The sequence below is a fragment of the Ascaphus truei genome, chromosome 9, assembly GCF_040206685.1.
Source record: "Ascaphus truei isolate aAscTru1 chromosome 9, aAscTru1.hap1, whole genome shotgun sequence".
Classification (NCBI taxonomy): domain Eukaryota; kingdom Metazoa; phylum Chordata; class Amphibia; order Anura; family Ascaphidae; genus Ascaphus; species Ascaphus truei.
In genome coordinates, this window is record NC_134491.1 from 25,985,163 (window position 1) to 26,057,251 (window position 72,089).

General features: G+C 44.2%; 1 protein-coding gene and 1 long non-coding RNA gene across 4 annotated transcripts; one reads left to right on the forward strand and one right to left on the reverse strand.

Annotated features, from left to right (window-relative positions):
• Positions 1-3,434: 3,434 nt before the first annotated feature.
• Positions 3,435-44,317, reverse strand: PKP1 (plakophilin 1). Of its 3 annotated transcripts, XR_012803823.1 has the most exons (15): positions 43,914-44,317; positions 41,104-41,204; positions 18,544-19,028; positions 18,022-18,169; positions 12,286-12,493; positions 11,869-12,046; positions 10,042-10,156; positions 9,460-9,618; positions 8,470-8,646; positions 8,161-8,314; positions 7,861-8,047; positions 7,453-7,537; positions 7,133-7,237; positions 3,800-5,402; positions 3,435-3,769 (listed from the first exon to the last, which is right to left on the reverse strand). XR_012803823.1 is itself a non-coding variant. In XM_075613964.1 (14 exons), exons 1-13 carry the CDS (start codon positions 44,308-44,310, stop codon positions 7,163-7,165), a joined length of 2,469 nt encoding a protein of 822 aa, XP_075470079.1. In that variant the 5' UTR covers positions 44,311-44,317; the 3' UTR covers positions 3,435-5,402; positions 7,133-7,162. The 3 variants fall into 3 exon arrangements, 2 of the variants coding, with proteins under 2 accessions (XP_075470079.1, XP_075470080.1); XM_075613964.1 differs by having other exon boundaries at positions 3,435-5,402; XM_075613965.1 differs by lacking the exon at positions 43,914-44,317 and adding an exon at positions 42,238-42,346 and having other exon boundaries at positions 3,435-5,402.
• Positions 6,601-20,897, forward strand: LOC142502679 (uncharacterized). The gene is made up of 3 exons (XR_012803824.1): positions 6,601-6,837; positions 19,932-20,031; positions 20,828-20,897. It is a non-coding gene; the product is annotated as an uncharacterized LOC142502679 (long non-coding RNA).
• Positions 44,318-72,089: the final 27,772 nt, after the last annotated feature.

Sequence of the window (72,089 nt, forward strand, 5' to 3'; positions counted from 1 at the left end):
ACAAGGGAGGGGAGGAACACTTCAGGCTAACCAGCCCACCCGGGAACTGTCCGAGCAAACAAGGGAGGGGAGGAACACTTCAGGCTAACCAGCCCACCTGGGAACTGTCCGAGCAAAGAAGGGAGGGGAGGAACACTTCAGACTAACCAGCCCACCCGGGAACTGTCCGAGCAAACAAGGGAGGGGAGGAACACTTCAGGCTAACCAGCCCACCCGGGAACTGTCCGAGCAAACAAGGGAGGGGAGGAACACTTCAGGCTAACCAGCCCACCCGGGAACTGTCCGAGCAAACAAGGGAGGGGAGGAACACTTCAGGCTAACTAGCCCACCCAGGAACTGTCCGAGCAAACAAGGGAGGGGAGGAACACTTCAGGCTAACCAGCCCATTAGGCTTAGATCCCACTGAGCTTGGAGTAGAGAAAACTGCTGCAACAGGCCAATGGCACTGCACTGTTGCAGCCATTTTCTTTACTCCAGATTTCCTATGGTGTGCAACTGGCAGGTTGGCACCAACGGTTTTGCACGGGAAACTAGATCGACAACCACGTGAGTATCTGACATCCTGTGAGTGTGCTAGGTGAATTTTCTATATCCCACTGAGCTTAACTTAAGCCTTACTGGCCTGCCTGGCAAAACCCCACCACCCCATCTCCCCCGAGACCGCAACTGTGCAAAAAAGGCAGTGATCAGTCTGGAATCGATCCACCCCCCACTTCACCAAATGAATATGGGAAATTGGACTCGGGACACTATATATATATATATATATATATATATATATATATATATATATGTGTGTGTGTGTGTGTATATGTGTATGTCTGTATATGCATGTATAACCAAGACCATCCACGATGACCCTTTACCCCACCGCCAACTATAGAGAGGGAGTCCACCAAGGTAAGTTCCCACCACAGCCATATCCCCTTTTAAGCCCTTTCTCTTGTCACTAAGCTCCCCCCCCCCCCCCCCCGCAATTGTCACGGTACCGTCCCCTAATGCTTGCCCAAAACATACTCCCAGCCACATTAACCCTATACTAGGCCAAAGTCATGGGCTCCTTGCCTGATGCTTCAGGGGCTTCTCTATATACCCACAATATATAGCAGTTTATACATATATAACAAAGTGCATAACAGAGTATATAATTATATAGCACAGTATACACGCCAGTGCTAATGGGCCAAGTGTTTTCTCACATCTTCTCTTCACAGCTCCAAGGGTCCCAAAGCTGGTAAGGGGATTCTGGGAGGAAGGTGGAAGTGAGAGGAGGCGGAGAGCTGCACCGAAACTGCTCACCATCTGCACTGTGCTGGTGTACACACAATCTGTGGTCACAACTAGGAGGCGCCAATGGGTAGTTTAAAGATGGCAGCCTCCATGTAAACACATATACTGTATACACACACTCCAGAACACAAACATGAATACTGTACGTACATATAGATAATACACATGATAAAGCCTGACTCCTGCAAGCAGGAGCAGGGGGGTCTGTGAGTCTCCTCTCTGTGTGTGTGTTAATAAAGACAACTTTTAAGTAATGAGCAATTGTAATTTGTATTTTGGGGAAAGAGGAATGTGGCTAGATAAACACAGATGGACAGATTTCAGATATATCAATACACTGGATAGATAAACACATACTGTAAATACGCAAGAATAGATACACCCAGACACTGGATGATAGATGACAGATATAGATACACAGATCGATGAATAAACATAAATGCACTAAATTATTGATACACTTACATTATAGGGGTTATTGATGAGATGGTGAACACTGGTAGATTATAGGTAGATTAATACATGCATAGGAGGGGTTATTGATGAGATGGATAGATGAACACTGATAGATAATAGGTAGATGTTAACATGCATACACTAGGTTATTGACGAGATGGATAGATAAACACTGATAGCTTATAGGTAGATGAATACATCATGCATATACAGGGTTATTGATTAAGTGGATAGATGAATGCTGATAGATTATAGGTAGATGATTACATGCATACACAGGGTTATTGATTAGATGGATAGAGGAACACTGATAAATTATAGGTTGATGATTACATACATACACAGGGTTATAGATGAGATGGAAAGATAGATGAACACTGATAGATTATAGATAGATGATTACATGAATACACAGGGTTATTGATGAGAAGGATAGATTAACACTGATAGATTATAGGTAGATAAATACATCATGCATATACAGGGTTATTGATTACATGGATAGATGAATGCTGATAGATTATACAGATGATTACATGAATACACGGTTATTGATTAGATACATAGATAGATGAATGCTGATAGATTCTAGGTAGATGATTACATGCATACACTGGGTTATTGATGATAAGGATAGATTAACACTGATAGATTATAGGTAGATGATTACATGAACACACTGGGTTATTGATGAGATGCATAGATAGATGAACACGGATAGATTATAGGTAGATGTATACATGCACACACAGGGTTATAGATGAGGATAGATGAACACTGATAGATTATGGTTAGAGGAATACATGCATACACTGGGTTATTGATGAGAAAGATAGATGAACACTGATAGATTATAGGTAGATAACATGCATACACAGGGTTATTGATGAGATGCAGAGATAGATGAACCCTGATAAATTATAGGTAGATGATTACATGCATACACAGGGTTATTGATGAGATGCAAAAATAGATGAACACTGATAGATGATTACATGCACACACCGGGTTATTGATGATAAGGATAGATTAACACTGATAGATTATAGACAGATGATTACATACATACACTGGGTTATTGATGAGATGGATAGATGAACACTGATAGTTTATAGGTAGATCATTACATGCACACACCGGGTTATAGATGAGATGGATAGATAAATGAACTATATTACTCGTGGCCCTTATACTCTCTAATTTATTTTCTGATCTAACCCCTTTGGGAAACTGGTGAAGAGCCCCTGCAGTAGATAGACAGAAATAGATAGATAGACAGAGATAGATAGATAGATAGATGACATGGAAAGGAGATAAAGAAGCAGCCTGTTTGCTGCCAGACATTTAAGGTTGGAAGTGGAGTTAAGACCGGACTGCACTCCAGCAGCAGGGTGACCTCATTGGGAGTTGGGATTGATGCCTCAACTAAGGACCTGGTAGGATCTGAAATTGATTTCAGAATGGAGTTGATTCCCAGGAATGTGTGTTTGTTTGCATGTGGAGCGGTAACATGTACATCTCGCTCTTTGTCACATTCCTGAGTGACTTCATTTCACTTAATATTTGTGCATAATCATACTGGATTGTTTCATCGTAATAAACTTTTATGTGACACCAGCTGCATTCATTCTTCAGAGTGACCTTGTTTACTGCTGATAGAAAGACAGATAATAACCTATAGACACACATCTCTTTATTAATTTTTATTGAGTATTTGAACAGAGCGATGCTGGTGTACACAGTGCTGTGCACTGAGATGCCGGCGCACACGGTGCTGTGCATATTGTTCCCCTTTACGCTGTGCACTGAGATGCCAGGCACACAGTGCTGTACATTACAATGCTGGTGTATACGGTGCAATGTATTGCGATGCCAGTGTACACAGTGCTGTACATTGCGATGCCAGTGTACACAGTGCTGTATATTGTGATGCCGGTGTACACAGTGCTGAGCTTTGCAATGCTGATGTATACGGTGCGATGCTTTGCAATGCTGGTGTATATGGTGCGGTGCATTGTGATGCCTGTGTATTCAGTGCTGTGCATTGTGATGCCTGTGTATGCGGTGCTGTGCATTGTGATGCCAGTATACGCGGTGCTGTGCAGAGGGATCTTGGAGAGCTTACAATTTAATGTTTGTATTTGAGACAAGCAAAGAAAGGTACTTTATTCCCATCTCTGTAAGTGTGTGTGTGTGTGTGTGTGTGTGTGTGTGTGTGTGTGTGTGTGTGTGTGTGTGTGTGTGTGTGTGTGTGTGTGTGTGTTGGGTTTCAATAATGGTGAAGCAGTTTAATAAGCAAACAATCAACGTTTTGGTTACCTTGGGACCTTTATCTATCTTACTTCATCTTGATAAAGATCCTTTGGGGACCGAAACGTTAAAAGTTTGTTTATTAAATTGTCACTAATCAAATCCCGTGAGGGCTGGCCTTCTTACCTAATAATATATATATATATATATACACACACATACACACACACAGTACATAGACATCGCAAGTGCAGATATAGCCAGACTTTACAGGCTGTAAAAGCTGCGCTGCCTGTAGGGGGAACATCCTGCCAAATCGGACCTCACACAGAGAATTTCTCGCTGCCGGGGAAGCAGCAGGATCCGGACTATTGGTTCCCCTGGCACTGAGAACACTCAGGCTGGCTACATCTGTACAACTTTTGGTACACCTTACCCTCCCTGCACACGCGGCTGCCCCCATCCTGCACTTACATGCGAGCCTTGCAAGAACTTTGCTTCAGGGGACAGATTCCACTCTGCTGAATCCTATTCTAGCTGCCTGTCTCCCACCCACTATACCACATTGAACACCGCAGGGTCCTCACCAAAGATGAAAAGAATAAATCCCATGAAGCTGGGGCTATCTTTGCATTATTCTTGCTTAATATATGTTTATATGCTCTCCATTGCTGGGACACCCTGCACCCATAATGTGTTCCTAATGTATATAAACTGCCTAGATTGTTAGCTCCGCATGCTAGAGCCCCCCCCCCCCCTCTCATACTGTCTCCCCATATACATTTAATATTGCCAGCGTTTTATAAAAAAATAATACTAAGAGCCTCTCCTTTTAAACAAACAAACGGGCACATTATTTAGGCGGCTAATTGGGAAGTATAATGACCCCGTCTGACAAAGAAGGGGTTAAAGCTAGAAGCTAGAAAGTACCACCCCCTCCCCCCCCCCAAATATCCTGCACCCCGAAGAGTCAGATAAAGAAGCTATATACATATCATGAGTATTTCAGCCCCATGTTAAGGCAGTTATTAAAGTAGATTGCAAATGTTTTGCTATAGGGCACCTCAGGGATTGGGTAATCGTCTGGGTGTGTCCTGTTTAATTTTTTTGGGAGGGGTAACAGGGGGAGTGGGGTTATAACGGGATAGTCCCTGGTGGTAACCCAGGTCCAGAGGTGAAGAGTGACATTAAAAACATTACAAAAAATGATCATCCTAAAATCCGGGATTTCTACAGTGTCCTAACAATTTGCAGGTTATATTCTTCACTCCCCCCACAAAATAATCCCCCCCCCCCATTTCCCCCATTCTGACGGGCACAGGTTCGTATTGATTTGAAGTAAGAGAAGGAGGTGAAGTGCAAAGGGCCGGAGTCTCCGAACGGAGGATGGGAGAAGGGTTTGGAATCTGCAGGAGAGAAGAATTAAAGTCACGTTAGGAATTTTGTAGAGCAAAGACAACCCCTGAGACAGGATTCTGGGTAATGTGCCACTGTGCACATTTTAACTGGACAACTGGTTTCACTCTATGGATTCTCATTGCTGCACACTCTGCTACACTGAATCCTCTTCGCATGCACATGCACTGCTGCTCTCCTTTCATGCGATCCGTTATACATGTCAACCTTACAATAACGTTGCTTCAGTGATAGGATTCCACTTCTATCACTAAGCTAACTCCTATTCTACCTACCTGCCTCCCACCCTGCATCCCACTTCAAGCACAAGTTGTGTAACGTAGCAGGAGAGACATGGTGGATCCATGGTTAAGAAGGTAAAAAGTGTTGCGCCTAGTGTGGTCATTACCCACAAACCTTGTATCTAAGTGCTCTGTGACGTGACTGGTGTTTGGGGACCAGTGAATAACATGCAAATACACTCAGCAAGTCCCTTTAAACTAAATTAAAGGAAAAGAATGTTCAGTCCGCACTCTTGCTTCCTATGAATGTAGAAAATTAATTCCTCTCCTTCCTCTTGCAGCTCCTGTGATTTGAAGTGTCTCCCCTCACTCCAAAGAAGGATCCCGGCGGAGAACTCCGTCGGCAAAACCAGGCAACCAAGAAAAAAAGCACAGGTGCGCACCGAGGTAAGGGTATAATAATGTAATATAACAACAATAATGTAAAAACTTACATATAATTAAAACTTAGTTCATCTCCAAGTCTGAATGATATTCTCATCTGTTAGGCTCCACTCTAGAACAGGCAGGGGGGGTGGGGGGGCGGCGAATCCAATTCCTTACAGGTATCAGTGCCGCGCGCTGGGGCTGGCTCTGTAGCACTCACTACAGTCTCACCTCCGTGTGTATCGGCGTGGTGTGTGAGGAAGTGCGCATGGGTGGAAAAGAAGCCCCCTATAGCCGTCCGTGGATGCCTGTCCGTTTGAGTAATCGCGACCGGAATGAAAACACTTGAGTGTATGCCAGCCACCAAGATTAAGGTAAGCTGGTTACACAATTCGCGACGCGTTTCGTATAACTGGTATACTTCATACCAGTTATTCCAGTTATACGAAATGCGTCGCAAATTGTGTAACCAGTTTACCTTAATCTTGGTGGCTGGCATACACTCAAGTGTTTTCATTCCGGTCGCGATTACTCAAACGGACAGGCATCCACGGACGGCTATAGGGGGCTTCTTTTCCACCCATGCGCACTTCCTCACACACCTCGCCGATACACACGGAGGTGAGACTGTAGTGAGTGCTACAGAGCCAGCCCCAGCGCGCGGGACTGATACCTGTAAGGAATTGGATTCGGCCCCCCCACCCTGCCTGTTCTACAGTGGAGCCTAACAGATGAGATTATCATTCAGACCTGGAGATGAACTAAGTTTTAATTATATGTAAGTTTTTACATTATTGTTGTTATATTACATTATTATACCCTTACCTCGGTGCGCACCTGTGCTTTTTTTGTTTTTTTCCTAAATTAAAAGGAAACGTTGAGAGCCAGCAGAGTCAGCTTGTTGCGGGTAGCAGAGTCAGCTCGTTGCGGGTAGCAGAGTCAGCTCGTTGCGGGTAGCAGAGTCAGTGTGTTAGGCATAGCAGAGTCCACGCGTTAGAACTAGCAAAGTCTGCATTTTAAAAGTAGCAGAGTCTGCATATTAGGAGTGCTGGGTACAAGACATCCTTTCTCACCTAAAAAAAATCTTTTCATTGGATGAGGTCTTAGAAGACTTTTGACACTGTATTCCGGAGAGCAGAGCTTGCTAAGGATCCCATCAAGCTCTTGTCCAGACCTTGCTGTGGGGGTGAAGTAGTAAGACAAGATGATACAGTCAGAAAGGAGCAATGTCTTTCCCCCGCAGGGTAACACATGGACACAGACAGAAGGGACCAATGGAACATGGAGTCTATCCCTCCCCCCACCAGTGACACAGATATAAGGGAGCTATGGGACATGGAGTCTGTCCCCCACGTAGGATAACAAGGTCAATGTGGCACAGTGTCTGTCTTACCTGTTTGAGGAGTCCTTGCAGTTCCTTCTGGGCCCACATGTCCGTTAGGAAGAGACGAGCAGCGTCTGCTATCTTGGGGGAGGCTCTGGAAGAGAGGAGCGGGATGCGGGGGTATTAAGAGGAATTCTAAACACAGCATGAATCGATATATATATCCTCAGGAGGACATGTGCAGTACAATTCAGGAATATATTCAACCCTATAACCATACAGCGCCAGCCAGACTTATTAAGGACTACTGGAGAGCCACTCATTTGAATGCTCTGATCCCAAACTCAGTAAGATGTAACAATTTAAAAGACTATAAGGTCTTCCAGATCTCATCTCAGTTCTGGCCTAAAGAAGAGCAACTTATCCCAATAAATTAAGGGAGGCTTGAAGTGTGTCAGTGGGGCAGGAGACACTCACCCGCTCTTGCACATGTTGACTAGGTTGCTGACTAGGTTGCTGGAGACGTTCTGCTTGGCGAGCTGAGGATCAGCCATGACAAGGTTCCTCATGGTGTGGCAGGCAGAGGATAGGATGTCGTCAGAGTTTGTCGCATTCCCAGTGGTTTTGGATAGGAGGTTGGACACACCTGGAAGCACTTCTGTACCTGTGGTCAGGGGGGAGTAAGAGGGTGAGAGAGAGGGAGTGAAAGAAAAAGGAGGCGGGAGAGAGAAAGTGGGAATAGGCACACAGACTGGAGTATGTGCAGTGCGCACTTACCCATGCTCTTGTGCAGAGCCGGGTGACGAGACATATTGCTGAGCAGGGAGGTTCCCGTCTTCACCACATCAGAGTTTGAGGACTCAAGCAGTTTGGTGACCTGGGGAAGTCCCTTCTCCTTTAGCCCTATAACTTGACTCATTCCATTGGACATCTGAGGAGAGACACACGTGGTGTGACAAACTCTAGTGAGTGAGACTGCCCCCCAATGAGTAAGACTGTCCTCCAATGAGAGAGGCTGCTCCCCAATGAGAAAGACTGCCCCCCAATGAGAGAGTGACCCCTTAGTGAGTAACACCGTTCCCTCACCATTCCCTTGCTGGCAGTCAGGTTTTGCAGAGCTCCAGCACACGCCTCCAGTGTTGATTCCTTCTTACTCTTCTGCAGAATGTCCAGGTAAGTCCGCACTGCACTGGAGTGAGACAGGAGTTCATGGCCCTTGGGGTTAGAGTCCTCCACTGGGAGGGGCAACTCAAAGTTATTATTCTACAGGAGAAAAGGAGGGAGAGAGGGGAGGGGGAGAGAAAGGGTGAAAGAAATGATATATTAGTAATATGAAAATTATAACACAAAAACATTAACCAGAACAAACTATAGAAAAAGTCAGCCCAATGATAAGAATAATTAATAAAAAATAATATTCATATGAGATATGCTGCTGTTTGACCCGAAAGCCTTCCCCAGTCTGAAAGATACATTCTGATTATAGAAAAAATTGAAAACGTGGAAAATAGAAACCACTGTATTATATATATATATATATATATATATATATATATATATATATAGACAACTACCCTGAGGAAGGTCCTACAAGGACCGAAACATTGGTCTTGTTTGTGCTGTACCATCTGAATACAGGTTTTTTTTGTTGCCATTTATCCTTGAGTGCTGTCCTTTGTCTTCCCTTGCTAGGGATCTCTCTCTCTCTCTCTCTCTCTCTCTCTCTCTCTCTCTCTCTCTCTCTCTCTCTCTCTCTCTCTCTCTCTCTCTCTCTCTCTCTCTCTCTCGATCGTATTAGGATTTGCGATGTAATTTCATAATGTGATGTCATATGGATGTGTGATACCATGTGATGTAACTAGGACATGTGATGTCACCTGTGTGATGTCACATGGATATATGAGGTCAGTTACCTGTTCGTGATGTCACCCGTGTGTGCAATTTCATCAGGACACGTGATGTCACATGTGTGTATGTGTTTGATGTCATTACGATGCATGTGTGATGTCATTAGGACACTTGATGTGCATTGTTAGTCTGAGGCTCAGTGAGAGGCTGCAGCATGCTGGGATTCACCTGCAGTTTATCGCTCTTATTGCTGAAGCAGCCAGTGGATGTCTTGTCCGTCTGCTGGTTGCGGGACATTTGCTCATTCAGCTGGGTGTATTTATTGGGCACTTCGGAGTCCAAGTGGTAAGAGAGATTGTGCAGGATACAGGCACAGTTTTCCACTGACTGAATGAGAGGGAGAGAGGGTGCAGTGTGTTAAGATTATTTTGAGAAAGGCTGCAGTGTGCAGAGATTACAGGGAGAAAGGCTGCAGTGTGTAGAGATTACTGAAAGAAAGGCTGCAGGGTGCAGAGATTACAGGGAGAAAGGCTGCAGTGTGTAGAGATTACTGAAAGAAATGCTGCAGTGTGCAGAGAATACTGAAAGAAAGGCTGCAGAGTGCAGAGATTACAGGGAGAAAGGTTGCAGTGTGCAGAGATTACAGGGAGAAAGGCTGCAGTGTGCAGAGATTACAGGGAGAAAGGCTGCAGTGTGCAGAGACTACAGGGAGAAAGGCTGCAGTGTGCAGAGATTACAGGGAGAAAGGCTGCAGTATGCAGAGATTACTGTGAGAAAAACTGCAGTGTGCAGAGATGTAGTAGTGGTCACCTTGTCATCAGTCTCGTCACAGGCCACACGTTGCTTAATATAATGCATCAGGGAATCCACAAGCCCTGGGCAGTTGCGCATGGTTTTACGGCCAATTTCTGCAGAGCTAAGATTCCTGAGAAAGGGAGAGGGAAATGGTGACAGCAGAGTTACGTGGTGACAGACACAGGGGACTGCAAGTTGATACAGTAACACAGAGGGGACAGGAGAGTGACACAGTGATACAGACACAATGACACAGACATAGGGGACAGCAAAGTGACACAGACACAGGAGACAGCAGAGTGACACAGTGACACAGACACAAAGGACAGCAGAGTGATTCAATGATACAGACACAATGACACAGACATAGGGGACAGCAAAGTGACACAGACACAGGAGACAGCAGAGAGACACAGTGACACAGACACAAAGGACAGCAGAGTGATTCAATGATACAGACACAATGACACAGACATAGGGGACAGCAGAGTGACACAGACACAGGAGACAGCAGAGTGACAAAGTGACAGACACAGGAGACAGCAGAGTGACAAAGTGACAGACACAGGGGACAGCAGAGTGACAGAGTGACAAAGACACAATGGACAGCCGAGTGACACAGACTCACAGACACAGGAGACAGCAGAGTGTCACAGTGACACAGACACAATGGACAACAGAGTTACACAATGACAGACACAGGGGACAGCAGAGTGACACAGTGACACCGACACAGGGGACAGCTAAGTGACACAGGAGACAGTAGAGTGACACAGTGACACAGACACAGACAACAGCAGAGTGACACAGACACAGACAACAGCAGAGTGACACAGTGACACAGACACAATGGACAGCAGAGTGACACAGTGACACAGTGACACAAGGGACAGCAGAGAACACAGTGACACAGACACAAGGGACAGCAGAGGGACACAGACACACAGAACCGCTGAGGGACACTGTGACACAGACACTAGGCTGCGGCCCCAGTGTGTGCGGCGGTGTGCCTGGCGGCGCTCGTTCCCGGCAGCAGTGCAACTTGGTGGACTCCAGGCACCGTACGACGGGAGGCGTGGTGGGGGCGCGGCCATGACGTCATGCGGCTGGTTCGCACCCTCATTGGCTGAATCGCCACCATGACGTGGCCAGCGCTCCATCGCCACTACCAAAGACAAAATCCCTGTCTTTGCTAAATGTGGTCACACATCACGCATTTTGCCGGGGCGCACAGGAGCTACTGGGGCCAGCCCCATAGAGGGCCTTTCCTTGTGTGCGCCGTGCACGCCCTCGCAGCCGCGGTCTCTGGGGACCTAGCCCTAGAGACTGCAAGGGGACACGATATCATAGACAAAGGGGACCACAGGGGGATATGGTGACACAGACACAAAGAATCACTGGGGTACACTAACTCAGATACAAAGGACTGCAAGGGGATTCTGTGACAAAGACAAGGGATCGCAAAGGGACACAGTGACACAGACAGCGGGGATTACATGGGGTCACTGTGACACCGACATAGAAAACCTCAGGGGGACATGGTGACACAGACATAAAGTATAGCACATGGACACATTGACACAATTAGAGAAAATACTGGGGGACACTGTGACAGACACAAGGGACAGCAGGGGGATATGGTGACAGACAATGGGGACCACAGGGGGGGGGCATAACTCAGATACAACAGACTGTAGGGATACATGGTGACAAGGAACTGCCAGGTGATATGGTGACAGAAAGAAGTGACCACAGGGGACGTTATAACACAAACAGGGGCCACAGTGATACAGACATAGGGATCTGTCTGTCCCCCTACAGTGTGACACAGTGACGTCTCACCTTAAGCACCCGGTAGCATTGAAGAAGACCTCAGGGTCTATCCCGCTCCTCTGAGTGGACGAGGAATTCTGAGACCAGCCAGAATACGGGATAACGACGCACTCGTTAAGAACGGGGAGAGCGTCCTTAACCAGCTCCTCCTTCAGCTGGTCCGTAGAGGACAAGTTCCAGAGCAGGCCTGGGAAGCACAGGGTTCGACAAAAGTCAGACCTGCCATCTTTAAAACTCCCGGCTAGACATCCTCCAATCCCACTGACACATCATTTATAAAACTCTGATGTGTGAGAAGCCTTCTTATCCCATCAGATGACTGCCACTGACCCTATTAACTGATAGGAATCCATGCATTAGCCTATTCAAGTCTTGTGCCCCTCCCCCCTCCCCCCTCCCCCACCCCTCTCCCTTCTTGCCCCTGACCTGTGAGTTGTTTCTGGGTCTCAGAGTTTGGGGTTTTTGCCAGCAGGGAGACGACTTTCTGCACGCCTCCCTTCCTGCTCGTCTCGATCTTATTTGCGGTGTTCTTGAAGACCAGGTTTCTCAGGGCTCCAGCTGCCGCCTGCTGTACATTCTGATTGGGGCTCGAGAGGAGTTCGATGAGCTTACTGATCCCGTCATGGTGGTACACCTGCAAGAGAGAGAGAGAGTGAGGGGGGAGAGGAAGGGAGAGGGAAGGGGTGAGAGAGAAAGAGATGGGGAGAGGAGGTGAGAGAGATGAGGGAAGGGGAGAGAGGGGGGGAAGAGGAATGGAGAGGGAAGGGGTGAGAGAGAAAGAGATGGGGAGAGGAGGTGAGAGAGATGAGGGAAGGGGAGAGAGGGAAGGGGTGAGAGAGAAAGAGATGGGGAGAGGAGGTGATAGAGATGGGGGGAAGGGGAGAGAGAGGGGGGGAAGAAATGTCACATGTCCACAGAAAGTGACAGATGTCACAATGTCATGCCTGTCCCCAAATCACCCACCTTCTGTTTTGTGTCTCTTCCTTTCTATAAACTTTTTCAGTGTATTACTTTGGCACAACATGTAAATGTCTTGCTAATAAAAATATCCTTGAACTTGAGAGAGAGAAAGAGAAGGAGAGGGGAGAGCATGACCAAGGGAGAGGGGAAAGTGAGAAAGGGGAGACATAGAGAGAGTGTGAGACAGAGGAAGGAAGAGATGGGTAAAGGAAAGAGAGGGAGGGACAGAGAGAGAGAGAAGGAGAGAGAAAGAGTAAGTAAGAGGAGGAAAGAGAAGGTGGGACAGTATGTGTATATCAAACATGTACTTTCTAAGGAGTGGTGCCCGAAATTGTACTCCGTATTCAAGGTGTAGTCTTACTAATGATTTATAAAGTGGCATAATTATGTTTACTTCCCTTCCATCCATTGTCCATTTAATGCAAGATAAGATCCTGTTTGCCTTTGCAGCTACTGCATGACTTTGGACACTATTGCTAAGCCTGCTGTCTACAAGCACTCCTAAATCCTTCTCCATCAAGGATTCCCCCAATTTATCCCCATTTAATTTGTAAAGTGCCTGCTTATTCTTGTTTCCCAAATGCATAACCTTACATTTATCTGTATTAAACCTCATCTGCCATTTACCTGCCCAAGTTTCCAGTCTCTCCAAGTCCTTCTGGAGAGAAATTACATTCTGCTCTGATTCTATTACCTTACACAATTTAGTGTCATCAGCAAAGATGGAGACTTTGCTCTCTATGCCAACCTCAAGGTCATTAATAAACAAGTTAAAAAGCAGGGGTCCCAGTACTGATCCCTGAGGTACTCCACTAACAAGTTTAGCCCAACCTGGAAAAGTCCCATTTATGACAACTCTCTGTTGTCTGTCCTTCAACCGTTTTCAATCCAGGTGCATATATTTTTGCAGAGTCCAATTTGCTTAATTTTGTACACTAACCTCTTGAGTGTATGTCAAATGTGTGTATATACTGTATGTCCAGATGCAGCGGCCGTTATCCGATCATTTTCCTGGTGAATCACACACTATACCGCGTGGGTGTCCGAGATGGTCCTCTGCAGACTAAATGGCCCATCGGATTAACACAGCGGGAGTCCCTTCTGTGGTAATCCTACCGGGGCCTACTTGTCTGTAAGAGACGCGCAGTAAGAGATAGACTGAATCAGTCACTCTACCTGCGCTCCTCTAACAGCGATCGCGGGGTTTTATTTACATTCTAACACTACAGTAGTGTAGCAGGGGGTCTCCGGAGCTGAACCGTAATGATTTCAGGTCCCCGAGGCTGAAATCAACTTTGTTCGGCTCAGAAGACCCCCTGCTCCCGCACTCTAGTTTCAAACACCTCCCCCCCCCCCAAATAAAAAATCATTACCTTAGTGCAGGGGGCCCCAAACCTGTCCTCAAGAGCCGCACACAGGCCAGATTTTATGGATATCCCTGTTTCAGCACAGGTGGCTCAATCAGTGACTCAGTCAAGCACTGAGGCACTGATTCAGCACAGGTGGCACAAACAGTGACTCAGTCAAGCACTGAGGCACTGATTCAGCACAGGTGGCCCAAACAGGGATGTCCATAAAAGCTGGCCTGTGTGCAGCGCTTGAGGACAGGTTTGGAGACCCCTGCGCTTAGTGAATAGCTGCTTAGATAATGAAGTGGCTTACATTTTATTTTTATTCATTTATTTTTGCTGTGGCCTCACTTCTCAAATTATACACTTCCTTCTACCAGGCTCAGTATGTCTCTAACTCTATTCACATATCTCCATCTCTCCTTTCTTCACCACTTCTGAGTTCACATGAACTCCTTTCTTACCTGCGCCCTCTGACACTGCATAGCTATATCCCCTGCACTAAATCACACCCCTACAAATCCTCCTCACACATTTTCTTTCTATCCATGCTTCTCCTCCTTGCTTCTGGGGATATCTCTCCCAATCCTGGTCCCTGCCTTATTCCTACATGCTCTCGTCCTCGCCTGCCACATACAACCTCTACTCCTTCTGGTGTCAACCCCTCTAACCTCATACCCATCTCCTGCCACCCTCCCTCCTCTCTCCCTTTCTCCTGTGCCCTTTGGAATGCTCGCTCCCTCTCTAACAAGTTCCTCTCTGTGCATGACTTCTTTCTCTCTCACTCTCTACTCCTATTTGCTATAACTGAGACCTGGCTCACTCAGTCTGACTCTGCTCTGGAAGCTGCCCTCTCTTATGGTGGCCTTTCTTTCTCTCACACTCCGCGCCCTGATGGCAGGGGTGGAGGCGTTGGGCTCCTGCTCTCCTCTCTCTGCCGTTACCGAACCCTTCCTATTCCTCCCTCTCTTGCTTTTTCCTCCTTTGAGGTTCACACTGTCCAGATCTTCTCTCCTCTCCCTGTCCACGTGGCAGTCATCTATCGCCTACCTACCTCTACTCATCCTCCTTCTGCCTTTCTCTCTCACTTTGAATCCTGGCTCTCTTTCTTTCTCTCCTCAGGCTCCCCTGTTCTTCTCCTTGGGTACTTCAATTGCCACATTGATGACCCCTCTCTCCCTTGGGCTTCCCGCTTTCTCTCTCTAACCTCTTCTTTTGGCCTTCAACAGTGGACTGCAGCCAGCACCCACAACCTTTTTCACCGACTGCCCCGCACCTCTGGAATGCCCTTCCCCTCAATACCCAACTAGCACCCACTCTATCCACCTTCAAGACCCACCTTAAGACACATTTGCTTAAACAAGCATATGAATAGCACTGTGAATAATACTGGACACATAGTTACATAGTTACATAGTAGATGAGGTTGAAAAAAAGACGTAGGTCCATCAAGTTCAATCTATGCTAAATTTAGACAACAGATACTTTATCCTATATCTATACTTACTTATTGATCCAGAGGAAGGCAAACAAAAAAACCCATTAAGGGGAAAAATTAATTCCTTCCTGACTCCAAGAATTGGCAATCGGTTTAATCCCTGGATCAACATCCTTCCCATGTATACTTATTTGGTATATCCCTGTATACCTTTCCCATCTAAAAAGATATCCAACCTTTTTTTGAACAAATCTATTGTATCTGCCATCACAGTCTCCATGGGTAATGAATTCCACATTTTAACTGCCCTTACTGTAAAGAGCCCTTTCCTTTGTTGCTGGTGATATAAAGCTTAGCCCCCTGCAGATGCACTTACCAGAACTCCCTCCTACTGTCTCTGTACGTTCTCCCTACCCACCAATTAGATTGTAAGCTCCACAGAGCAGGGACTCCTCTTCCTTAATGTTACTTTTATGTCTGAAGCACTTACTCCCATGATCTGTTATTTATATTATCTGTTATTTATTTGATTACCACGTGTATTACTACTGTGAAGCGCTATGTACATTAATGGCGCTATATAAATAAAGACACACAATACAATAGTGTGCGTAAGCAGGGGGTCTCCTGAGCTGAACAAAGTTGATTTCAGCCTCGGGGACCAACCTACTTCCCGAGATACAGGCCCCGGTATGGGGTGGTGGTATCCCTCTGCTTTGTTTAGATCCCACGGTCACGTGACACACAGGATTGTAACATGGGAGATACCGGCACCCCATAACGGGGCCTGTAAATCAATGCGGTACAGCTCAGAGACCCCCTTCTTCAATACTGTAGTGTTTAAAATTAAATAAAAACCCTGCGATCGCCTGTTAGCATTGCGCAGTTAGAGTGACTGATTCAGCCTCTTACTGCGCGTTTCTTACAGACAGGTAGACCCCGGTAAGATTAACACAGCAGTGACTCCAGCTGTGTTAATCCGATGGGCCTTCAGTCTGCCGCGGCAAATTTTGAAAGAATCTCGGGGAAATCTCAAAAACCAATTCAGTAAATGATCGGATAACGGCCGCTGCATGTGTATATTGTGTATATATATCAAACGTGTACTGTGTATATATATGTATGTATGTAATATGTGCATGTACAGTATATATGTACAGTATGTGTGTATATATATATATATATATATATATATATATATATATATATATATATATATATATATTTATATATATGTTTTATTGATGCTCATCAGTCTAGAGAGGGATACAAAACCATTTCTAAGAATTTGGGGCTCCACCAATCCACTGTCATACAAATGGAGAAAGCTAAAGACCACCGTCACTCTACCCAGGAGCGATCGTCCTACCAAAATCACTCCAAGAACAAACCAGCAAATCATCCAGAAAACCCCCCAAAGTAACATCCAAGGATCTGCAGACCCCTCTCGCCTTGGCTAATGTGAGTGTTCATGACTCAACTATCAGAAAAATACTTAATAAGAATGGTGTTCATGGAAGGATAGCCAGGAGGAAATCACTGTTCTCTAAAAAGAACATTACTGTCGTCGGAATTTCGCCAAAGAGCATACTTTAGATGATCCACAAGACTTCTGGAACAATGTTCTCTGGACAGACGAGTCAAAGGAAGAACTTTTTGGCCTCAATGAGAAACGTTATGTTTGGCAAAAACTAAAACTGCGCTCGAACAGAAGAACATCCTCCCAACCGTCAAGCATGGTGGTAGGAGTGTGATGGTTTGGGGCTGTTTTGCTGCCTAAGGACCTGGATGGCTTGCCATCATTGACTCAACAGTGAATTCTGCATTGTATCAGAAGATTCTAGAAGAGAATTTCAGGCCATCCGTCTGTGAGCTGAAGCAAAAGTGGGTCATGCAGCAAGACAATGATCCAAAACATACAAGCAGATCTACAAAAGAATGGCTGCAGAAGAAGAAATTCTGTGTTTTAGAATGGTCTAGTCAAAGTCCATACCTAAACCCCATCAAAATGTTGTGGCAGGACCTGAAGTGAGCTGTTCATGCAAGGGAGCCCTCAAGCAGCTCTGTAAGGAGGAATGGGCCAAAATTCCCCAAACCCGATGAGACTGACCAGCGGTTACAGGAAACACTTAGTTGAAGTCATTGCTGCTCAATGGGTACTGAATCTAAATGTTCACATACAGTACTTTCTCACACATGGATATTGAATGTTTAATAATTTGTGGATAAATAAATGTTGAAATAGTATCATATTTTTGTTTAATTTGTTGGATCAAGTTATGTGATGGAGAGTCTCCCAGGCAGGTCCCCCGGCCCATGTATATCACATGTCTGATGAATGTATATTTATGTATGCAGTGTGTGTACTGTATATCAAACATGTGTGATGTGTGTACGTAATATGTATGTGAATACCTTGTTCTTGGCGGTCTCATCCTGGTAACATGTATGCTGTATATAGTTGGCTCCGGATGTCTTAAATGTATCATTTGGACTTGAGAGCTGCTCCACCGCTCGCTCTACAGTCATTGTCCCTCCATCAAACTCTTCACGGGAATCCATTCTGGAAGAGAGAGGAGAGAGAGAGGAAGAGGGAGAGGGAGGGAGAGGGAGGGATAGAGAGGAAGAGGGAGGGAGAGAGAAGAAGAGAGAGGAAGGAAGAAAGGGAGGAAGGGGGAGAGAGGAAGCGGGAGAGGGAGGGAGAAGAAGGGGGAGAGGGGTGAGAGAGAGGGAAAGGAAGAAAGGGAGAGGAAGGAAGGGAGGGAGAGGAAGAGAGAGAGAAATGGGGGGGGACAGTAATTAGATACAATTGTGTCCATTTACCACCATATCTGCCCCTCCACTCTCTCACCCCTCACACCCCTCTCCCTGCTGCCCCCTCTCTACTCTTCCCACACTCTGCCCTCCCTCCACGTGCATCTCTCCTCCCTTTCTCACCTGTAGGGTAGGTTCATGGTTCCGTAGTTATCCTGCTTCTGCATTTGGCTACCGACCAGATGACTGTGGCCAGCTTGCTGGACTTGGCTGTACATCACCTGCTGCTGCTGCTGCTGCTGCTGCTGCTGCTGCTGCTGCTGTTGTTGCATGGCAGAGACGGAGGGGGTGCGTGCTGGGGGCAGGGTCCCACGCTTCCTCTGCTGCACACTCTGGTGGCTGTAGAAGCTTGAGTTGTTTTGCACACCCCTTCCTGCACGGTTGTGCACCTGGCCGTTCTGAGCCTGCCTACGCAGTGTGGCTCTCCCGTCCGGGCCCGTCAGGTCCGGCTCGCTCCGGCTGCTCTTCAGGGTCTGCCGGTAGTTGAAGTCACTGCCCGGACTTGTGGGGCCCCCTACGGATATGTTCTGGCGGCCCCACGTGTCCACCTGACTGTACGAGCTGAAGCGCTGATTGTCCTTCTTCAGGGTCCCACCGTTATACTGAGGCTGTGGGGGAGAAAAAGGGGGCAAATATATAGATATATCTATATATACATACACATACAAAGTGTGATAATAACGTCCGGTGAGATAGAAGGAGATAGAAGGGTGTGTGTATCCACACACACACACACACACACACACACACACACACACACACACACACACACACACACACAGACAGATAGATACTGTATATATATATAGATATATATATATCTATATATATATATATACACACACACACACACACACACACACACACACACACACAGATAGATACTGTGTATATATATATCTATATATATATATATATATACACACACACACACACACACACACACACACACACACACACACTAGGTGATAATGGTTGAATTTGCAGCCCTGTCTAAGACATGTGAATGTGCTCACAAATTATATCCTTTATTGGCTTTATGCTAACAGTGGAGGTTTTTTGTTGCCTTTTTCACCCACCATAACTATAATTTTTTTTTAAAAATGCCAAGATTAGTGCTAAAAAACGCATTTTTGTTCCCATTGTGTATTCCTCTGTATTTTCCATTCCCCACTTCCCTTCTCTTTCCCTTCTTGTTTTTTCCCTTTGTGGCTACCTTTGTTTGCCACCCTTACCTTGCACCACAGCTCCCTTTTTGCTCTTACATCACCAGTGGTTATTTTCCCGTTATTTTATTTTTATATAATTTTTCCACTGTTGGGTCAATCTGTGGCTCATTTCATCATTTGCCTATAGGCGCTGTAAATATTCTTTCTTTGTTTTTGTTCAACTAGTATTACAGCAGCCATTTTCTATACTCCCTGAACATCATGTATTGTAACCTAATTACTGTATACAGTATATATCTTCTCTTTAATACTAATAATTGGGAGTGCATTATATTTGCAAAGATGATGAAAACGTGCCAAGAGAGGCTGGCAAGACGGAATGGTTTTAACTAGACTGTTGATCCTGTGGGCTCGGATGCAGAGAGAAATATTGATATTAAAGGTAATTTTTTATAAATTAGAGAAGTTGTCCAGAAAAGAGTTGACCAATTGGTGGGACTTGATCTCACTACAGCAATATTTAGATAATAAACAGGTTCCGAGGGGGTTTAAGGATCCTTAAGAAACCTACATTTGTGACAGATATTGATTTTAATGTTGACAGGAATGGTAATCTTGAAACCTGCTCCTTCACATTGATTAAACTACTCATTAAATAAGGGGGGGGGCAACTGAAAACCCTAGAGGTTGAGATAGAATCTGTACAAACTATTCTCAGGCCCTTTATATATACCCCAGAGTTTATACATCTTGATGAGTTGGTTAACAAGAGGGTGGAGGCTTTTGAGAAGGACATTATTACTAGGAAGAAGAAGAAATCTGTTAGGGATGAGGATGACTATGCCAATGGCAGGACCAGGGATTGGTGGAAAAAGACACACAGATACCCTTCCCGTAGCTTTGATCGCTCCATATCATATGAAAGGGATCACAGACATCGAGCCCCCCCCCCCCCGCAGTAGAGACCCAGTCCTTTGGGTCTAGGGATACCAGGGGAGAAACCAAAGGATAGGATTATTATCGTATTAGCCATGATGATAGTAGGAAAGCTACTTCATCATATTCCTGCTCTACCGCCAATAGATTTGCGTCACTCCAATCAGATGACACTTTAGATGTCGATCGTGATATCGCTATCTGTAGTGACACTATAGGAGGTGTGAGACCTAAGGATATCAATAATGATACATCAGGTTTTCACTCTAGGGCTCCTTGTTCCTCATCTTCTTCTTTTTTAGGGAAAAGCCAGAGTTTATTACAGACAAAAGAGAAAACACATTCACTCTGGGACAAGCATCCCACCTACTATGGATCTCAACCCCAAACCTCGCAGAGAAGAAAGAGAAGTTCAGAGGAACACGAGCAGCGCAATGCTGCCAAAGAGCGAAGAGGAACAAGCTATTAAGGTGTGAACCCCAGACATTTGTGATATTTCATTTATCTTCTCACATCTTTTCCTCCAACCAGATTTCCCTTTTAGCCAAGGGCCTCTCTTTTTCATCGGTTAGCAAACCCGAAATATTTGATCTCTTTATAGACCTAAACAAATTCACAAGATCTTAGGAGACACTTTTCACGTAAAGATCTTCGTGATAAAGCTGGCCCCATCTTCAACACCCAAGAAGAGATCTGTGTGCAGGCATTGGCCTCCCTCCTTGGGGATGGGGAACCACTGCAAGATTTACAGACTCTTTCAGATTTGGGGGTCAAATAAGGGGCCCATCTACAATGATCTCAGTTAAGTTCTCCTATGGAGTCTCCTCCTTCCCAAATGTAACCTTAGATGCTATAAATGCTATATGTACTGTTCTTGTTTGTGTTATACATGTCTTGCTCAGTTCGGTTTTTAATATTAGTGTGGTTATGGTATCAGGTTATTTTCTCTAACTGCTGGATTGTGGCTTGTTTTATCTCTAGCCACACATACAAATATATTTGTTATAGCTTACATTTGTGATACATTGATTCTAAGTGCTTTGTTGCTACAATTAGACAGCAGGGTCCATTGAGAAAGAAACGCTACAATGTTTAATTATGTTTATTATATGTTTATGTTTCTTTATGTATGCTTATGAATAGGATTGCCTCCGGTGGGTTAGGGGATGCTCATTGGCCAGTTTTTTTTTATCTAGTTGCACCTGATTCTCACAGATCAGGTGAATTAAAGGCGGTGAGGGTTACACCTGTCCATGGGGAGGATACTACTTATACAGTTGTGTGCCGGACATGAATCACTCTTTGATAAAGCGCCCCAGAGGCGGGAAACGCGTCAGAGGATTCCACTGCTGTTTTTAGATTTTAGCTGTTATGTCTAATAAATAATTTTTTAACTGCTGCCAGCCTAGTCCCTATATCTGCAGTGCTCATTCCCGTTCTCTCTATAATTCCTGTACATAGAGCACCCTAGGATACGTATATTTTACTACCTACCCAAGGACACAAGAACTTGACCAATCCTCCAGGACGGCCCAGTGTGTCTGGGGTGGAGCCAATGATGTCCAGCGTGTCTAAGTATGTAGATTTTTTTCTACATCCTTTTGTCATCCAGCTCACAGTTTATCCGAGAGACACGTTGCATGTCATTGATTCCACATGCGAGATACAGTGGAAAAGTTCCTATCTCTGGGTTACTCTGGTGCTTTTGTTATTCGATTTAATTTCTTTTTAACATCGTTATATACACACTCGGTAATATATGTTTTAAGTAATTTAATAAAGGTTATATCTTAACTAGTGGTGTGCAATTAAGTGAATTTCCTTCGGAATACAATCATTTTGTACTCTTTATTTTTGCTACATCATTATACACTTGTATTAAGTATCGCAGGGGCCTACAGACAGTTAGGTACTTTCTAGAGAAAGATCTCACCATACATTCCACACATAGAGAATTTCTTCTTTCGAGCATGTTATTTGTTTTGGAACATAATTATTTTTTGTTTAAAGATACATTTTATTTACAGGTTTGTGGAACGGTCATGGGAACCAGGTTCGCCCCGAGCTATGCAAACCTATACTGTACATTGGGTTGTGGGAGGACCTACATGTGTGGGCCAATGCTAGGCTTGGGGCGGAAAAAAAGAAGAAAAAAAGAAAAAGGCACCCAGAGCGGCAGCGGAGAAACCGGCAAAAGTATACGAATCCAAAGTCAGAGTCTAAACGAAGTGCCCTTGTGGCGTGAAACGCATAGAGGGAGGATATTGTTTTTGCCTGTTCTATTTGTCTACACCAATAAAGCCATCAACTCTGACTTTGTATTCTTATATTTACTTTGGCCGGTTTCTCCGCTGCCGCTCCAGATGCCTTTTTCTTTTTTTCTGTCATAATCTTCTGAGATTTAGCAAGCGTGCCACAAGGGAGTCTATGGGACCTTGAATACTGCTGTGTTGTCTGCATGCTACTGCGAGGACCGCCGGGACCGGCGCAGCCATCAAGGTTCACCTGCCTGCAGAAAAACTAGAGGACTGAAGGGACCAGCGATAGAGGTAAGGCATAGCCCTTTTATGCCTATGGGTCCCCGTTCTTATGCTTGTGTCAAGGGGGACTCCTGGAGCGGGTAGGACCGCAGAGGCCGGAAAAGCGGGGAGCAGGCAAGGATTGTTGGGGTCACAAGCAGGGTTCGGTGGCAGGCAACAAGCAGGATCGTCGGGTCACAAGCAGGGTTCAGTGGCAGGCAGCAAGCAGGATCGTCGGGGTCACAAGCAGGGTTCGATGGCAGGCAGCAAGAAGGACAGTCGGGGTCCAGGCAGGGGTCGGCAACAGGAAAGCAGGAGCAGGGCAGGGGAGCAGGAACTGAGACCAGGGAGCACGGACTGAGATCAGGGAACAAACGGGAACAAGCCAGATCATAGGCAAGGGCCTTTAATAAGTACCAGACTTAATACAGAACAGAACTGGGCAGAAGCATGGGCATGGGAGTCTGGACACAAAACAAAGGCAAGGGAGGAACAGGACGCAGGAAACTATAAGGACAGAGGACAGGAGCAACAAGAGGAGATAGACAGAGGAACCCCAGAGCAGACAGAAAACAGCAGCGCACCCGGTGGACAGAGAAAAGAACTATGGCTGGGAACAGGATGTCTAGGAGACCCTGACAGCTTGACAGCACTCCACTAAGATCATCTCTCTCACACACGGCACAATATACACACTGATAAGACTGTGTCAGCATTATACCAGAGCACAAGACAGCATCACATTCACTATAGTCTTGGGGCGGGCCTGGTGTTCTATGGTTTTTCATGAATGATATTATTTTGATTTGGGATGGCGAAGAGCAGGAGTTATCTGCGATCCTATTTGCATTTGATCAGAATGACATGGGATTAAAGTTCACCAATGTCATACATCCTGTTCAAATTACATTTCTTGATCTGGAACTATTCTCCTGCCAGGGTGACTCCAGAGTCCATACAAAAACACACTTTAAAGAAGTTGCGGTAAATAGTTATTTACACGCTTCTAGTAACCATCATTTCAAATTTCCGGATCAGTAGTAATTGTACCTCGCAGCAGGATTTTGTTAAACAGGGTCACTTCTTGATTGATAAATTCATTGACAAGGGTTTCAACAAGGAAATGGTCCTTAAGCCTTTGACGAAGCTAAGTAATCTAACAGAGAAGTTTTGCTGGACAATTCTAAAAGTAGATGGTCAATAGATCGAGTCGAGTAGGAATCGAGTCAACTAGTAAGGTTTGGAATCAACCGGATTCTATCAAGGCCAATGTTCCCTGGTTTATTTCCAAATCCAATCAGGCAGCATCCTCGATTAAAAATGTTCTCAAAAAACATTGGAACATTCTCCTTAGTGATCCAGTGTTGGGTCCTACCCTACCCCCTATGGTGCCTGTTACCTATAGACGAGCAAGGAATATCAAAAATATTGTGGCACCTAGTTGGTTGTTGACCATTGATAGGGAAGGCATTGTTGGTGAGAGTTTACCTCATGGCAACTATACTTGCAGTTGAGGCCGATGTCTGACTTGCAACCATCTAGTTGTTGAACATTCTTTTTCAGAATTTTCCAATAATTCAGCACGAGGTTAAAGGTGTCATAAACTGTCTGCTACCATACGTCATATATATGATCTCATGTTCCTTCGGCCCACAATATGTGGGCCGCACGATTCGTGCCTCAAGCACGAGATTCTTGTAACACAGACAGAATGTCATTCGTGGTCATCAAGCACACAGTTTATCTAGACACTTTGCAGTCAGACATACTAAGGACCCAGCATCTCCATCTATCCTGGGGCTTGAACACACCCCCCTTCCATTTTGGGTGGAGATAGGTTCAGGAGGTTATGCCTCAGGGAGACGTACTGGATCTTTACCCTGGGGACTCTCTCTCCTGGGGGGTTCAATGAGTGTCTTGATACCAGTACGCTCATTTGAGTGCTTGAGGTCTGGGTGTCAATCCCTTTCCTGTTTTTGTCCTTGGCATTGTCCTATCTCCCGGTTTCTTTTTTCCCCCTTTTCTTCCCCTCTCCCCCCTCCCTTTCGTTTTGTTTTTTTACTTTATTATCGTTGACATCAATTGTCTCCATTAGAATTACATGAAGATTGCTGGAAATCCAGTGAGAAGAAACGGAGCACAGCGGCAGAAAAATACGGGGCTACAATTAAAGACTAAATTAAAAATAACTTTAATTTGAAAATGACAACATGGCACAGGTAGAGTAAGAATACTCTTAAGATTGCTGTATTGCATTATAATTCGATCGATTTTCTCTCTGTATGTTATCAAGCACGTGTCATGTCTTTGTTTGTTTATGCAAGCCTTGTTTTAGCAGCCTAATAATTCTTACCCATTAGAGGTTAAATACATGTTCTATTAAGTATCTAATTGAGCTGTGGACTATATAAGGGCTATCAGCCCCACCATACCATCCCCACTGATGAAATCGCAGTGCTATGACACGACGAAACGCGTTGGGTCTCTTCGCATGTGGACTGTTTATTCTGGGAGCCAGCGATATCTGAGTATACTCTGGGACCTGTTCCTGTGAGCAGTGGAACTTTAGATGTGGATCTATTTTCCCGGGAGACCTGCCTTGATGGGACATGAGTAGGAGGAAGATTGGTTCAGACAGGCACATCCAGGAAAAAAGCACCCATCAACTCACCAGGTTGGTTACAAAAATAAAAAATAAACTTTTATTGTACTACATGAAAAAACGAAAAACATGAAGGACAGGACAGGAAAAAATCGCCCACGCGTTTTTGGGCTAGACAGGCCTTTATCAAGGAGTTATATATATATATTATGGTAATAACATGTGCCCCGAGAAAGAGAGGGAAGAGATGGAGGCAGAGAAAGGGAGGGAGGAAGAGGGATAATATATACACACACACACACACATTTAAATATATATATATATCACATGGAAATATTACTGTATGCTCATTCGCATGTCTTAGACAGGTCTGCAACCCGCTTTTCACAATTATCACCTAGCACACAGTGCTTCCACTGCAGCAAGGGATTCTGGAAAATGACATGCAAATGCTATATGCTTTACGGTGGAGGTTTTTTTGTCACTTTTTTTGCCCACCATAACTTATATATATATATATATATAAAGGCAATAACAGTGTTGGATTGTAAGCTCTTGGGTCCAAGGACTCCTCTTCCTAATGTTTCCTTTTATGTCTGAAGCGACTATTCCTATTATGTCTCCTATTATTTTGTCACATGTATTAGTGCTGGAAAGCGCTATCTTCATGGATGGCGCTGTCATTTGTTTCTAATGTTGTATTGCCATCTGGTGGTTAATTAATGTATTGGCTTAGAATATGCATTAAACTGCTTTCTTCAGCAAATCAAATCAATGTATCTACTGTATTCTTCTGCTGCCTAGATCCACTGGTCAGGGCTCATTAGTACATCCTTCATTTCAAGTTGCAACAGCTGGGTGAGCTTGCTCGGTCTCATTCCCATCTGTCCATAGTTGTAGCCTAGGAAAGCATTATCTTTTCGCCTTGTTTCAGCTTCCCTAATTCTACCAATGCTTTAATTAATGCTTGAAGTTTAGAAAATCATTCTCTCTCCTTGTATGACGTTGGAACAGAGTTTAGCTATGTGTATAGTTGCAGTGTCACCAACTGTCCATCCACAATTTCCTCCTGTATATCTGAACCTTAGCATGTCTAAACAGAATTAATCATCTTTCCCATTGCACCAACACCCAAACTCTCCCTCACTGTCAGTAATACCACAACCCAAGCTCTCCCTCAGAGTCAGTAATACCACAATCTCATCAACATACCAAACACTCTGCCTAGGGGTCATACTCCACTCCGCCCTCTTCTTCATTCCTCACATTCAAGCCCTCACTATGTCCTGCCGCCTCCGAAACATTGCTAGGATATGCCATTTTCTCACTCGTGACACAACTCAAATCCTAACTCACTCGCTTGTCCTGTCCAGCCTTCTCCCAGCTGGCACTCCCCTCGTCTGCCTGTCCCAACTTCAATCCATCCCAAATGCTGCTGCCAGACTCGCCTACCTCGCTGACCGCTCCACTTCTGCTGCTCCGCTATACAAATCCCTACACTTGATTCCCATATCCTCTAGAGTTACATATAAAACCCTAGCTCTGACTTACAAAGCTCGCGACGATGCTGCCCCCCTTGCATCTCAGCCCTGGTCCCTAAATATATAACTAAGCGCCCCCTCCGTTCTGCCCACGACATCCGCCTGTCCTCCTGCCATATTACCGCCTCTCACCCCCGCCCTCTCCTGTGCTGCACCCTCTCTCTGGAATTCCCCACCACGCACCATCACTCTCCCCCAGCTTTCAGACAGCTAAAAACTTTCTGAAAACTCCCCTTCTTAAGGAAGCCTCTCTGGCATACTCCTAACATCCACCCCCTCCTCACCCCCCCCCCCTGTCCCATTGGTACCAGCTGTACGGCTGGATGAAACTCCACGCTATCTAAGGCTGTGTCCAGGGTTGCAGCAGCCGTGCGGAGGCGCGCTGAGGCTGAGGGAAAGCGGGTGCTTTCCCTGGCCTTAGACCGCGCGCCGTCCGGTGGCGTGTCGGTGGGGGGGGGGGCTCTGTGATGTCACGGAGCTGGTTCGCCCTCATTGGGCGAACCGCTCACGTGACCAGCTCTGCGCTCCCTTGAGCGCTTGAATTTAAAATTTTGCTAAGACTTACGCTTCCGCACGCGTGCGCGAGCCCCTGCTAAAGCCGCTCTCATTGCGGCTGCAGGGGCTCAGTGCCGAGCAGCAGCGCGCCTCAGCACGGGTCAGCGCATAAGAGCAGACCATGCCCGAGGCCTAACACTCTACATACACACCCCCAAACCTTAATGGGACCAGCTGTGCGGCTGGACCATACCCTGAGGCACACTCCATCGCACAATGAACAGTCACTTTACCTTTTGTTTCAACATTGCCTGTTACCCCCTGTACGCTCTCAGGCACAGGGCCCTCATTCCCTTCTGTATCTGCTGGCGCGTGTTTGTCCTTATATGAATGCCATTCTGTTTATGTAATTGATGTTTCTCTGTACCCTCCCACTGTACCGCGCGGCGGAATATGTTGGTGCTTCACACATATAAACGATAATAAGAAATATATAGTGGGGTAGCGAGCGAAAAAGAGGGTCCCTCAAACACATGGAGGCACAGATCCTAGAAAAGTCCCACTGTATACAGTTCTTGGTACATACAGAGCCACCTACTCAACAGTATTGTGTTCCCTAATAATATTCTACATGTAATAATAATTAGAACTAATGATATATTAACCACAATCCTACAATATTATAATTTAGAACAAATCAGAATAATGAATGCGCTAGTGTAATTAGGGGAAATGTAATAACTAATAATAAAGATGATGAATTTATATGATTATCATGTGTATTACTGCTGTGAAGCGCGATGTACATTAATGGTGCTATATAAATAAAGACATACATACATACATACATACATACATACACACATATATACACGCATATACACACATACATACATACACACACACACACACACACACACACACACACACACACACACACACACACACACACACACACACACACACACACACATAGATTATTAAAGATTCCTAATTAACTTGATAAAACTAATTTTACACCAGAGGGTAAGATAAGGGGTTAACTGGCACAAGCAGAGGGTGTTTTTATGTCCTCTGCGCTGTGGGGCGTTATTGTCTTCCTCCCAAACACGCCCTGTTAGGCGTTGGGATGCACAGCCAGCGACCTCGTAAAGCTCGGTTGCTGAGAGAGAGAGGGAGCAAAAGATTCTGGGTGGGACAAGCATGGGTGTTACAGAGCAAGGAGACAGAGACTGGCTCCTGGCGTATACATGGGATATAGGATAAGGGCTCCGTCCTATAAACTGAGACGCAGACCCTCTACAAGTGTTGTTGTACAAATGGGGCATAGAATAAAAGCTACTATATATGCACATTGAATATAGATGTATAGACATATTGACCCCTCTCCTGCTTCCTACTGCCACTGTCCCCTAGCTCTGTCACTTTCCCCTGTCTCTGTTCCCGTACCCGTCTGCATCCCCTCTGCTTTTTCTCTCCCCTCCAACGCTGCTATCTTATGCTATTAACAATCCTGCTGATGTCATGTTTTGTGGATGAGGTTTATTGTCGTTACGATTAAAAAAGTGACACACAAGGATAAAAGGCTGAGGCGTGGGGACACAAATTACACATGGGCTGTTAAAACGGGCGGAATATCCTAATAAAAATATTGACGCCTCGTTATAGGTGACACAGACGCACCAGTCATTCTCTGATTACTTTTATATATTCTCTCTCTCTTGACCTATGTATCAACCGCATCTGTCAATTATCAACACTTTGCCCGTTTATTATCATGGTTAATAAGATATGTCGCTGATCAATACTCTGCCTATATATTAGAATGATAAATCCCCCATCTCCCTCAGTCTAAAGCCCCCCTGTACACGTACAGCTCCTCTCCTTAGAGTTATATGGGATTCATGACATCAGCCATATTTAAGAATTCCACAAAAATTATTCTCCGCTGATATTCCTCTGGGGTTGGAAACCACGGGAGTGTTTGATGGGGAAGTCTGATATTAGGGTGAAGCAGATTAGGTGTACGTTGTTACACTTTTTAGCGGACCCAAAATTAGAGTAAATTAAATTATAGGGTACAGAATTTACACAACCTTAAAGGGTTCTTTTTTAAGAGAAAAAGGGGAAAGTAAAACAGATTTTACACACACTGGGGCTTTAGGAGAAATAAAGGGAATTTCTATAGGAACTGGAGCTATATAGGGGACGTAAAGATTATTTATATAGGGACAGGGCTGCTGGGTAAGTGAAAGGGAATTTATATATTGGGTTGAGGCTATAGAGTAAGTAACAGTATTTCTATAGGAACTGCGGCTGGACAGGGATTAAAGATTATTTCTATGGGGTATTTCTTTATGGACTAAGACAATAGAGAAGGCGAAGATGCGTTCTGTAGGGACTGGAACTATAGGGGAAGTAAAGGGGATTTATACATGGAGTGGGGCAGCAGGGAATGTAAAAGGTATTGAAATAGGGAATGATGCCATAGGGGGAGGAAATATGGTTTCTATGGGGGCTTGAGTTATTATAGGTGAAGTAAAGGGTATTCAATAGGAATTGTGGCTATAGGGGAAGTAAAGCGATTTCTATAGGAACTGAAGCTACAAGGGAAGCAAAATGTATTTATATAAGGACTGGGGCTATAAGGGAATTAAAGGGGATGTTGAAAGGGACTGGGTAATAAAGGGGTTTTATGGGGGCTGTGTCTTTAGAGGAAGTAAAGGGGACTTCTATAGGGAATGTGGCTACAGGAAAAGTAAAGGGGATCTCTGTAGGGACTGAGCCTATAGGGAAATTACATAGTATTTCTATAGGGACCAGGGTTATAGGGGAAGTACATGGTATTTCTATATAGGCTAAAGCTATAGGGGAAGTGAAGGGGATTTTTAAAAACAGCTACTTGGGCTATAAAGGTAATAAAGAGGATTTCTATAATAATTGAGGCTATAGATAAAGTGATTTCTATAGGGATTTGAGCTTTATAAAAAATATGGGGGGGGGGCTTCAATGAAAACTGAGTAGAAGAAAAACTCTATAGAACTTGGGCTTCAGGATTTCCCTAATATCGAACCTATTAAGGTCTCTCCTCTGAATGAGACACTATGTAGCAGAAATCCCTTGAGGGGAAGAAACAGCTTCAAAAACAGGTTGGGAGAAATTCCTGACTGTTTAACATGACAACTGAGAGTGCAGATATCATAAGAGAACAGAGCCAGCGAGACAGAGACAGGGGAACAGCGACACAAACACAGGGGAACAGCAATACGGGGAGGGGACAGAAAAAAGGGACAGCGACACAAACACGAGAACAGCGATACGGGGAGGGGACAGAAAAAAGGGACAGCGACACAAACCCGGGAACAGCGATACGGGGAGGGGACAGAAAAAAGGGACAGCGACACAAACCCGGGAACAGCGATACGGAGAAGGGACAGAAAAAAGGGACAGTGACACAAACACAGGGGAACAGCGATACGGGGAGGGGACAGAAAAAAGGGACAGTGACACAAACACAGGGGAACAGCGATACGGGGAGGGGACAGAAAAAAGGGACAGCGACACAAACACGAGAACAGCGATACGGGGAGGGGACAGAAAAAAGGGACAGTGACAGACAAGACATGTAGCACTGTAATGTGGGGTCTCAGGTAACCGCTTCAGTCTAAGGGCCCCTAAACATTGCTGGCCCCATTGCACTAAATTGGGGTGATTTATTTTGGGGTGAAATAAAGCATACAGCCCCCCCCCCCACTGCTAAGACTGCATTCTGTGCTCCCCTCCCCATCAGCTCACATAAGGCCTCGGCCAGGGTGACGCTGAGCAGGCGCTCACGCTCACGCTGGGCGTGATGAAACACATTGCAGCAATGCGTGTGGCCAGCGTGAGCGAGCGCCTGCGCATGCGCGGCGCTTACCTGCTTGCCGAAGCAAGCAAATTTGAATCTGTCTCTCGCGCATCACGTGAGAGGTTCGCCCAGTGAGCGCGAACCAGCTCCGTGACGTCATGGCCGCGCCCCCCGAATCGCCAATACCCCCCCCCCCCCGCACGCCTAGCCGGCCACAAATCTCCCGGCCGAGCAGGGAGCGTGACGTCACCGCGCATGAGCGCCAGTGCACTCGCTCCCTGCCTTGCCGCAGCCTTACACCCTGCTGCCTTTGCTAGCACTGCACCCTGCGCTTCTCCCTCTTCCCCCCGCTAACACTGTACCCTGTGCTCCCCTCTCCCTATGCTCACACTGCACCCTGCGCTTCCCCCTCCCTGTGTTCACACTGCACCCTGCGCTCCCCTCTCCCTATGCTCACACTGTACCCTGCGCTCCCCTCCCTATGCTCACACTGTACCCTGCGCTCCCCTCTCCCTATGCGCACTGCACCCTGTGCTCCCCTCTCCCTATGCGCACTGCACCCTGCGCTCCCCTCTCCCTACGCTCACACTGCACCCTGCGCTTCCCCCTCCCTGTGTTCACACTGCACCCTGCGCTCCCCTCTCCCTAGGCTCACACTGCACCCTGCGCTTCCCCCTCCCTGTGTTCGCACTGCACCTTACGCTTTCCTCTCCCTCTTTTTAATACTTGGCAGTTATGGGGTTAATTAGCAGTGAGGGTGGAGCCCAGGGGCCCCAGGCGTGGGTGGCCCTTCTTCCCCCCCCCCCCCCCCAGTCTGTTACTGTGGAAACTGTGGCAAAAATAGGCGAAAAAAACAGCTACAAAGAAAACAGGGAGTATCAACATACCCCACCCTTAATACCTCCAGGGTACTGTACAACAAGAATACACATTGCATACAAATGTGCTGCGCTGCATAATGATAGAGAGTATCTATACACTGATAATGAGCATACCCCGCTGTATAATGATACCGAGCATCTATACACTGATAATGAGCATACCCCGCTGTATAATGATACCGAGCATCTATACACTGATAATGAGCATACCCCGCTGTATAATGATACCGAGCATCTATACACTGATAATGAATATGCTATGCTGTATAATGATACTGAGTATAGTATGTCTGTACTCTATACACTGATAATGAGCATACCCCGCTGTATAATGATACCGAGCATCTATACACTGATAATGAATATGCTATGCTGTATAATGATACTGAGTATAGTATGTCTGTACTCTATACACTGATAATGAACACGCTGTGCTGTATAATGATGCTCAGTATTTCGTAATATATATACACAAACACATATGTACACGCATACACACACACACACACACATATATATATATATATATATATATATATATATATAATTACAACTAACAGCAGCGCTCCTTAAATGGGAAAATACAAAAAGCCCATGTGCACGTATAGCAATAATAGAGAACATACATTATCCAAACCAAGGCAAGGGGAAATGATGATACAGCACACGGTAATTAATTGAGCAAAAAGAGTATAAATAAGTTCAACACGAGCGACACCGTTTCGGTCCTGCACAGAGGACCATGGCTTGGTTTGGGTAATGTATGTTCTTTGTGTGTGTGTAGACCAAAGAAGGAGACAGCACTGAAGCATCACAAAACGCGTTGGATGGCTACACACTGCTCTCTGTGAGGTTACTCACTACTGGACTGAACGGAGGTTCCCCTGCATTCAATAGACCTACTATTGCATATAGTGGTTTGACGTGGAGCTTCGCAGACCCCAACCAGTCACCTTGCGCTCCTAAGAGGGATTTCCCCTCACGTTTTGAAGCTTCAAGACACCGGAGGAAGATCATACGGGCAGTGAGCTTCAGCGTACATCAGTCCCACTTGCATACCAGGGCCCACGAGGGTGGAACCCCACAGGATCTCTGCTCACTTTGAGCCTCACAGAGCTCTATCCACAGATACGCATTATCCTCATTAGTTACTGTACATTGTGAGCCTTTTTATTCTTTTTACTTATGTGCTTGTTTCCACATTAATAAATATACGGCACCAAGACGTATCTCTCTGTTGCACTTCTTTCTTAGATACTAGAAAATATCACTTGTGAGCATATTCACATGTCTTAGACAGGTCTGCAACCCTGCCTTTCACCATTATCACCTAGCATACAGTGCTTCCACTGCAGTAAGGGATTCTGGGAAACACGGTGTGCTCATTTGCATGTCATTTCCCAGAATCCCTTGCTGCAGTAGAAGCATTGTATGCCAGGTGATAATGGTGAAAGGCAGGGTTGCAGACCTGTTTAAGGCTGTGGCCATGCTAGCGCTGACCGCACGCATGCTTGAGAGTGATGACGTCACCAGCTCTCCAAGCATGAGCGCCGGGTGTCCGCGCTATTTCGCTAGGGTGGGGGGGCTTTGCGGGTAAGTTGAGCGCAGTTGAAAATCTCTTTTTTTTTTGTTTATACAAGCGTCAAGTGTGGGTGAGCGTCCGTGCCTGCGCACCACGTGAGCGGGGACGGGACAATTTCACTTGCCGAAACTAACCTTGGCAAGCACCGCGTGGTCAGCACGATCAGCTCTAGCGTGGCCGCAGCCTGTGACATGTGAATGTGCTCACAAGTGATCTTTTAATTTGATATATATATATATGATACATCACAAAAAATATAAGACCAAAGAAGGAGACACAGCACTACAGATAGATGGAAAAAAAGGGTATTTAATCCATGTCCACTGGTTTCAAACGTTTCGGAGCTATCACAGGACCCCTTCATCGGGACATATATATATATACACGAAAACAACAACAAAAGAATCCCTTGAGGAGCACACGGGTTTATCAAGAAAAATATAACAAAGTTTATTGATGTAAAGAAACAGGGGAGAAAGTGTCAAAAGAAGCAGGGAGGGGGATCCTCGCTATCACCTCAGGGGACAAAAATGTAAGTGCATAAACAAACACAAATAAAGAACTGGGACAAATGTCTAGTTCATGGAAGAGATAAGTAACCAGAATAACTGTGTAAAAAATACACCTATTACAGCCGATCCTAGTAACAATATATCCCACTGTATCAGAGTGATGTGGGAGCAGACCGGCAGAGCATACATGTCAATGGGCCAAAGATACAATGTGTGAATGCTCCCAGGCATGCACTGGAGCCAAGCAAATAGGAATAATTCCAGATGCTGAAATCCAGACAACAAGATGGTGATACAACTTCCTAATCAAATGCCAATGTAGGCTTGGTTGCTGCAAAGCAAATTGTCCAGATATATTGTTACTAGGATCGGCTGTAATAGGTGTATTTTTTACACAGTTATTCTGGTTACTTATCTTTTCCATGAACTAGACATTTGTCCCAGTTCCTTATTTGTGTTTGTTTATGCACTTACATTTTTGTCCCCTGAGGTGATAGCGAGGATCCCCCTCCCTGCTTCTTTTGACACTTTCTCCCCTGTTTCTTTACATCAATAAACTTTGTTATATTTTTCTTGATACACCCGTGTGCTCCGCGCGGGATTCTTTTGTTGTTGTTTTCCTATGATCGTTCTCCCTGGAGCACCGCTGGCTTCTGGTAGACTATCAGTATCTGCCAGTTTTTCTGGGTATCAGCATTCTTGTTAGTGTGCATGCGGTAGTCTGTGTGTTATATATATATATATATATATATATATATATATATATATATATACACACATACACACGGTATATACGGTACACACACACACACACACATTATATATATATATATATATATATCCACACACACTTTCCATCCGTGCCACCTTGGTTTCTACTTTTTAGGAGTGCCTGACTCTAGCTATTTCGAAATAAATACTGTATATAGATATATACACACACACATATATACAAACAAGTATTACATGTATTACATAATGTGCAGCCAGTAATGTGTCATCTCGTTACTAAGATAACAATTAGCATGGATAATTATTATTTTTAGCAGGGACATTACAAGGAAACCTCTGGTACATAATTACCTGTGCCCAGCATTATCTCCCTCAGTGTTGTGTGTGTGCATAACAATACATAACAATAAATATATGAGAAGGAAGCAGTGTATATCTGTGTGCTGAAAGATATATATGTGCAGAGCAATGTGAGTGCATGTGCGTATACATAGAAATATATGACTAAGAAGTGTGTATCTGTCTGCAGAGTATATCTGTAGGAAGAGCATTATGTATCTGTCTGCAGAGCAATAGCTATTGTATGCAGAACATTATGTGTCGGGTTGCAGAGCATATAAGGCAGAGCATGATCATATCTGTGTGCAGGGTATATTTGTGCTCAGACCAGTGTATATCTATCTTTCTGTAGAGCAATGTATGACTGTATGTAGAGCAGTGTCTATCTGTATGTAGAGCAGTGTATATCTGTATTTAGATCAGTGTATATCTGGATATAGAGCAGTGTATATCTGGATATAGAGCAGTGTATATCTCGATGTAGAGTAGTGCATATTTGTATATAGAGCTGTGTATATCTGTATGTAGAGCAGTGTACATCTGGATATAGAGCAGTGTATATCTGGATGTAGAGCAGTGTATATCTGTATGTAGAGCAGTGTACATCTGGATATAGAGCAGTGTATATCTGGATGTAGAGCAGTGTATATCTGGATGTAGAGCAGTGTATATCTGGATGCAGAGCAGCGTATATCTGGATGCAGAGCAGTGTATATCTGGATGTAGAGCAGTGTATATATGGATATAGAGCAGTGTATATCTGTATGTAGAGCAGTGTATATCTTTATATAGAGCAGTGTATGTCGAGCAGTGTATATCTGTATATAGAGCAGTGTATATCTGTATGTAGAGCAGTGTATATCTGGATGTACAGCAGTGCATATCTGGATGTACAGTAGTGCATATCTGGATGTACAGCAGTGCATATCTGGATGTAGAGCTGTGTTTAAATGGATGTAGAGCAGTGTATATCTGGATGAAGAGCAGTGTATATCTGGATGTAGAGCTGTGTATATCTAGACATAGAGCAGTGTATATACGAATGTAGGGCAGTGTATATATGGATGTAGAGCAGCGAATATTTGTATGTAGAGCAGTATATATCTGTATGTAGATGAGTGTATATATGGATGTAGAGCAGTGTATATCTGGATGCAGTGTAGAGTATATCTGTATGTAGAGCAGTGTATATTTGTATATAGAGCAGTGTATATCTGTATATAGAGCAGTATATATCTGTATATAGAGCAGTGTATATTTGGACATAGAGCAGTGTATATACGAATGTAGAGCAGTGTATATCTGGATGTAGAGCAGCGAATATCTGGATGTAGAGCAGTATATATCTGTATGTAGATTAGTGTATATATGGATGTAGAGCAGTGTATATCTGGATGCAGTGTAGAGTATATCTGTATGTAGAGCAGTGTATATTTGTATATAGAGCAGTGTATATCTGTATATAGAGCAGTATATATCTGTATATAGAGCAGTGTATATCTGTATATAGAGCAGTGTATATCTGCATGTAGAGCAGTATATCTGGATGTAGAGCAGCGAAAATCTGTATGTAGAGCACTGTATATCTGGATGTAGAGCAGTGTATAACTGGATAAAGAGCAGTGTATATATGGATGCAGGGCAGTGTATATATGGATGTAGAGCAGTGTATATCTGGATGTAGAGCAGTGTATATCTGCATGTAGAGCAGTGTATATCTGCATGTAGAGCAGTGTGTATCTGGATGTAGAGCAGTGTGTATATGGATGTAGAGCAGTGTATATATGGATGTAGAGCAGTGTATATCTGGATGTAGAGCCGTGTATATCTGCATGTAGAGCAGTGTGTATCTGGATGTAGAGCAGTGTATATCTGGATGTAGAGCAGTGTATATGGATATAGAGCAGTGTATATCTGGATGTAGAGCAGTATATATCTGGATGTTGGGCTGTGTATATCTGGATGTAGAGCAGTGTATATCTGGATGCAGAGCAGTGTATATCTGGATGTAGAGCAGTGTATATCTGGATGTAGAGCAGTGTATATCTGGATGTAGAGCAGTGTATATCTGGATGTAGAGCAGTGTATATCTGGATGTAGAGCAGTGTATATCTGGATGTAGAGCAGTGTATATCTGGATGTAGAGCAGTGTATATCTGGATGCAGAGCAGTGTATATCTGGATGTAGAGCAGTGTATATCTGGATGTAGAGCAGTGTATATCTGGATGTAGAGCAGTGTATATCTGGATGTAGAGCAGTGTGTATCTGGATGTAGAGCAGTGTGTATTTGTATATAGAGCAGTGTATATCTGTATATAGAGCAGTATATATCTGTATATAGAGCAGTGTATATCTGTATATAGAGCACTGTATATCTGGATGTAGAGCAGTGTATAACTGGATAAAGAGCAGTGTATATATGGATGCAGGGCAGTGTATATATGGATGTAGAGCAGTGTATATCTGGATGCAGAGCAGTGTATATCTGGATGTAGAGCAGTGTATATCTGCATGTAGAGCAGTGTATATCTGCATGTAGAGCAGTGTGTATCTGGATGTAGAGCAGTGTGTATATGGATGTAGAGCAGTGTATATATGGATGTAGAGCAGTGTATATCTGGATGTAGAGCCGTGTATATCTGCATGTAGAGCAGTGTGTATCTGGATGTAGAGCAGTGTATATCTGGATGTACTGTAGAGCAGTGTATATCTGGATGTAGAGCAGTGTATATGGATATAGAGCAGTGTATATCTGGATGTAGAGCAGTATATATCTGGATGTTGGGCTGTGTATATCTGGATGTAGAGCAGTGTATATCTGGATGTAGAGCAGCGTATATCTGGATGTAGAGCAGCGTATATCTGGATGTAGAGCAGCGTATATCTGGATGTAGAGCAGTGTATATCTGGATGTCGAGCAGTGTATATCTGGATGTTGGGCTGTGTATATCTGGACGTAGAGCAGTGTGTATCTGGATGTAGAGCAGTGTATAGCTGGATGTAGAGCAGTGTATATCTGGATTTAGAGCAGTGTATATCTGGATGTAGAGCAGCGTATATCTGGATGTAGAGCAGCGTATATCTGGATGTAGAGCAGCGTATATCTGGATGTAGAGCAGTGTATATCTGGATGTCGAGCAGTGTATATCTGGATGTTGGGCTGTGTATATCTGGACGTAGAGCAGTGTGTATCTGGATGTAGAGCAGTGTATAGCTGGATGTAGAGCAGTGTATATCTGGATTTAGAGCAGTGTATATCTGGATGTAGAGCAGTGTATATCTGGATGTTGGGCTGTGTATATCTGGATGTAGAGCAGTGTATATCTGGATGTAGAGCAGTGTATATCTGGATGTTGGGCTGTGTATATCTGGATGTAGAGCAGTGTGTATCTGGATGTAGAGCAGTGTGTATCTGGATGTAGAGCAGTGTGTATCTGGATGTAGAGCAGTGTGTATCTGGATGTAGAGCAGTGTATATCTGGATGTAGAGCAGTGTATATCTGGATGTTGGGCTGTGTATATCTGGATGTAGAGCAGTGTATTTCTGGATGTAGAGCAGTGTATATCTGGATGTAGAGCAGTGTATATCTGGATGTAGAGCAGTGTATATCTTGATGTAGAGCAGTGTATATCTGGATGTAGAGCAGTGTATATCTGGATGTAGAGCAGTGTATATCTGGATGTAGAGCAGTGTATATCTGGATGTAGAGCAGTGTATATCTGGATGTAGAGCAGTGTATATCTGGATGTAGAGCAGTGTATATCTGGATGTAGAGCAGTGTGTATCTGGATGTAGAGCAGTGTGTATATGGATGTAGAGCAGTGTATATATGGATGTAGAGCAGTGTATATCTGGATGTAGAGCAGTGTGTATCTGGATGTAGAGCAGTGTGTATCTGGATGTAGAGCAGTGTGTATCTGGATGTAGAGCAGTGTATATCTGGATGTAGAGCAGTGTGTATCTGGATGTAGAGCAGTGTGTATTTGGATGTAGAGCAGTGTATATATGGATGTAGAGCAGTGTATATCTGGATGTAGAGCAGTGTGTATCTGGATGTAGAGCAGTGTGTATCTGGATGTAGAGCAGTGTGTATCTGGATGTAGAGCAGTGTATATCTGGATGTAGAGCAGTGTGTATCTGGATGTAGAGCAGTGTGTATTTGGATGTAGAGCAGTGTATATCTGGATGTAGAGCAGTGTATATCTGGATGTATAGCAGTGTGTATCTGGATGTAGAGCAGTGTGTATCTGGATGTAGAGCAGTGTGTATCTGGATGTAGAGCAGTGTGTATCTGGATGTAGAGCAGTGTGTATCTGGATGTAGAGCAGTGTGTATTTGGATGTAGAGCAGTGTATATCTGGATGTAGAGCAGTGTGTATCTGGATGTAGAGCAGTGTGTATCTGGATGTAGAGCAGTGTGTATCTGGATGTAGAGCAGTGTGTATCTGGATGTAGAGCAGTGTGTATCTGGATGTAGAGCAGTGTGTATCTGGATGTAGAGCAGTGTGTATCTGGATGTAGAGCAGTGTGTATCTGGATGTAGAGCAGTGTATATCTGGATGTAGAGCAGTGTGTATCTGGATGTAGAGCAGTGTATATCTGGATGTAGAGCAGTGTATATCTGATGTAGAGCAGTGTATATCTGGATGTAGAGCAGTGTGTATCTGGATGTAGAGCAGTGTGTATCTGGATGTAGAGCAGTGTGTATCTGGATGTAGAGCAGTGTATATCTGGATGTAGAGCAGTGTATATCTGGATGTAGAGCAGTGTATATCTGGATGTAGAGCAGTGTATATCTGGATGTAGAGCAGTGTATATCTGGATGTAGAGCAGTGTGTATATGGATGTAGAGCAGTGTATATCTGGATGTAGAGCAGTGTATATCTGGATGTAGAGCAGTGTATATCTGGATGTAGAGCAGTGTATATCTGGATGTACGGCAGTGCATCTGTATGAAGGACATTATGGGGCTGATTCTATTTGTGCCAAATTGGAATTTCGTCTGAAAATGGCCCAATCAGCTGCTTCGGCTCACATAGAATAAGTCACCATGCATCTGTCTGCATAGCAGTGTATACATGTCTGCAGAGCATTGCTGTGCATCAATGCCCCTCTCCCTGCATATCCTGCCTTTGAGGACACCCCGTATAATATATTAGGCTGTGTCCGGTCCCTCCCAATGTTCAGGAAATGCAGACACCAGGTACCAGTCCTAGAGATACCAGGCTTTACATCCCTCTGTCAGCCCTAGAGGTGCCATGCTTTGTATCCCTGCTGCCCCCCTAGATGGGCCAGGCTGTGTCTGCCCTAAAGATGCCAACCTCTGTATCCATGTACTAGCCCTAGAGGTGCCAGGGTATGTATCCTTGTACTAGTCGTAGGGGTGCCCGGCTCTGTGTCCCTGTGCCAGCCCTGGAGGTGCCAGGCTCTGTGTAACTTTGCCAGCTCTAAAAGTGCCAGGCTCTTGTGCCAGCCCTAGGGGTGCCAAGCTCTGTGTCCCCCTGTACCAGCTGCAAAAGTCCTCACCTGATACCCCCACATGCCGCCGCTCTGGTATTTAGCGTAGTGATTCCCGGTGCTGCTGCGGTTCATGTTGTAATTATCTGCCTGGCTGTCATACATTGAGCCTGCAACAGGGAGAAGAGAGACTGAGCTATCTCTCACTGCCAGAGATCTGCAGTGCCTGGGAGAGGGGAGTGCAGGGTGAGGGTCCCGCGCGGGAAGCGCGGGGGGCAGTGTTAGCGGAGAGAGCTAGGAGCACAGGGTGCAGTGTTAGCAAAGAGAAATGGGGGCGTAGGACGCAGTGTTGGCAGAGGGAGAGGAGAGCACAGGATGCAGTGTTAGCAGTGAGAGATGGGAGAGTGGGATGCAGTATTAGTAGAGAGAGAGAGGAGCACAGGGTGCAGTGTTAGCAGAGAGAGAGGGGAGAACAGGATACAGTGTTAGCAGAGAGAGAGGGGAGAACAGGATACAGAGTTAGCAGAGAGAGAGGGGAGAACAGGATGCAGTATTAGTAGAGAGAGAGGAGCACAGGGTGCAGTGTTAGCATAGAGAGAGGGGAGAACAGGATGCAGTATTAGTAGAGAGAGAGAGGAGAGCACAGGATGCAGTGTTAGCATAGAGAGAGGGGAGAACAGGATGCAGTATTAGTAGAGAGGAGAGCACAGGATGCAGTGTTAGTAGAGAGAGAGGAGCACAGGGTGCAGTGTTAGCAGAGAGAGAGGAGAACAGGATGCAGTATTAGTAGCGAGAGAGAGGAGCACAGGGTGCAGTGTTAGTAGAGAGAGAGGAGCACAGGGTGCAGTGTTAGCAGAGAGAAAGGGGAGAACAGGATACAGTGTTAGCAAAGTGGTATGGAGAACCGTGAGATTTGGGGGCTTGAGGCTGTGTGATACGCTGTATACAAGTGTACAGATACATCTTAGATTGTGAGGTCGGCGGTGGCAACACACACACACACACACACCTATAAACTACATCATTATCTCCATTATTTACCAATGTAATATCTTACTGTGCAGAGCAGTATTTTGTATAAGTTCTTGGTTAAGGAACCCTATAATTATATGGGTGAAATTCTCCGGAACCCCAACCATCTCGAATAGCGCGTCTGAGATCCGCTGCATAGTAAGGAACCCCAACCCTCTCTAATAGTATTACCAGGTGGCTTCTCCAAAAATACTGGACACCATGGTGGAAGGTGCGATGCGCTCGACACACACCTCTCTCCTGTCTCTGCTCCATGCTGTTTCATCCTCTCCTTGGCCCCACCCCCAGGGTCCTGATACCTCTTCCAGATTGGCTGCTGCTGTAATGCAGCCAATCAAGATGGAGGAAGCTGTTCAGACCCCTAGCAACAGTCATGCTCTCTCCCTGCTCAGGGAAATCCTGTGGGCCCCCAAGCCAGTCATCCCGTGGGCCCCCAAGCCGGTCAGGTCACTATATCCAGAGAGGCAATAACAGACACATACATGCCCAGCATTACCACTATTTTTTTACTGAACAGAGTGTCCAAATAGAGGACAGTCCGGTTCAATATTGGACACCTACTGTAGCAACCCTACAAGTGTCTCTAATAGTGTGTCTGAGATCAGCTGCATTGTAAGGAACCCCAACCCTCTCTAATAGCGCGTCTGAGATCAGCTACATTGTAAAGAACCCCAACCCTCTCTAATAGCGTGTCTGAGATCAGCTGCATTGTAAGGAACCCCAACCCTCTCTAATAGCGCGTCCGAGATCAGCTGCATTGTAATTCTTCTGTATTATGTACAATTTTCAAATGAGCTGAAAGTGTAGGGAACCCTTTAGGGATGCCCGGGGAACCCAAGGGTTCCTAGGAACCCCTGTTGAAAAACACTGGTGTAGAGCGATACATACAAGGATATACGTGTGTGGGTGTGTATACTGTACATGTATATATATATCTATATAAACAATGAATCCATTCATTGCCAGAAAGCCCCTGCCACTCCACTCTTTATTAACCCCATCACTGCCATTAGGCTGACTGGACAGCGAGGAGTGGGGGAAGTGATAAGTCAAAGGGAGAAGGGCCTAGAGCTGGTGGGAGGAGAGAAGGGGTGAGTGTGAAAGAGAGAGGAATGAAAAAAATGTGTGTGTGTGTGTGTGTAGTAGTAGAGGGGGCAGCTCCATGTGACTATGTGTCACTATCTGTATGTCTATTTCTGTGTCTCTGTATGTCTATATCTGTGTGCGTCACTGTGTGTGTGTGTGCGTCACTGTGTGTGTGTGTCACTGTGTGTGTCACTGTGTGTCATATCCCATGTTTCACTATTTGTGTCTGTATCTGTGTGTGTCATTGTGTTTGCGTGTGTATGTTATCCTGTGTATGTGTCAGTGTATTTCATTGTGCCACTGTGTCTGTGTTTGTCAGTATGTGTGTAATTGTGTATGTGAGCGCTGGTGTGTTAGAGTTTTACCGCGAGTCCCTGTGTGTTAGTATGTGTGTTACATAGCAGTGATAGCAGAGGAAGAGAGTGCTCAGGGTGCAGTGTTAATAAAGGAAGAGGGGAGCACAGGAGATAGTGTTAGCAGGGAGAGGGGGGGTGGATGTCAGGACACGGCATAAACCTCCGGGACGTTTCATTCTGAAATATATCACCACCATTCAGTGCCAGAGGGGTGACAGCGATATGTTAGGGTTTCTGGGACTGAAGGGCTAAAGTGAGACCCCACATTACAGCACTGCATGTCCTGTCTATCACAGTAACCGGTCTGTGTCTGTCTCTTTGTCGTCACTCCTCCTGCGCTCGTGTCACTGTGCCCCCCGCCTGTCCCCTCTCTCCACGGCCGGGTCACCCCCGTCACCTTCTTACCTCTGTTCCCGTATCCCATTGTGGAAGATTGTGAGTTCTTCGGCTTCTGCCTCCGAACCGTCATCATCACCTGCTCCTTCACCCGCTGGTCCCCAGATACTCCACTGCGCAGGTAATTGTCTGATGGCACCGCCAGCGACGACTCATTCTGCAACTTGATGACCTCCGATTGCAGTGCGGTTTTTATATGGGATGGTGAAGCCAACATGGCAAAAACTGTGTGTATATATATAGATATATGTATCTCTATATATATGTGATGGTACGGCTGGCGTAAAAATATCCCAGGAAATAAAAAATGGATCCTGTGCCCTTCTCTACCCCGCGAGCGTTGCTCCTGTTCTGACACCTCTCTGGAAAGCGAAGTCTGTACAGGTCTGGGAAGGCGTCCCTGCATCTGCCAGACACACCTCAATGCTGACTACAGTGATGCTGAACTTCCAGCCCCGCCCCCTGGCAAGACTTAATCCTTTCGTGGCTAGAGGGGCTGATTCTGATGGCTGCATAGGTGGCTGCACTGGTGTCAGGATCCCACCCCAGAGGTGGCTGCACTTGGTGTCATTAGCACGCCCTGCAGCACACCCAATAACACATACTGTAGTTGTGGCACATCTACACATAATTAGAGTGTTAGCTCTTCAGGACAGGGCACCTGCATTATGTAACAGGAGGGTGTCACAACCACGCTGTGTCACACAGACCTGGACGCACGCAGCGTTACACAAACACACCCAGACACACACACGCACACACAGTCGAGCTGTCACACATGTACACACCCAGACACACCCTCCACATCAGACACAACACAAAACACAGACACCCCCTCCTCCCCCCCTCTGCCTAATTCTCAGAATCCTGCACAGTGACACTACTGGGAGAAGCTGTGCTGAGCACAGAGGGACAGAGAGAAGGAACCGAGGGGACAGAAATAGGAGGACACAGACAGGGGAGAGAGACAGTCCTAGAGGTGCCAGGCTCCCTGTGCCAGTCATAAGGGTTTCAAGCTCCATATTACCTGTGCTGAACCTAGAGGGGCCAGGCTCTATCCCTGTGCCAGTCCTAGAGGTGCCAAAGTCTCTATCCTCTATACTAACCCTAGAGTTAACAGGCTCTGAAACCTCTGTGCCAGCCCTAGAGGTGCGAGGTTCTCCCCCCCCCCCCCCCCATACCTTTCCCCCCCCGACTTCAGCACCATGCCCAGGGAGACCAGATTTACAAAAGTAAAAACGGGGACACATTAAAAAAAATATTTATAAAACAAATGACATCACCAACTGTGCCCTTTCTCCTTTATGTCTTTCTGCCCCCCTTCTCTCACACACACACCCCATTCTCTCTCTCTCGCCCATCCCTCCATTCTCTCTCCCCCTCCCCCATCCCTCCCCATCCCTCCATTCTCTCCCCACGTCCCTCCCTTCTCTCCCCTCCCAAATCCCTCCCTTCTCTCCCCTCCACAATCCCCCCATCTCTCCCCTCCCCCATCCCTCCATTCTCTCTCCCCTCCCCCATCCCTCCATTCTCTCCCCCCACCCTCCATTCTCGCTTTCCCCTCCCCCATCCCTCCATTCTCTCTCTCCCCTCTCCCTCCATTCTCTCTCCCCTCCCACTCCCTCCATTCTCTCTCTCCCCTCCTCATCCCTCCATTCTCCCCCCCATCCCTCAATTCTCTCTCTCCTCCCTCCCTCCATTCTCTCTCCCCCCATCCCTCCATTCTCTCAACCCCATCCCTCCATTCTCTCTCTCCCCCATCCCTCCATTCTCTCTCCCCCCATCTCTCCATTCTCTCTCTCCCCCATCCCTCCATTCTCTCTCCCCCCATCTCTCCATTCTCTCCCCCCTTCCTCCATTCTCTCTCCCCCATCCCTAAATTCTCGCTCCCGTCCCCATCGCTCCATTCTCTCTCTCCCCTCCCCCATCCTTCCATTCTCTCACTCCCCCATCCCTCCATTTTCTCTCACCTCCCCATCCCTCCATTCTCTCTCCCCCATCCCTCCATTCTCTCTCCCCCCATCCCTCCATTCTCTCTCCCCCCATCCCTCCATTCTCTCTCCCCCCATCCCTCCATTCTCTCTCCCCCATCCCTCCATTCTCAATCTCCCACCACCCCTCCATTCTCTCTCCCCCCATCCCTCCACCATCCCTCCATTCTCTCCCTCCCCACATCTCTCCATTCTCTCTCTCCCCCTCATCCATTCTCTCTCCCCCCATCCCTCCATTCTCTCTCTCCCCCCATCCCTCCATTCTCTCTCCCCTCCCCCTCCGTTCACTCTCTCCCTTCCCCATCCCTCCATTCTCTCCCCTCCCCATCCCTCCTTTCTCTCTCCCCCCATCCCTCCATTCTCTCTCCCCCATCTCCATTCTCTCTCTCCCATCCCTCCATTCTCCCTCACCTCCCCAATCCCTCCATTCTCTCTCTCCCCTCCCCATCCCTCCTTTCTCTCTCTGCCCCCCATTCTATCTCCCCCATCCCTCCATTCTCTCTCCCCCCCATTCTCTGTGTGTCTCTCTGTCCCCCCCATTCTGTCTCTCTCTCCCCCCCCATTCTCTGTGTCTGTCCCTCTAACCATTCTGTTTCTCTCTCTCCATTCTGTCTCTCTCCATTCTGTCTCTCCCCCCATTGTGTCTCTCTCTCCCCATGCTGTTTGTCTCTCTCCCCAGGCTGTTTGTCTCTCTCTCTCCCCATGCTGTCTCCCTCTCTCTCCCCATGCTGTGTCTCTCTCTCCCCATGCTGTGTCTCTCTCTCCCCAATGCTGTCTCTCTCCCCATGCTGTGTGTCTCTCTCCCTCCCAATGCTGTCTCTATCTCACTCCCAATGCTGTCTTCTCACTCTCTCTCTCCATTCTGTCTCTCCCCCCATTGTGTCTCTCTTCCCATGCTGTCTCTCTCCCCATGCTGTTTGTCTCTCTCTCTCCCCATGCTGTGTCTCTCTCTCTCTCTCCCCCCCATGCTGTGTCTCTCTCTCCCCATGCTGTGTCTCTCTCTCTCTACCCCATGCTGTGTGTCTCTCTCTACCCCATGCTGTGTGTCTCTCTCTACCCCATGCTGTGTCTCTCTCTACCCCATGCTGTGTCTCTCTCTACCCCATGCTGTGTGTGTCTCTCTCTACCCCATGCTGTGTGTGTCTCTCTCTCTCCCCATGCTGTGTCTCTCTCCCAATGCTGTCTCTCTCTCTCTCCTAATGCTGTCTCTATCTCACTCCCAATGCTGTCTCTATCTCACTCCAAATGCTGTCTCTCTCCCATTGTGTCCCTCTTCCCATGCTGTGTCTCTCTCTCTCACTCTCCCCCCATGCTGTTTGTCTCTCTCCCCCCATGCTGTGTGTGTCTCTGTCTCTCTCTCTCCCCCCCATGCTGTCTCTCTCCCCATGCTGTCTCTCTCCCCATGCTGTGTGTGTGTCTCTCTCCCCCCATGCTGTGTGTCTCTCTTTCTCCCCACACTCTGCGTGTCTCTCTTTCTCCCCACATGCTGCGTGTCTCTCCCCCCATGCTGTCTCTCTCCCCATGCTGTGTCTCTCCCCATGCTGTGTCTCTCTCTCTCTCCTTCCCCCCCCCTATTCTGTGGAGGAGAGAGAAAGAGATGGATGTGTGATTCTGGACCCTACCTGTCACTGTGGAGCATGGCTGGTGGGGAAGCTATCTTGAACCCTGGCATCAGACGCCTCACTTCTGGGGCTCTGCTGAAGCTAACCCTGCCCCCACCCTCTGCAGCCAGACCCGGCCTCCGCTGTCCTCCCTGCCAGCATTCTCTGCTTGCCCCCCCCCCCCCTGCTCTGATGGTCAAAACCGGGAGTTAGAAAAAAACAAAACATTTTAAAGAATGTAGGGCAGGCGGGACAGACCTTAATAAGACGTGACTTCTGGTCACCCAAACAATACCTCCTTCTCCTCCTGCAGCCCCAACTTCCTCTTCCCTCCTAGCCCCATACCCCCCTAGTCCCATAGCCCCTTCTCCCAACCAGCTGTATAACTCCTCTGCCCTCTCCAGCCCCATACCTCCTACCCTACTATCCACATACCTCCTTCTCCATCCCCCCAACCCCATACCTCTTTCTCCTCCCCTAGCCCCATAGTTCCTCCTCTCCCCTTAGCCTCATACTTCCTTCTCCTCCCACTCTAGCCTTCCTCCCCCAAATCCCATGCCTCCTCCTCCCAGAACCATACGTAATAATAATAATAATAATAGTTTGTTCTTGTATAGTGCTGCTAGTTTTACCTAGCACTTTACAGAGACATTTTGCAGACACAGTCCCTGCTTACAATCTATGTTTTTTTGTGCCTGAGGTACATGGAGATAAAGTGACTTGCCCAAAGTCACAAGGAGCCGACACTCAGAATTGGACCAGGTTCTGCTACAAACTCAGTGTCAGAGTCAGTGTCTTTACTCACTAAGCCGCTCCATCTCCTTCCCCAGCCCCATACCTCCTTCTCCACCCCTCTGGTTCCATACCTCTTTCTCCCCTCCACTAGCCCCATATCTCATCTCCTTCCCCCTAGCCCCATACCTCCTCCCCCCAGCCCCATACCAACTCCCCCCAGCTCCAAACATCATTCCCCCCTGGCCCCATACCTCCTCCCGACAACCTCATACCTACTTTTCCCCCCAGCCCCATCCCTGCTTTACCCCCTGGCTTCATATCTCCTTCCCTTCTACAGCCCCATACCTCATTCTCTCCCCCCTCCCATAGCTCCATACCTCCTCCTCTCTCTCCAGCCACATACCTCCTTCTCCCACTCTAGGTCCATATCTCTTTTCCCTCCACAAACCTCCTTTCCCCCCCCCCCTGCCCCATACCGCATTTCCACCCCCCGGCTCCATACCTCTTTCTCCCCCATAGCCCCATACCTGCTCTCCTCATAACCTCATACAGTACTTCCTTCTCACCTCTACTCCCATATCTCCTTCCCTCCTAACCCCATACCTCCTTCTCAGCCCCCCAGTCCTACTTCCATATCTCCTTGTCCCTTCGCCCCATACCTCCTCCTTCACCCTCCCAGCCCCAAGCCTCCTTCTCCCCTACCCAGCCTCAGACCTCCTCCTCCCCAGCCTCATACCTTTTTCTCCCCTTTACCATACCTCCTCCCGCCCCATACCTCATTCTCCCTCCCACTAGTCCCATGCTTCCTTTTCCTCCCCCCCCCCCCCAACCCTATACCTCCTTCTCCCTTCGCTCCTTGTCCTCTACTAGCCCCATACCTACTCCCAGGGCTCAACAAATGCACTCATCCACTCGCCTGGGGCGAGTGCATTGTGCTCGCTGTCGAGTGTTACCTGCGGCGAGGTGCGGCAAAGCAGCAAAAGTCTCTCCTCCAGATGGCCTATTTGCATCCTCTTGGTTTGGTCCAAATCATTGCAGCTTACGCTTTCCTGACGATCTCCAGCAGTGTGGATTTTCCTCCTTCCAGTTTCTCAGCCATTCCTGGACAGTCTGGGCTGTTCCCCTTATACTTGGCGTCTCTGGCCTGTTCTACTCATTCTTAGCAACTGCTGTGTATATAACCCTGTGGGAAGTGGCATTCAGCTACAGCCATGGGCATCATCAAGTTCTCGCGTAATGATCACCTCCTACCCGAGTAGCCTCCTCTGGTTTAGCTGCTCATTGGCTCTGCACCAGCTCAGTTCTCGTGACTCGGAAATGAACCTCGCTCAGAGCATGGACTGAGTAGGCAGCTGTAACTCCTGCAGATGGGAAGTCACGCTTTTTGGAAGCAGATATCATGCTGTATTCTTACACGACTTCATAGATCCGTGGAGTAAAGTTTGGGAAGTCAGTGAAGCAGCTCACTATGTTTCACCAGAGTTTGGATGATGAGGAAGAAGAATGGATCAGCTGTAAGGGTACTCATTTTTTAAGTAGGGGAAACCCGTGTGCTGTACCTGGTGTTACAATGTTCAAAAGCTTCAGACCTAAACTATTGTTTCTCAACATCTGTTTTTTTGTAATGAGACGTTCATATAAAAGAAACATGGGAAAATGAGGTCTGTAGCAAGAAATAAATATTATCTATGTAGTTAAACAAGGTATAATTGTTGATTTAAGAGGGATTCGATGTCTTACAGGCTTATCTTTGTAGGTGCTACAAGAATACGCTCTCCCAAGTGCTAAATAGTCAAAGGAACATTAAAGAAAATAACATTAAAGAAAAGTTATACAATAGAAGACCATCGTTTGGGACCCTCACTGGATTCATTATCAGGGTTCCCATTGACAATCAGAATTGTTGGTCTTTTTCTTACATAATGTATGTATGTATGTAATGTAGTGTGTGTTTGTCAGGCTCTCCCAGCAGTGCAGGAGAAGACCGTGGTGAGTCGGGGGAGGATCTCACGCATTCTGGAGAAGCCAAGATGTTTTAGCTGTCTCTGTCGGAGTCGCCAGGAGCCAGACCCTCTCTCCCGTGACAGGCTTTTTTTCTGGACATATGCTGGATGAGTAATGTCTTATTTATAATGGGAAAATGCGCTATTATCCAGATATGTTGTTGGGTGGCCATTGATAGCCACATTGGCAATCTGTGATAGGGCATAGATAACCACAGTGACAATCAGTGGATGAAATGGCTTGAGTTTTTTTATAGTAATGTATTTTAATCTATTGCACTGTAATGATTATTTGAATGGGCAAAATCGCTATTACCCATCCTTGGGCTTTATATTTTACATTTGCATTAAATTTGTAATGATCTTTTTGCCAATCTTTTCAGTGCTTTTTGTTTGTTTTGTAAGTTACACTATGATCTTTTTTCTTTTGTCTTTTTTTGTCTTTGTCATATATGTTTGTTTGTCCCGATTGAGACTTCATTGAAGATTCCTCCAAGGACTCCTCTTCATTCCTGTTGGACTTTATATTTGGTCAGATTTTATATTTTAGAGGCGCCGGTTCTCCCCCTTCTTTTTATTTATATAGCGCCAAAAGTGTACTCAGCGCTTCACAAAGAATACAGTACAGAGAATTATAATAATACAATAACCACAGCAAAATCAGACAATAGGAAAGGAAATCCCTGCCCCAAAGAGCTTACAATCTAAGTGGTATGCTGGGAGACTTACAGAGACAGCAGGTGAGGGAATAAGTGCAGTAGATTGCAGTGCTTGACCACGATGGGTGGTAGGAGTGACTGTGGGTGTGGGACAGGTTAAGGTTAGTCAGTATTAAATCAGTAGGTTAACACGATTTACAGGGGAAGAGACGGCAGGGAGGACGTGGGTGAGAGCAGGTGTGTTTATGTCTGGGTTCAGGCTTAGGGGAGATCCCAGCAGCATCTTAAGTTGCTAGTTATTAGTCCTACTGTTCAATATTTTCACAGCAATATCCGGAAAGAACTTTGAGTTATGATCATTTGGACCATATATATGGCACAGTATGTAGTTTTCCCCCCAATATTTTTTATCTCAGCTTGTGTGAATCGTCCTTCCTCATCGCCACAGGTTGAACTCATTTCTATTGGTAAATTTTTGTTTATTAATATTGCGTCCCCTGCCTCCTTCCCCTTTGCTGGGGAGAGAACACAGTGTCTGACCCAGTCTCGCTGATATTTGGTGCTTTCTGTAGCATCTAAGTGTGTTTCTTGCAGGTAAGAAATGTCTGCCTTTATCCTTTTTAGATAGTTTAACACGTTTTTTCTCTTAATGGGGTTATTTAACCCCTTAACTTTCCTTGCTGTAACTCTCACTTTTTGTGAATATATTGTGTTTCATCTTGTTCCCTATACCTTGTCTTGGAGCGTCTTAACCCTTTCATCAGTTGGTATCCCCGTGTGATGGGGTTTACAGACCCATCACTAACAAACAAGCAGTACAAACAAAAGATTGGCAGGCATGCTGCCTGACTGCTGGAAACTCCCCTTTTCAAAAGACAGCTAATAAGGGCAGAGGTCTAGCACCTGCAGCCAATCTCAGAAGCTATATTAACAGGCTTCTGAGAACACAGGGAGGCTCATTCTGGTCTCAGCCAGGGAAGAGACAGGAGCCTAGGAGGCAAGTGATTTAGAACACATGAAAAGAACCTTGTTTATATATTTCTCTTTAAATAGTATTTTGGTTCCTTCCTTGTTAACCCTGTGGCAGGAGAGTTTATCCTAAGCCTCTTAAAAGGTATTAACTGGCTAAACAATAAAATATTGGCCACTTTTTGTTTGCATATGAAAATAATTAATGAACGAACAGGGGAAAGTTCGGTACATACGGTGGCAGCAGTACTCTGAACCTGGAGCGGTAACTTCCGAAGTGCCTGGGAGCATCAATGAGTGGAGAAGTGCCTTAAACATTTGGAAAGCTAGTAAGAGTACCTCAGCATATGAAGTGGATATTGTGTGTAGATACTGAAGGGTCTCCTTGTACCTGTTGGTAAGGTGCACATACAGTGGCGGCCGCCTTGAGTCTAAAGCGGCCGCCACCGCCGGAATTTGTAAACCGCGTACAGACGCAGGCTTTTTTTTTTTTTACGGCGCCTGCGGCGCTTCCATTGTTCAGCGCCATTAGAGCTGAACGGAGATGTGGCTGGCGCGCAGCCTAGTTCGGCTGCTGAAGAAAACAGCCCCGAACAATTGCGGGTAAGCTTTAGAATAAGCTTAGCCGCGACTGTAACAGCCTGCAAGGTAGAGTCCTGGTTACAGTAAATCTGCACAGGGGTTTTGTTTTCTCTCTTTCCCACAGAATGATGGATATGGAGCGGCTGGTGAAATGGATGGCCGAGCAGCAGGCTCAACTGCTACAACAGGTCCAACTCCAAAATCAACAAATGCAGGCCCGATGCAACAACCGCAACAGGAGTTTCAGACAACGTTGGTGCATCAGATGAACAGTCAGCCGCAGACAGATTTATCGGGGCCCTGGACTAGTTATGACCGGGCCCTCCCCTCCCCCCCCTCGGGTGGCACTGTGTGCTCATTTGCATGTCATTTCCCAGAATCCCTTGCTGCAGTGGAAGTGCTGGGTGATACAGGTGAAAGATGGGGTTGCAGACCTGTCTAAAACATGCGAATGAGCATACAGTAATATTTCCATTTGCTATATGCTTTACTGTGGAGGGTTTTTGTCACTTTTTTACCCACCATAACTTAACTTAATATGTATATATGTATATGTATGTCCGGGGATTTTCTTTTCTGGGCTCAACTGAGCTCTTTTTTTATGCTGCCTTCCGGTTATGGCGGTGATGTCGGGGGTGTTCTGGTAAGTGCGTCTGCAAGGGGCCAAGGTTTATGTATGAGATGTATAGTATCAGCCACAGAGCTACTCTTATGCTTCGTTAAGGAGGTGGGTTTTAAGATGGGTCTTAAAGGTGGCTAGAGTGGGTACTAGTCGGATAGTGAGGGGAAGGGCATTCCAGAGGTGTGGGGCAGTCGGTGAGAAAGGCTTAAGGCGGGCATCTGGCATTCTGAATTAGGTCACTCAGGGTAACGGATGGTAATGACTTCTCCGCTACACACAATATGAGCAGTGACAACTTTTTACATTACATGCTATACAAGTAGCGGACCGGAACAAACCTGCTATCGATATGATGCTAGTTCAGCTAAGGTTGCGTGTAATGAGGCTAGTGGTCTGTAACACCACAATATAGTATCAGTCTAGTCTTAGGTACTTTGGCGCTTTGATACCGACCCCACACGCTATACAAAACAACCTTATTTGAATCACTTTGCTATCTATATGCTGCTATTTCAGTTAAGGTTGCGTGCAATGAGGTTAGTGGTCCGTAACATCACATTATAATTACCGTAGTCACAGACTATACAGACTCCTCTCTATCTCACTTTCCAGACAAAGCCTCAGCTGCAAGAAAGCTACAAACAAGAGCGTCAGCCTGATACTGAGAAGATAGGTTTTTACATACTACTTGTCTTGATTCCAGCAGCACTGTGCAGGATCAGACGCTTATTTTAGACAGTTACTCATGTTGGCTACATAGTTGCAAGCTTGATACTAACAATATGGTATGTAACAACTAACCTGTCATGTTTCCAGCCATACTGAGCAGGATCAGACGCTTCTTTTAGACAGTTATGTATGTTGGCTGCATAGTTGCAAAGACCAGTGACAAAGAGGTATAGGAGGTGAACGTCGATATCGTTACTGCAATATACTAGCCATGTTCCCTATATACCAATGAGCAATCCTTTTATGGCTTCACACTAGTGAAACTTTTTGCTCTAAACTGACAAAAGACACTTTCTCTATTTCACATGTAGAGATTGTATTGCAACCTGTACTTTTTGTCGTTTATAGTCCGCACTATTTGCTTTAAGTGTACCTAAATAAGGGGATAAATCCAGTGCTAATTCAAGAGACCTACAAGGTTTCTATATATACATATATGCATGTGGACAACCGTATAGAATCCCCCCCAGGTAAAAACACAGTGTCACCGGCACACAAAAGAGGGGGATTAACCCTTGTTTGCAACAAATTACCATACTATCCAGAGAGGCATTTAACACCCCCCCCCCCCCCCTCCCGGACAATAAAAATCGTGATTAAAATTACCAGGCTAATTCAGTGTCATCTAGCCTTTGAGGATAAACTCTTTTTAATATTTAGTTTAATAGTTCGTCGCTATATGCACCACCTTATCTTACTTTGAATTATTATTAATTAAAAGTTTAAATTTTATCATCTAGACACCATAATTAATCTTTGGTCTTCGAGTGCTCATACCCACAGGGTTCTCTCTCTTAGGTTTACCATATATTAAATTATACCGGATGTAGCACCAGACCCCGCATTTGGACACACTTACCCATACGACACTAGCTGAGCAGGGGTCCCTCCTCCCCCTTTTCCTCAAGGTTTATCTGGGAGAGGGCTTTAGGCACAAAAGGGGTAGAAAGAATACATCCTTGAGCAGAACACAAGAGTCGGGATGGTGTATAGTGAGAAATTAGGGCTGAGATGTAAGGAGGAGCAGAAGAGTGTAAAGCTTTAAAAGTGAGGAGAATTGAGTGTGTGATACGGGAATTGATAGGAAACCAGGAGAGGGATTTCAGCTGGGGGGACGCTGAGACAGATTTAGGAAAGAGTGTAGTGATTCTGGCAGCATTAAGGATAAATTGTAGGGGAGACAGGTGAGAGGCAGGATGGCCGGACAGCAGGAGGTTGGAGGCTTTAAAATGTGTGGGGGCAGTTCTACCTCTCCTCTGGACTGTAGACACATATTTTGCAATAAATGATAATAATGAAACATCCTCAAACTCCCTCTGGACGGCGCACAAAACTGTTATCAGGGGGACACTAATAAAAATTGCACCTCTCGACTACAAACAATTACAAAATGAATGAATGAAATGACAGACCTTGAGGCCCACAATAAACAAAAATATGAGACTGAACTAACACAAAAAAATAATAAACTTCACCAGGAGAAATGTAGGGGTCCTGCTGACCGAACATGCAGAAAAAGCCCACTGCTGGACTGGGCAACTTTATTATCAAAAGTGAAGCAAACCAGACACCATACTGGCCCGTAGAATAAGCGATAAACAAAGTACAGTAGTCACCACATCCTACCCATTAAACTTAGTTAAGGGAAGCTTTCACATAACCCTGAAATTATTATGTCTGAGTTTTACAGATTTTATATGGAATTATATGACGGATGTAAAACCCAGAAAAACAAAAAAATAACAAGACTGAGAGGACGCAATTTTTACAAGATTGTAACATGCCAAGTATTGACCCAAAGGAGCTAGAATTTGTCAGTAGCCTCATAACAGATGAGGAAGTGACTACAGACCTAAAAAATGTAAAACCTGCTAAAGCACGAGGACCAGATATTCAGGGCTATAGTATAAAAAAATTGTGGGAAAACTGGTCCCGACTTAACAAAATTATTTAATAGTTTAATTGAAAGGAGAAATATCCCACTGGAAATATTGCAAGCGTTGATCACCCTTATACACAAAAAAAGGAAAGACTCAATGGATTGCCATAGTTACAGACCAATTTCGTTAATCAATACAGACATGAATACATTAGCTAAGATGTTAGCAAACCGACTAAATACACTGCTTCCCAGACTCATACACCTGGACCAGGTGGAGTTTAACCCAGGCAAGCACCGGACAATATAAGTAGATTGACCAACATGGTACACATAGCAAACACAAATAAAATACCAACAATGTTATTAACGCTAGATATATATCGAAAAGGCGTTTGATCGAGTGGATTGGACATACCTATTTACAGCACTAGCTGCTTTTGGGCTAAAAGGAAATTTTATTAGGTGGGTTAAACTCCTCTACAGTACACCAGTGGTGCTAATCCTCAATGCGAGCTTCACCTCAGGCATAGTTCAAATCAAAAACGGCACAAGACAGGGTTGCCCGCTTTTGTCCCTTTTGTTTGCCTTGGCAAGCGGACCATAAGCCATAAGCATTAGAATGAACCCAAATATAACACCCATAAAGGTGGGAAGTCAGGAGTACATGTTAAGTCTTTTTGGGTATGACATCCTCCTCACCATAAACAAAGCCATGACCTCTTTACCAAACCTGTTCAGTATCCTTAATATGTTCGAAAAAATATCAGGCTTTAAAATAATTCACAGCAAATCGGAAGCCCTAAACATCAATTTACCACAGAATTGAATCAAGTTGTTGTCCCTTCATTTCAATTTCAAGTGAAAAAAATATAATTTGCCCTATTTAGGAGTTAAAATAACAAGGACATATGAAACTAAATTTAGCATAGGTTGAACTTGATGGGCGCGTGTCTTTTTTCAACCTTATCTACTATGTAACTATGTAACACTGTACCAGCTCATTTCTCCTACATGTACACAAAGCTGAAAAACGACCTGCAGGAACGGTCAAGATACTCGATATCGTCGCTAGGAAGGAGAGCGGCAGTGAAAATGACCCTCGTGCCCAGAATCATATATGTATGCAGAACCCTCCCGTTACCTCTCAGTGTCAAAGATATAACAGACCTATAAAAATATGTAAACAGGTTCATTTGGAACAACAACAAAAACCCACAAATTGAAATATCTTAATTAGACTAGCTAGAATGGCTTTGGCTGTACCTCACATCAATTCTTTGTATCTGGCAGCGCAGATGACTCAATTAGCCCTTTGGCATGGGGACCCCAAATCCATAAGGTGGGTCAAGATTGAGTACGCCTCCTTTAAAGAATTACCGATATGATCTATTTTCTGAGTAACAAAAAACTACAGAGTGGTCAGCAATAATTCTCTCCCTACTACTAAGCACTCATTGCAGCGGTGGGCTAGGATTCGCTCGAGATACAGTACGGCCTGACTACTTCAGGCTCCCCCATGATGCCACTGTTTAACAACCCAATATTTAAACCTGGGGGCGAACCCCAAAAATATCAATGGTGGATAAAACATGGTATGCTTAAAATTAAAGACCTACTCTCAGGACGCAAAATCAAAACTTACACACAACTTCAAGAGACTCACCAGATTCCTAATTCAGATATATTCAAATTAGTCATTATATAAATCATCGATTAACCATGAATAAACCCAGTGACACTACCACATTTGAAGAGATCTGCCGGTCTGACCATCTTTGTAAAGGACTGATTTAAATCTTATATGAAACCATCCTCCCACCCTGTTCAGAAAATTATATGAAATACATCACACGCTGGACAGAGGACCTAGGTGAACCCAAAGATCCATCTATATGTGAAGACATTTGGGAGACGGTGTCCTCCGTCTGCATAAACACAAATATAAAATAAACTGCATACAAGGTGCTACCTCACTCCGGATAGGTTAAACAAAATATAGAAGAACGCTTCACCTGACTGTTTCTGGGGATGTGAACCTCGAGGATCAGTGATACATATTTGGTGGGAGTGTCCTCTGATAGCTGTAGAAAGGTGTCATGTGATTCAGGAATCCATTTTGTCTTATTTGTTTTTATTCTGTTTGTGCTCTATGAAAATGTGGGATTTCCAATTAAAATTTAGTATTTCACTCAGGAACGAGCAGAAGGTTAATGGAAAAGGATCTTGGGAGTTACAAAAGTTAATAAACTGCAGAAAATATATGTGGTCATAAATGTAAGTAGTACAGACTAGGAAACCTGTTGGTGAAAAGCAAACATGAACAGGATTGTAAAGATAGGTATCTCTTGATAATAAAAAAAATAGTCTTTAAATAACAAAGGAATTCTTCATTCAGCACAAAGATGAATATAGATAAGGATGTGAAGGAATATTGGTTAAAACATTAGTGATTGACTGAAGAAATGAAAGACATACGTAGTTTAAAGTCAGTACAATTGTATATAAACCTGTGTCAGAAATGTATATTCAGAATCCCGAATCATTAACATCCAGAAACATCATCACTGAAGGATGTTCTATTCACAATCCTGTTGTATTGCATAACACTTTTTACCTAAGAAAATCTAAAGGAAGTGCTAACTGTACAAAAAAGGAACCTGTGTCCCTTCGTTGGAAACTGCGAAAGAAAGGATCTCCCCGCACACATATTTTGACTGATGATCTTGGCCTGTATCCCGTGACTCTCCTAACTTACAATGGAGGAAATGGAGGAGGGCCCTTTTTGTAAGGGCGAGTTCCAATTCTCTCACCTTTTATCATTATTGTGAGTACGTGGTCTCGAACAAAGAACCTGATGAAAAGAGATCCAGAAACCAAGACAAGAGACAGGAGATATTCTTAAAGCAGCTTCTGGGGGTAATAAAGTTAATCCAAAAAGGCCTTTTGAGTCTACATAGTTACATATAGTTACATAGTAGATGAGGTTGAAAAAAAGACATACAGTACGTCCATCAAGTTCAACCTATGCTAGATTTAGCCATGTCTAGGAAGCAAGGTTATTGCTACTAAGGAAGGATTGCAGGGATTGAACTGGAAAGGTACCAGACAGAGGAGAGACACATGGCACAGGTTTTATTTCTCTTGACGACACCGAGAATAAAGCTTCTGATTACGTAAGTACCAAAAGCAGCTCATTCTTTTGGGTACTGTGTGAACCTGATTACGTAATCTAATATGGATAGTATCCAGGAACAAGCTAATGTTGAATATAAGGTCCCTCTGATAGCGCCCAGATTCAGGGTGTGCGACAATTCCGGGTTCCTTATGAAAGTAGGTTATGAGTGCCTTTAATTAAATAAATGAAAAGAAATGTAGCACTCATAAAGATAAAAGAAAGTTTGAGCTCTTGAAAAAGATGGTCTTGATCTATGAGTAAAAAATGGCAGGATAGCTGGCATAGGACAAGTGAAACAGACCCAAATTGTAAGCAATATCCAGTATTATGTTTGAAAAAAACAGTATATCAGAGACCAAGCACAAAGTTGTTGCACAATTCCTAGAACTATATCAGGAATACAATACAATGATTATGCTTTGTGGAAGAAAATACAGGAGAGGAGATTAGCAGAAATATAAAAGAATTGCGGGGAGAATAATGGGTGAGAAATTACTGTAAGGCTGAAATAAAGAGCAATTCACAGCTCTCGTGTCTTATAATTGCCCACACCTGCAGCAGCCCCCCCTTCACAAACTTGAGACTTAACCATAAATCCAGAAAGAAATTGGCTAGAATTGAAAAGTATGTTTTAACTCAGTTTTAAAGAAATTAATGCATAAATACATACATCATATAGTTACAATGATAAGAATAAGAAAAAAGGAAAGTCGTTTTTTTTTTTTGCTTGAATAAGAATTAGACTGTTTTTTGTTTCACCGAGTGTAGATAAACACTGCACTACTGTTTAGTGTAGATGTTGGTATCGATGACATAATTTTTTAGGATCACATTTAATTATTTAACTATATAATCGGAAGGAGCATCATTTCCGATTGTCTTATCATTTCTGTGTTCCGTGCTGAAAAAAAGGGGAGCTTCCTCTTAAATTATTTCTGTTTGTCTGTTAGTTATTTGTACAAAGTTCACATTAAATGGCAGATACAATAGATTTGTTCAAAAAAAGGTTGGACATCTTTTTAGAAAGGAAAGGTATACAGGGATATACCAAATAAGTAAAACGGGAAGGATGTTGATCCAGGGATTAATCCGATTCCCAATTCTTGGAGTCGGGAAGGAATTTATTTTTCCCCTTATGAGATATCATTGGATGATATAACACTGGGGGTTTTCGTTTGCCTTCCTCTGGATCAATAAGTAAGTATAGATATATGATAAAATATCTGTTGTCTAAATTTAGCATAGGTTGAACTTGATGGACGGAAGTCTTTTTTTCAACCTCATCTACAATGTAATGTAAAAATAGTGTGAAGAAATAATCATTCCATGCCATGGAGTGAAATAATGTCACTAACATTTAATGATTTAGGATTGAAGAATACTAAGGGTTAAGATACACCTATGTGGTATTACATTTTAAGAGTATTAATTAAAAAATTTTTTTAAAGAAAATGTTTTCAATTTGGCTGTTGTAAAAAGATTAGGCTTGCATCCTACAGGAGATAGAGAGATGTACCTGAAGAAGGCACCTAAGATCCCTTCTAAAAGGCGCCTTTTAGAAGGGATCTTAGGTGCCTTCTTCAGGTACATCTCTCTATCTCCATATTTACACTCCCTTGGCAGCACGCTAATACCACCAAGGGGTTTTTGAGCGAGGTCTCTCTCCATAGTACACTTGCATCCTACAGGACAATACAGCGAATTAAACACCTATTAAGGGTATGGAATATTAGATTAAGATTTCGTTACACCCTGACTCCCAGTTTAGACTTGTATTTACATATAGTAATTCCGTAGCTCATTAACATATTTCTAGCAGGCGTTGGAACCCCGGGGGCTGGGCGGCACTGTGTTACAATACGTGAATGATCTACTGATACAAACACAAAATATGATGTAGAACATGTGGAGGTTTTAAATCAAGTTTTTTTTTTTTTGCTACTTTAGAGGAGTCAGGACTGAAACTAAAATACATCTAAAGCGTAAGTTTAAAAAAGTGAAGTAAACTTTTTGGGGGTAATAATATTAGACAAAAGAAAGAGCCAGATCCTATAGAGCACAAAAGCTTTACAGATTTTACCCACTTCAATCACGGGATTGAGAAAAGTTGGGGTTTTGTTCATTTTTCCAAGGGAATTTATAGAGGGGTTTTCAGAAATAACTAAAGTTGTCTATCATTTTTTTCAAGGGAGAATCGCAGATTCACAATGCATTACTGTGGTCTGAGGAATGCTACAGGGCAGGGGAAAGTCTGAAGGTATAGTAGCATTAAAGCAGCAGTCCACGATGCAGTTTAAAATATATATATATATATATATTTTTTCCCCTTTAATATGTGCATCAATACAAACCACACAATGATAAGTAATTAGCTTACTTGCTGATCGATCCGTTCTCCTGTGATCAATGCTGCGCTTATACAGAAAGAATCTAATGATCCTAAAACTTTAGGATTTTTCGGGAGTTTTGACACCTATAGAAAAAAAAATGTGTAAAGCAATTGATGATAGCACATTGGATAGCAGTGGAATCCATAGAACATATAGTAGGATTGAGTGAAATCATGGTGTAGACACAACACTGCTTTTAAAATGCTATTGTCGGGACAGTTAAAAGGGGTCTCAAATGAAAGACATGCCCAATTGGTTAACAAACTGCAGGATATTTATTTGCAATGCTGAATATATTGCCGCAATGAATGCAATATGAAGGTGAAACATTTGTAGTGCGATGGTGGCAACGGAAAAGGCCTCCCCTTATCTGAAAGAGAAATTGGAGCAGAAATCTAATTTTTTTTGGAGACGGATATTCTTGTTGAAACTCCTAGCCAACTTCCCAGCATGAAGAGCAGAGTTAGAAGATATTAAACGGGGAATCTAGAATGTTGAGAGAAAGTGAATATTTTCAACATATCTTTTTCAAAAAAGGGAGAGAGCACAAGCCACTAAGATCTCTTATTATGAATTCATGACAGGGAGAAAGATGCCTGTTTACAGGCATACCCCGGTTTAAGGACACTCACTTTAATTACACTCACTTTAAGTACACTCGCGAGTAAGGACATATCGCCCAATAGGCAAACGGTGCTCGCGCATGCACTTGTCAGCAGGTCCTGAACAGCAATACCGGCTCCCTACCTGTACCGAAGCTGTGCGCAAGCGGGGAGACTATAGAGCCTGTTACAAATGCCTTATTTACATCAGTTATGCACGTATATGATGATTGCAGTACAGTACATGCATCGAGAAGTGGGGAAAAGGTAGTGCTTCACTTTAAGTACATTTTCGCTTTACATACATGCTCCGGTCCCATTGCGTACGTTAAAGCGGGGTATGCCTGTATTTCCCTAAATGAACCGGCCAGGTTACAGCAGCTACAAAAACAGTTGAAGGAAACATTGCATTTTACCAGAACAAACTTGCTAAGACACTATTCAAGTTTGTTGAGGGGGGCTGGGGAGGGTGATCTGATTAATAGCTATGACTAGATGTGATTATTTAGGATTGGTAATGGTAAAGACATTTAGAAAGGAAGGTGTTTTTGAAATGTTAAAGAAATTCAGCAATATCATTATTACAGTGTAGAAACTTGATACACAAAATCCTAGGTCACAAAAGCCAAAGGAAAGAATTGCAAGCACAGTATATATAGATTAATTATACAAAAGAAAGGCAGGTAGATATGAACAAACAGATATCACTGCCAAAAAAATGATACTGTACTTGATTTTGTCCCCAAGTGAAGGATGGATCTGGGTACCTGGAGGACACAAAGTACTTGACAACCCAGAACTTCCTCTTTCCCCTGTGCGCATAACTTTCACAGGTCAGTGGGATCTGAGAACTTTTGGAACCGGACATGTCCGATGCCCAGAAGAAGAAGAAACACGATATCTTAAACCAGAACCAAAGATAAAGGACCCACTTCCATCAGATGAACAGCGACCACTTCTTGAACGGGAAACAAACATAAAGGACCAGACCCGAAGCAAGAAAAAGAAGACAATGGAACTTCGTCAAAGAAGCAAGATGCACACTAATGGTGCCATGATTTACATACTCCTATGGAAACGTTGTGCAAAAAGACCGACAAGACAATGTGGATAAAGTGGATATATGTCAGGACGGAGGGAGCTCGTCTAGTACCCATGACAGTGTTCAGAAAGACAAAATATGCATTAGACTATATTTTACTGACACTGAAAATTCTACATGGTCCATATTAATAACAAGATACAATCAAATATGTGTGAATATAAAATGCGAATTGTGAGAAAATGTATTTGAACAAATATTGCAATTGTGTCTTCTGAATGACATTTTCAATGCATTATAATGTAACATGCATTTTTGTTTCTATAGCAACCATTTACAAAGTCACATCCATTTCCTCTTCTGAAACAGGCTCTGGCACACCCTTTTTTGAGCCCTGCCCTCTCTGGCAGTGCACTAATTGTATCTTGTAACTGCCTGGTCACATGATCTTCCCCACATAACTTTCCATCTTTGGTCCTTTCTACTGCACTGACAGCCATTTAGTGAACCCCCGAGCCGAATCTTCGCTGATCGATCACAGGAGAACTGATTGATCAGCAATTTAGCTAATTACCTATCATTGTGTGGATTGTATTGATGCACATATTAAAGGGAAGGAAAAAAAATACGGCAGCTTGGACTACTATATATAGGTCAATAGCCTTAGGATTTTTAAGTATAACAAAGATAATATTGAGTCTTAAGAATAATACAGAATTGAATATAGGCTGTCTAAAATTACAGCAGAAAGATAAATGTACAGTAAAAATAACAAATCCACTGTAAAATCCCGAATGGTATTTAAGAGACGGAAATTTCTATTGGCACCAATCAGAATAAGGTCCACATGTAATCCACGTTTAGAATTATTCAGCAACTCAATTATAGGGCCAAGATTAGGATGTACTTTAAATGAAACAACTATGGTAAAAGGAAATGTGGGCCCTTGGATTAAAGAATAGTATACATAATCTCAACTACTGTAAACATCAAGGATGAACAGCTCATTTGGGATTTCGAAGAGAGCATATCAATGGTTAGCTTATACAAGTAATCTATTTATTGTAAAGTGGTGACCAAGAATTAGGAGACGCCAGAGTAGTGTTAGATCATAACACTAAGGGATTGTTAAATACTAAATGGGAATATGAGACAGAAAATGTGTCACTGTGGGTTTCCCTATTCAGTGTGAAAACAGAAAGGTATAGGGCTGGATTGTTCCATTTTATGATACACCCAATTCTATTATTATTAGTACTTATGTTATTAATGTAATACTCTATTTGTATTGTAAATGTAAGTCATTTGTAGGAATTACCAGAAGTCTGATTGCTGAAGCACGAGTCCCAGAAGAATCTGCTGCTAACACTTTGCTAGGAGTGCCAATAGGCACTGAGGGAGGTTTGTAGAAAGGTGTCATGTGATTCAGGAATCCATTTTGTCTGATACGTTTTTATTCTGTCTACGTTCTATGAAAATGTGGGATTTCCAATTAAGATTTTGTATTTCACTCAGGGACGAGCAGAAGGTTAATGGAAAAGAATGTTGGGAGTTACAATAGTTAATTAACCTCAGAAAATATATGTGGTCATAAATACAATTAGTAAACATTAGGAAAATTGTTGATGAACCAAAAACATGAACAGGATCGTAAAGATAGGTATTTTGCGATTATGAAAAATAGTCTTGAAAGAACAAGGGAATTCTTAATTCAGAGAAAAGATTAATATAGATAAGGATGTTTTGGAAGGTAAAGGCTGCTGCCAGAATCACTTTACTCTTTCCTAAATCTGTCTCAGCTTCTCCCCTGGTGAAATCCCTCTCCTGGCTTCCTATCAAATCCCGTATCACACACTCAATTCTCCTCCTCACTGTTGTGGCTTTACACTCTTCTGACCCTCCTTACATTTCAGCTCTTATTTCTCACTATAGCCACGCTATTTCCCCTTTTTTCTTGAGGTTTTGCTGGTTCTCCCTTTTTTGTATATTTATTCTGGACTTGGAACAGTCTATAGCAGCACCTATCAGTATCTGTTAGGGAAAGTATAGGGTCACTTAGTTTATTTACAACACACTTCAATTGTTTGGAGTATTCTGTGCTTTTTCCTGAATTGTGTGTATTATTATATTGTGACACTGATTGGCATAACAGAACCCCTACCTGAGATGATAGGTCTAGTTGAAGTTCTTATGAATTTTTGGAAGCGTGCACATAATTGGTCAAACCGGATGTTCTTGCACCAAGAATTAGTGATTAATCTCATCAATCCTAGTGTCAGGGAAAAATACCATGTCCAAATAAACAAAATATACTATATACATATATACAAAAGTGGATAGTAACCCCCCATCTGGAGTAGAAGATATAACAGGCAAGAGCACAAAAAGGAGAAACTGTTGCACAAAGTATCCACTATGCTGAAATCTCAATAAACAGAATTCAGATGGGGAATCAAAATGGAACAGGGTAATGGGAGAGAAATAAAGGAGGGCAACATTTCAGGGAGGTAGGCCCTCTTCTTCAGGCCCGTTCTCATGTATCAAATACGGTCTTCAAAATTACTCATGAAAATGTTGGCGTAGGTGGGTGCGACATTGGGCCCCATAGCTGTACCCTGTTTTTGAATATAAAATATGTTTTCAAACGGAAAGAACTTTTGTGTAAGAATAATATTAAGCAGCTCCATGATTAGCATGTGTTCCCTGAGAGTGAACAAATGGTGAGCTTCCAAAGATAGTTTGACAGCCGTTATCCCATCAACATGCGGGATAGAGGCATGGAGGCTGTTTACATCTAATGAAAGGAGTAATACCTTTTTTGTAATCTCTGATAAGATGATCCTACAGTACGTAAAAAAAAAATTGGAAGTATCTGATTCTTGTTTAACTTAGGAAACATGTATAAAAACAGGAAAGATGGGATCTGTTTTAATTAGATAATTTTTCTGTTTAGAGGAAATTACGCCCCCCGTCTGCTGCTTCTTGGATAATCTATGCTATTTTATTAGAAATATCCATGGTAGGGATATGAGACAAGATTCCCTAGTTGGATGTATTCGCAAGCCGACACAAAATCTCTGTTCTGTAATCAGTCCTATTCATAATCACTATCGCACCTCCTTTGTCTGCTGATTTGATAATGATATTCTTGTAGTAGGTTAAACCCGGCCATTGCACCAACCTGGCTTAAAGCTGCAGTTCAGTCAATATCCTGCATGTGTGTTTTTTTTTAATAAATCAGTTCTGTAGTAAGAAAAAATACTTTTAGCATTTTCTGTTTTAAAAAACAACAACTTTGAAAGACCAATTTCTTGTATTCTATTTTAACAAGCATGCTTGTTCCTATAGCAACGATTTACATTCCCCATATTTAAAGATGTCGCCAAACTTTGCCGATCAATAGACGGAGAACGAATTGACCGGCAGCTATGCAGTTCTTTAGGTAATTAGAGATTGCCCACATGAAACTATTGAAGTAAAACAATAAATTAAAAAAAAAAAAAAGACAGAACTGCAGCTTTAAGGGATACTCAGGGGTTTCAACAGGAGTATTCATCAGGAAAGCCCTAGTAGGTGAAACGCGTAGAGCTGCTGTATGAGCCGAGATATAGGACGCCGATATAACGCTGCTGTCATCACCGCTGATCAAATCAGAGAGACGCGGAGTACACAGAGCAGAGAAGCTGAGAGCGCGCCAGCTGATCCTGCAGACCTGTGTGGCTAAATGCTTATAAAGAATTGACACCATGCGAGTGTTCGCTTTTTACGTGTTCATATTTATAAAAACTTATTACAGTCTGCACTATTGGGTCCTCTACCTTTTATTTTATCAAGGTTCTTCATACACAAGATCAACCTGAGTCTATCACCGTACTGTACAGTACATCACTGCCTCTGATATGGGACATGCTAAAAAGAATGGGGAACATGTGAGTATATCCCCTGTGGATTTGCAGACCACAGCTCACCATATTACAGACATACTGCACTACTGTATTTTTTCTTTTTTTCTATATTTCTATATTGACCTGCGCTCCCCATGACCTGGAAACCTGCACATTTGGGATTGGAAAAAGCAATCCACACAAGGGTTGAGCTGCAATCAACATATATTTTTATATACTGGTTTGCTATACACACCTGTGGGTGTGTTCTTTTCACTACACTTGTAGTTCACTTTTATGCTAATTGGTGGTTTAACCCATTCACTAATTAGTCACTCATTGAACACAATTTATTTAAAATTGCACTTATTAGACTTAAGCGCCATTGATAACACTTTGTTTTCCTGTCCACATTTAATGCAAGATAAGATCTTGTTTGCCTTTGCAGCTACTGCATGACTTTGGGCACTATTGCAAAGCCTGCTTTCTACACGCACTCCTAAATCCTTCACCATCAAGGATTCGCCTAATTTATCCCCATTTAGTTTGTAAGTTGCCTGTGTATTCTTGTTTCCCAAATGCATAATCTTACATTTATCTGTATTAAACCTCATCTACCATTTACCTGCCCACGTTTCCAGTTGAAGTCCTTCTGGAACTAAATGGCACCCTGCTCCGATTCTACTACCTTACACAATTTAGTATCATCAGCAAAGATGGAGACTTTGCTCTCTATGCTAACATCAAGGTCATTAATAACCAAGTTAAAAAGCAGGGGTCCCAGTACCGATCCCTTAGGTACTCCACCCATAACTTTAGCCCAACCTGAAAAAGTTCCATTTATGACAACATTCTGTTGTCTATCCTTCAACCAGTTTTCAGTCCAGGTGCAAATATTTTTACAGAGTCCAATTTGCTTTATTTTGCACACTAACCTCATAATAATAATAATAATAATAATAATAATAATAATAATAATAACAACTTTATTTATATAGCACTTTTCTCCCAATGGGACTCAAAGCACTTCAGAGTTACAAAAAAGGGAAAAAGAAGAAACGGTTTAAGGTTATAAACAAGACCAAACACAGAGAAAGATACAATACAGGATGTGGCGGTACTGTAGCTATTAAAGGCTCTATAGGTTGTGGCTCATTAATTAAATGCTTGGGTAAACAGGTAGGTCTTGAGCCTGTTTTTCTAGATTTCCAGAGAGGGGTCTTCTCAAACTGTACAAGGCAGATTGTTCCAAAGAGTGGGAGCAGTGTGACTAAAAGCTCGGGCCCCAAAGGAAGTTAAGGAGATTCTGGGAACTATTAGGAGTCCTTCATCTGCAGATCGAAGTGAGCAATTGGGAGGGTAGGGAACTAAAAGCTCTTTCAGATAGCTGAGATCCTTGTTATGTAGTGCTTTAAATATCTGAAAAAATAGATGTTCCAGGGCACTGCGGAATTTTCAAAATGAATTTATTCGATCAGCAAACACAACATTTCAACCAACTGTGTGGTCTTTCTCATTCTATTCACCGTAGTGCCCTGGAACATCTATTTTTTCTTTTAGTTCTTGGATTTCTCTTAGACAGGTTTCCCCTGAACCAGGAGTACTGGTAACTGCAAGTATATTATTGTTTTTTTATGGTGTGCAGCAGTACATCTCATATGCATTGTGTTTAAATATCAACAGGCCAATCTTGAAATAAATTCGCTATTTTACAGGCAGCCAGGACAGAGATAGGAGAACAGGTGCTATGTGGCAAGAACAGGTCTGGTTAGTTAACAACCTGGCCACAGCATTCTGCACCAGCTGCAGGCGGCACAGCTCTTTTTCCGGAACACCCATGTAGAGTGCATTGCAGTAGTCCAGGCGTGAGGACACAAAGGCATGGACAAGCGTAGTAAGATCCTCTGGGAGGATCAAGTGCTTAATCCTGGCTATGCTCTTTAGGTAGAAGAATGAAGATTTGATCATGGCTGGCACCTGATGTTTAATGGTGAAGTCACAGTCAAGGACAACACCAAGACTCCGGACACGGACAGAGTTTCGCAGCTGGAAGCCCCCCCCAAGCTTAAGGCCAGGGTGTTGACCTAGCCGCAGTCTTGTTGTCTTCTGATGGTGAGCATCTACCACGAGTACTTGTGTCTTATCAGGATTCAACCTCAACCAACTGGAGCTCATCCACTCTAGGAGCTCAGATAAACCTCTATTGAAGACTGATAATGGGTCCTTAGTGCCTGGTGCAAAGGACAAGTAGAGGTGAGTGTCATCTGCATAGCAGTGATAAGGCCATGCCGCCTGATTATATCACCTAGTGGCAGCATGTACAGTGCAGAAAGAAAATATTGAATATGCACTCACCAAATGGGAGATTTTAGATATAATGCAGACAAAGTGCTCACCTGGATCCGGTTGGTGCTCAGATCCTGTGCCCCTACCGCTAGGCACCAAAAGTCAGTACATGAGTAAAGAAAATGGATCAGCACTCAATACATCAAGTACAAAAATAAATAATCATGTAACCAAAGCCAATTTTAAAGCATCCAAGTAGCTGCTATTTAATGAGTGTCCCTCACAGGGTGCACAAAAAAAAAACAATAACTCAGCAGAGTCCCATAAGATGTTAACAGTTTGCACACATATATTCACAAAGTGCAATGTTTCTGGGCCCGTGGCCCTTTCCACAGCATATAAACTGCGAACAACATAGGAGATAGGATAGAACCCTGTGGCCCTCCATGTGACAAGGGCATATAATAGATGCAGAGGAGTACATTCCTAAGGATACTCCCTGTGATCTACCAGTGATAAAGGACCTGAACCAGCTGAGAACTGTACAACCCAGTCCGCAGAACTCCTTCAGTCACTCCATTGAAACTGCAGTTCAAGCAATATCGTACCTGTGTAGTTTTTTTTTTAAATAAATCAGTTCTATACTATGAGACAATACTTGTAGCATTTAAAAAAATAAACAATTTTAAAGACATGTTTAATGTATTCTAATGTAACAAGCATTTTTGTTCCTATAGCAACCATTTACAAAGTCACATCCCCGTCCCCTCCTTAAACAGCATCACCTTTTTGTGCCGTGCCCTCTTTAGCAGTGAACCAATTGAAACTAGTGCCTGCCTGGTCACATGATCTTCCTCACAGAACTTTGGCTGTCAGTGCATCAGAAGAGGACCCAGGATGCATTTAGTGAACCCCGAGCTGAATCTTCATCGATTGAATACAGGAGAACAGATCGATCAGCAACTTAGCTAATCATTTGTCAATGTGTACAGTAGATTGTATTGATGCACATATTGAAAGGGGAAAAAAAATGTAAAATGACAGCTTGAACTGCAGCTTTAAGATCCCATGGCCCACAGTATCAAATGCTGCAGAGAAGTCAATGAATACTAAGATCTTACAGTCACCTCTGTCTCTTGCCATCAGGAGATCATTTAGCACACGAACCAGAGTTGTTTCTGTACTATGTCGTCATCTGAATCCTGACTGCAATGGGTCATACATTTCATGGCTTGATAAACAGCGTTCCAGTTTGGTTACCACCACTTTCTCAAAAACTTTCCTTAGGAAAATAAGGTTTGACACAGACCTGTAATTTTCAGCGGTTCAGGAAAGATCCCTGACTACAAAGACCAAAGGACCATTTTGGCAAACACTGGGCCGATTACATCAACATAGCCTAAAAGAAGGCATGTTGGGAATGGGTCTAAATCACAGGTAGTGGGACGCAAACTCTGGATTGTTTGCACAAGGTCTTCTACATCCAGATGGTCAAAGCTAGTCCATAAAGCCAGAGAACATGCATTTTCATGCCTAGAACCATGGCACTTATTAGATAGAACAGTTGGGACTTCAGCCGGGATAGAGGTTACTTTATCAGAGAAGAAGAGAGCAAAAGAGGAAAAAGGAAGGTTCAAGCGCAAATACCGTTATAAATATTCAAAGTGAACACAATTGTGATAACAGAAATAAATATATCACATATGGGGGTGGTGCAGCTCCAGAAAAGGACTCAAACCGGCATCCAAAACAGGAACACTGAAGCAAGGTATCGGGAGCGCAAATACTCCCCAGATATGTGGAAAATAAGAGCGACACAAAATAGTGCAATAACGTATGGACCAACACTGTGATAGTATTGAAAGGTATCTCACTCACAATTGAGGAGTTTAAATGGGTGTTGTGGTTATTCGGAGTTACCAACTCATATAGGATTTCTTCCAATGTGTAGAGGAACCGGATAGGATGATGGAGAGGTTCCCATATGTGAACAGGACGACAGTGGATAAGGTTCTTGTCTCTTGTTCTTGGAAGTAGCACATGTGGTGGCAATCCACAGTGAATGCTGTCCAGATACAGGCAGAAACCAAGCAAAACTTGGTCCAGAATCCTCAGATTGGTCTTCCACAGCACTCAGGGGGGCTCTAGGTAGTCTGCACACTCACCCTACGCATTTCACTAAGAGCGTTTCCTCAGGGGTTAATGTCATGAAGATATATGTGCCTCTCTCTTATTTTAAATGTTTCTCTGGTCTTGCCGGTATTCTGACGTCAAAATATTATTCTTAGAGAAAATTTATTTCTGCTTGAAGACATTTTATATTTAAAAACAGGGTACAGCTGTGATGGTGAAGGGGTAACCAGGCTCACTAATAAAGGTTAAGCCCACTTGGTTACCCTTGATCTGTGTTTGGAGGTCCTAGAGTGTCAGCTCTTGGACCTAGATGTTGGAAATGCATTGCTGTGACTGTGTGCAAATTATGCGACATTAAAGATTTTCCTGTGTTTTGCCTTTCTCGGGGTGCTGGAATCAGGAGATTTCTAGGCTGTAAGTTTCAGGGTGGCTTTGCCGGAGAAAGTCTTTACAGAATATGGCTATGTAGCGAGTTTCCAAAGTTACAAGATACCCCAACAATGTATTCAGGAATCAACTGAGATTCTCGGATATATCAAAGCACATTGCTCTGGGCAAACTCCTACCCTGAAAACATTCTTGCGACTCACCACCAGGATTCCTGCTGCAGCATGATCCAGACCAGGTAAATGGGGCATGAAGGGGTTAATGAATACCTGCAACATACAGGGGGTCCCTAGTATAAGGTGGAATGCCCAAGTACCCTGAACCTAGTATAGGGGTTCAGGGGATGCTCCAGCTATATGATAAAGCTATGAGTGCTTTTTGTGCGTAAAAGTTTAAAGTCACTTATATAGTGTGGCAAGGATGAGGCTAGTAAGTGTAGGCAGTATATCCCCTTATTCCATCCCTGACACCAGAACGGGGACTTACACATTTTAACACACAAGCTACAATATG

Excerpts from the sequence above, each read along its gene's own strand:
- PKP1 (XM_075613964.1), bottom strand. The coding sequence starts at position 44,310 with ATGCAGGGACGCCTTCCCAGACCTGTACAGACTTCGCTTTCCAGAGAG. Across the intron at positions 8,647-9,459 it reads ATAAGAGCGATAAACTGCAG|AATAATAACTTTGAGTTGCC; the intron begins GTGAATCCCAGC and ends TTTCTCCTGTAG. Across the intron at positions 7,538-7,860 it reads GTCAACATGTGCAAGAGCGG|AGCCTCCCCCAAGATAGCAG; the intron begins GTGAGTGTCTCC and ends CCTCTCTTCCAG.